The sequence below is a fragment of the Ipomoea nil genome, unplaced genomic scaffold (genome assembly GCF_001879475.1).
Source record: "Ipomoea nil cultivar Tokyo-kokei standard unplaced genomic scaffold, Asagao_1.1 scaffold0302, whole genome shotgun sequence".
Classification (NCBI taxonomy): Eukaryota; Viridiplantae; Streptophyta; class Magnoliopsida; order Solanales; family Convolvulaceae; genus Ipomoea; species Ipomoea nil.
This window is the reverse complement of record NW_017616730.1, coordinates 3,991,049-4,063,137: the sequence shown is the minus strand read 5'-3', so window position 1 is coordinate 4,063,137 and position 72,089 is coordinate 3,991,049. Positions and strand designations below refer to the sequence as shown.

General features: G+C 36.2%; 3 protein-coding genes and 2 long non-coding RNA genes across 8 annotated transcripts; 1 reads left to right on the top strand and 4 right to left on the bottom strand.

Moving 5' to 3' along the window:
* Nucleotides 1–30,598: 30,598 nt before the first annotated feature.
* LOC109158520 lies at nucleotides 30,599–37,523 on the bottom strand. 2 transcript variants are annotated; one of them, XR_002050402.1, is made up of 5 exons: nucleotides 37,255–37,523; nucleotides 35,946–37,168; nucleotides 35,752–35,835; nucleotides 31,746–31,846; nucleotides 30,599–30,919 (listed from the first exon to the last, which is right to left on the bottom strand). It is a non-coding gene; the product is annotated as an uncharacterized LOC109158520 (long non-coding RNA). The 2 variants fall into 2 exon arrangements; XR_002050404.1 differs by having other exon boundaries at nucleotides 37,277–37,523.
* A 13,925-nt stretch (nucleotides 37,524–51,448) lies between these two features.
* Nucleotides 51,449–52,738, bottom strand: LOC109159085. Its single transcript, XM_019307101.1, has one exon. The coding sequence runs from the start codon at nucleotides 52,736–52,738 to the stop codon at nucleotides 51,449–51,451; it is 1,290 nt and encodes a 429-aa protein (XP_019162646.1).
* Nucleotides 52,739–54,542: 1,804 nt separating this feature from the next.
* LOC109158248 lies at nucleotides 54,543–57,685 on the bottom strand. Its single transcript, XR_002050341.1, has 4 exons — nucleotides 57,362–57,685; nucleotides 57,132–57,228; nucleotides 56,826–56,966; nucleotides 54,543–54,870 (listed from the first exon to the last, which is right to left on the bottom strand). It is a non-coding gene; the product is annotated as an uncharacterized LOC109158248 (long non-coding RNA).
* Nucleotides 57,686–61,518: 3,833 nt separating this feature from the next.
* Nucleotides 61,519–65,188, top strand: LOC109158229 (lamin-like protein). Of its 3 annotated transcripts, none has more exons than XM_019306127.1 (3): nucleotides 61,519–61,688; nucleotides 61,842–62,113; nucleotides 64,803–65,188. In XM_019306127.1, exons 1-3 carry the CDS (start codon nucleotides 61,660–61,662, stop codon nucleotides 65,111–65,113), a joined length of 612 nt encoding a protein of 203 aa, XP_019161672.1. In that variant the 5' UTR covers nucleotides 61,519–61,659; the 3' UTR covers nucleotides 65,114–65,188. The 3 variants fall into 3 exon arrangements, with proteins under 3 accessions (XP_019161672.1, XP_019161681.1, XP_019161664.1); XM_019306136.1 differs by having other exon boundaries at nucleotides 61,522–61,662; XM_019306119.1 differs by having other exon boundaries at nucleotides 61,522–62,113.
* A 4,327-nt stretch (nucleotides 65,189–69,515) lies between these two features.
* Nucleotides 69,516–70,744, bottom strand: LOC109159077 (uncharacterized mitochondrial protein AtMg00810-like). Its single transcript, XM_019307088.1, has 2 exons — nucleotides 70,632–70,744; nucleotides 69,516–70,539 (listed from the first exon to the last, which is right to left on the bottom strand). Exons 1-2 carry the CDS (start codon nucleotides 70,742–70,744, stop codon nucleotides 69,516–69,518), a joined length of 1,137 nt encoding a protein of 378 aa, XP_019162633.1.
* Nucleotides 70,745–72,089: the final 1,345 nt, after the last annotated feature.

Sequence of the window (72,089 nt, the reverse complement as noted above, 5' to 3'; positions counted from 1 at the left end):
AAGTTTTAGAATGGAAAGTTTATGACTTTTGAGCATTATTATCTGATTTGAGAAGCATGTCTAAGTAATTGATGGTATTTGTTGAGAGCTTTTGTTAAGTTTTGAGAAATGGGCATAAGCAGTACATGATTCTTTGTTTTACAGTAATTGAGTTTGCTAGTTTTGTAGTATAGTTTGAGATGAAGAGCACGATCAATACTTGTTAAGAAGATTTGTTAAGTGATGAGTTATGAGCATGAAGTAGTTCTTATTTCCTTGTTTCCAGTGATTGAGAAGATGAGATTACTTTTACAATAAAGAGCATGTTAGTAGACAAAGTATGAATTTGGTCCATGAGTATTTGTTTAGCTTTTGAGTTCAAAGTTATGAAATACTAGTATGGTTTTTTCTTACAAGAAGTATTTGATTAAATGTGCTAATTGCTTGGCTTAGCTCTCGAATAGTAGCATTGTTGAGATTATTGGGATTTCTTGCATAAGTCACTGTTTTACAAACTTGCATTCAAAAAGGGCATTTTGCCACTTTTAAAGATTGAGTACAGTAAAGGCTCAAAGTGAAGCCTTAAGCTATTTTCAAAAACGTATATCTATTTTGGAAAATCATTATCTAGTTGCATGATATTTGATTTCCAATTTTTGAGCAAGTAAAGTTGAGAAGATTTATGTGCATAAAATTCATAAAGTACAAGTTAATGCATGAGATAGAAGTTGCATGAGATAGAAGTTGCATGAGATATATCCATATGCTATATATATATTTGACATGAGGAATCCTTATTTTTGGAGGACCGTTAGGACTATGTCCTTTCGGAAGAAAGAGAAAGATTGAGAAGGTTCGGACATTGCGATCTGACGGTTATAAAAGAAATGTAACGAGGCTATATTCCCGAGTTACGAGGTTAGATACTACCCGCCGGGCTTGGCGTCCTGGTTAGGAGATGTGCACACTGACAAGTACGATACCTGATTCCACAAAGATTGAGATAAAGAACCAAGAAGGGTTCTGTGGGCAAGATTGAGATTAAGCCGGCTAGATGCCGAGTCGTATAGGTACATTCACAGCTTTAGTGAAGTCCTACCTTGCCCACGAGTATAGAAACAAGAAGAAAGTATGAGAAGAAGAGAAAGAAAGAAAGAAAGAAAGAAAGAAAGCGAGTCAAGAGAGACTCAAGATAAAGAAGAGAAAAGCGAGTCTGTGTGACTCATCAGAAACCTCCACAGAAAAGTATATCTTTTTATGAGCGAGAGTATATATACTTATATATGTTATCATACCTAGCATCATGACATTCTTATTGCATGTTTTGCATGCTCTGCATTTAAAGTATGATGAGGAGTATGACACTTGTTGCTTATAAGTTGGCTTGTTGGTATGAGATTACTTGTTAGTTTGAAGTAACTTGTTATCTATCTATTTGAGCTTAAGTAAAGTATGTTGAGCTATGATTAGAATTATTGATTAAGGCATGACTTGTGTTTATATTGAGTAATTGAGAAAGTATATATATATATATATATATATATATATATATATATATATATATATATATATATATATATATATATATATATATATATATATGATTTCACATAGTATCATGACTATCTTATTGAGGGGACACACCGAATCCCGTAAGGCATTCAACAGGGGACACCCCGACTTCTGAAGCTGGTCTCCCAACCGAGTCTCATATATGGTCTCAGCCGGGGACACTCCGACTACCGGGCCTAGTTGCTCTTCCTGACCCGGCCTATCTTTGCCTGAATAGGCACATGTTCTCCTAGATGACCGATTGCTTAAAGACGGTTGGTCGCGATCTCCAGGCGCTTTACATGACGTGCTGAAATCATGGGTGTTGCCCATCTGCTAAGTATTGAGTCTGACTGCCTTGTTTTAGACCCCGACCGATTGTCTGATTTGGGGTATCTATCAATTTCAATAAGAAAGGTTTTAGGTTCGAACCCCATCTCAATCAAAGTTGGCATAATTAGTACTCTATTTTACTCTTATTAAATTACTAGTTATTTTACGCGCTTTGCGCGAATGAAATAATGCCCAATGATTAGTATTAAATAAGTATTTCAAAGTATATCAATGCAATATTATATCGGAGATGTTCATGCATAGGTAAATAAATATTGAATTTGTTTATTTATATCGGCAATTTAAAGTATATAAATGCAAGATAATATATTATATATGAGATATTGATTTTATTGTCACTAAAATAAATGTTTGTAACTTTGTAATAACGCTGGTATAAATAAATACTATTTTTTGTTTAAATTTCTCTAATTCTTCTTAATTCTCTTTTGGGTAGCATTGTCATTGTCTTCATCTTCAGTACATGTCCTCTTTTTTTTTATTGGTAGTGTGTCATGTGCAATTGGGTTATTGGTGGTAGCATAGATGAATTCATCGTGCAATGAGATTATGGTGCAGGAAGCTTTAGATTTGCCTTGTTGTGTATATGATGGGATCTTAATTGTACTATTAACTTTTTATCTTACAAGCATATATTGATACGGAGTATTTGTTAGTGGTCGTTTTTTCCCTACATGTTTCATGCGTTGTGAGATGTGTGTCGTAGGTAATCATGTGAAAGTATTGAACAAAATATTAATATTTATTATATTTGTATAAAATACTTGGTGTATATATATATAGATTAACAATCATATGAGAACCTATTTTTAGGTAGGAACATAGGAACTAATCTAATCCATTTATTTGAATCAATCTACGGTGTAGATTTAATTGTTTTAAAAGTTTTTTTTATACGCTTGATAGAGTCGTGTAAGGGTAATTTGGACAGTGGAAGTCATCTTGCATGTGGCAGTGAGAGTATTGCGCTGAAACTTCGCTATCTCCCTTTCGCTGTAGTAGTTCACCGCAATAGTGTTTAGAGTCCAACAGAGCGTCGTCTTCATCGATTGACTTCCCATCTGAGATGGTCGGCATCGTTGCTCCGAACCCTAAACGCCCACGTCCGTCGCTACTCCAGGTCAGTTTTCCTTTTTTTTTTTTGTATATGATTTGTGTATTTGTTTGATTTTTTTGTATTTTTTTAGCTGTGTGTTTTGTGTGGGTTGGTTTTTGAGAGTGGAGTTCGGTGTTGGGTCTGTGATGTTGCCGGTTTCTATGGTGGCTCTAGGGTGCTGGGGTGTTTTTGAGAGGGGAGGTTGGGCTTTGGGTGGTGGTGTAGCTGGATGCTATGGTGGGTTTGGGGTTGGGGTTGCCGTCAATGGTGGTGAGCCTCTCATCTCTCTTAGTTTTATTTGTGTTTTACGTTATTATATTTATCAACTCAACCACAATATAATTTATGTATGTATATATATATGGTAATCATCTTGCATGAATGAATGCAGCTTGGAGGTTTCTACATATGGACTTTTGGTTACCAAATGGTATGAAACTCTACCAAGAAACTGCAAGCACAAGAAGCATTATCCTAGGCAATTAAGGAAGCAAACAACGACTTGGATGCAGATCTCATGGCTCAACTCTTTCACAACACCAATGAACCTGAAAATCTGAATAATGTAATCACGCTCTCTCATCTGTATGTAAAGGTTTAGTATTTAGTCTGGCCATGTTTCATTCTAAGAATTTTAGGTGTAGAATGGATCTGAGAAAGCAGGTAGGGAGCAAAATAGCAATCAAGACGACGTGTCGTTCTTGAGTCAAATGCTGGGGGTTTTCAGAGTGAACACTATTATGTTATTAGTGTTGACATTGTCCGTAAACAGATTGACATACTTGACAATTCATTTGTTACTAGTGACTAATGGGAACAAGTACAAGGCTACATCTGAGGTGCTGGTATGTGTTTGAATACCCAGTATGTTAAGTTTTGTTTGGTCATCTTCTAGTCATTTTGGGTAATATTGTTCTGTACTGTTGCTATTTGCTGCATATGCACATGCGTTTATTTCATTGGGCACACACTTGTATACTGAGTGCAAGGTCTAGTATTCTGTTGGTTTTCACAGTATGGCACACATAGATAGTCTTATATGCTAACACTTCTTTTTATTGTATTTAATGTTCCATCACTTGTGTCCACCAACATGGTTTTTTTTTTTTTTTTTTTTTTTTTTTGCGGTGCATGTTTAAACTGTGGCTTGCTAACGCTGTGTGCGCTTTGACAGAAAGATTTCTTGTCTATGTTTCTTGATGATGTGGTTGATATACGGTATGGATCAGTTGTACGGAGGATTATCCCTAGAAGAATGCAGATGCGGTGACGGGATGCGCAAAACAAAGTGGATTGTGGAGTCTTTGCTATGCGGCATATGTAGACCTTCTTGGGGCAATCTGTGAATGTGTAGGATTGTGGTCTGCACAAGGGCGATAGTAGGGGCCTTGATTTATTGAGGGCAAGTTATATGCGTCAAATTTTGTCGGCTGAGTTGAACATACACCATTCTGAAAACATTCGAAGTGCATTGGAATACCGTGATTCCAGGGGTCAAACATAGATACGATTATTCGTGTGTAGCTAGATCATTATCTATTAAACTTTGTTAGTTTAGTATTTAGCTTATGTTACTAAGGAGCTTATTTTATTTATTCATTTGGCACATTTTGTCTTAATCAAAGGGTGTTCCATTTTACACTCTACAAGTGCACATACCCACACGAGTACGTGCTCAAGAACTGCTCAGTGCGGGGGCACACTAAAATATTTAAATGTCACACCCTTTTGGTCTCAGGTGCTATCCTGCTTTTTGGTTTCCTGTTGATACTTTACTCAAGGTCTTAGGGTTCACGTGGACTCGTATGTGCACTGTAATCTATCTGTTGGTGTACACAGACACAGATGGCCATGCCTGTTTGTGCACTTCAGCATCGTAGGGGGTGCCATTGTGGCCGAAATTTTCTGGATTCCGCCCAGTATGGCACACTCTTTTTGTTAACAGTGCACACTGCCTAGTAGAAATTCATTTTCCCAAAAGTAACTTCCGAAACAGTTTTGTTTTAACGGATTCATGCCGGTACGTATATGACTATGTTAAAACAATTTGGTAGACTTTTATTTGTACACAAATTCACAAACAAAGAATGAGAATATAACTGTGGCAGAAAGCTCTGAATGACACACACTTTTGAGCTCATGTGCTATTTTGTTTTTTGGTTTTCGGATGGTACTTTACTCAAGGTTTTTTATTGATCCATATTATTGCATTCGTGTATGAATAATCGAGTTCCATCATTATGTCTTAACGATAGGTACATGGGAGTGTAAGTCTGAGGGTGGGGGCGGGGGAGGGGGCATGAGAGAAGAGTGGTACACTCTGTTTAATACAGGTGCACCCTACCCAGATTGGCACATCCATCGCAGCACAGGTGCACATACGACCATCATGGCTATGGTTATTATGGCATGAAAAAAATCGGCAACGCTGCACTCGTGTGATTAGACATGTACACTTACAGGGGAGAGGGGGTAATTGTGAACATTAGGTTCCCGTGAATTCGTATGTGCACTCTAGACTATCTGTGGGTGCATACAACCACGAATGTCCAAGTCGGTTTGTGCACTTCAGCATCGTAGGGGGTGCCGTTGTGGGAAAAATGGTCTGGATACCTCCATTGTGGCACACTCTGCTAAGTACAGATGCACACTGGCCAGTACAATTTATTTGATTAGAAAGCAACTCCCGAAACAGTTTTGTTTTAACGAATTCATGCCGACACTTATATGACTATGCTAAAACAAGTTGGTAGACAATTTTTCATACACAAATTGACTATTAAAGAATGAGAATATAATTGTAGTGGAAATCTCAGAATGGCACACACTGTTGGTCCCAGGTGCATGTTCGTTGTTTGGTTTTTGGTGGCTATTGTACTACAGTTTTTTTCCTCATACTTTATTATTGCATTCATGATTTGGCACACTCTGATTTCTACAGGTGCACTCTGCCCTGTTTGGCGCACTAGTGGTAGCGGACCCAGGTCTGTTTGTGCACTTAACGAGTATAGTGGGTGCCATTGTGACCAAATTGGCCTGTATTCATCCGATGTGGCACCCTCTGTTCAATACAGGTGCACACTGCCCATTACAATGTATTTTTTCCATAAGCAACTTCAGAAACAATTTGGTTTTAACGAATTCCTGCCGAATCGTATATGACTATGTGTAAACTATTTGGTAGACAATTGTTCATATATAAATAGACTAATAAAGAATGAGACAAAAAAAAAAAAAAAAAAAAAAGTAGTGCACAAGCCCCGAATGGCACACACTGGTGATCTCAGGTGCTCCGTGTCAGCGCATGGGCTCATTCGGTTTTGTACGTCTAGTTGTACTCTGTTTCTTGGTCTTCGGGCGGAGCTCGCAGTTGCGGCTATCATGGTGACAATATTTGTTGCAAGTCCAACACTTCCTTGCATCCTTTGTAGCTTGTTCTGATGCAATCTCCTTTAATGATTTCAATCGCTTTCCTGATCCTTTGTTCTTTACGATGGCGGAGGGTGAACCACGATGTTCGAGGATGATGTTGAAGCTACGAATGATACCACTCTTCCTTGCTCTAGTTTCCACTTGGGGTACACTTTCCATTGACCTCTCTCTATGCTCTTTCAGTTGTAACACCCCGTGTTACGGCCTTTAATCCTGGATTAATTATTTAATTAATCCCGCTAATAATAATTAAATATGATTTAATTATGATAGGTTCCCCTTTAATCAATTAATAGGGTCCACCATGAACCGTGGACCCTTGCCTAAATTAGAGGCTTAAGCCTATTAGGAATAAAGGAAGTAAGCCTTTTACTATTCAGATTGTGATTAGGATCCGCTTTAATTAATATGGTCCAATGTGGATCATGGACCCTTATCCCTAAAGCAAGTCCCTAAGTCCTATAAGGAATAGAATTAGTAAACCCATACCATTCAGGCCCTAATTAGGAGTCTTAAATATATAAATAAGGGAACTTAGGAGGCACCTAGAATTCCCACCACAATAATCTCTCACCACCCAAAGAGCTCCAAGAATTCCCTCAGGAGAAATCAAGAAATCAAGAAAGCTTAAAGAAAGACCCTTCATAGCCAAGGAATTAATTAAGGCTAAGAGGTAACCCATGTCTCAACAAAACCTATTTTCATAGCTATGAATTCCCCTTAGGGTTTCCCCCCATATAATTGTAAATGGCGATTTATGATGATTATTATTGATGTTGATATAATGATTCCATGAGGAATCTTGATAATCTTGATATTGGGAGTTTCTTGATAATTATAGTGTTCTTGATGATTAATTGGGATTCTTGATGATTATGTGTTGTTCTTGGTAATTATGGTGTTCTTGATGATTTATTTGGGATCCTTGATGTTTATGCGTTGTTCTTACCGAATCTTGCAATTAGAAGACGAATCGTATTCTTGTTGATATAAAAGTGATTAGAACCCTAGGTTGTACCGTATGCTTTGATCCTCGGATTATCGGGTGGGAAATCGCATGTTTGGTAGTTGATTATGTTTAGAAAAGCATGATAGGTTATGTGCCATTCGTTTCTCGTATTCGATCCGTTAATTGTCTACGTGTTGTCGTTAATCGCGTCGTAAAGTGTCTAAGCATGGTTTCGGGTTCCTCAACGGTTCCCGGGGCGTAAATTGTGTGAAAAGAGTCAGTGGGGGGTAGGTGGGGGGGTATGGGACCCTCCACCTACCCACGGCCATTCTTGGTGTTCCGGCAGCGGGCAGCCGGCAGGCGGGCAGCTGCCCACCGGCGACCCGCTGCCCGGAACAGTGTTACCGGCGGGCAGCCGGCGGGTGACCCCCCACCCACCGGCTACCCGCTGGAATTAATCCCCCCTCGGGACCCCGGCTTCCCCGTTTGATGTTTCCCCGATCCCCGTGGTGTCCCAAGGGACCCCGTTTGTCGTGTCTATGTCTAGTTTGATATTTCGGGTACCGTTCGTAGGTTTATGAGTTTATTATATTGCATGCTAGTTGAATTAGTATTCCGTTGGCCTAGGTGGAAGAAGTATGAACCCCTAGGACTATTCTTAGTATGTGATGGATCACGCATAAGTTTGTTATACGCTTCATCCCCCTTCCCAATGTGTAATGTGGGTTGCATGTGCCTGCTATGTGTTATGTGTGCGTGTTGCCCCAATTCGGTTGCGATCGGATTGGTTATCCTGAGCTGCGGTTCAGAAGCTGGCTGCAGTCAGATGGGAATTCCTGGCTGTAGTCAGACGACATTATCCTGAGCTGCGGTTCAGAAGCTGGCTGCAGTCAGATGGGAATTCCTGGCTGTAGTCAGACGACATTATCCTGAGCTGCGGTTCAGAAGCTGGCTGCAGTCAGATGGGTATTCCTGGTTGCAGTCAGATGACATTATCCTGAGCTGCGGTTCAGAAGCTGGCTGCAGTCAGATGGGTATTCCTGGCTGCAGTCAGATGACATTCTCTTGGGCTGCGGTCCACTGTTTGGTTGCGATCAAACATTATGATGAGCTGCGGTTCATCGGTCGGTTGCGATCGACCTCCCCGTGTTGCGATACGGGGCATGGTGCTGCGGGGCTGCGTCAGAGCTATATGCGCTGACCCTCATGTATGGGCATGCGATCGGTCCCGTGGCGCCAACAATGTGCGTCATGTGTTGTGATATGGACGAGTTGTGACTATGAGTGCCTTGGGATATGACTATGGGTTTCATATTGGAGATTGTTTATGATGGGTTATGATTAATGCTTATGCTTGCCTTACTTGCCTCGTCTGCTATGAACTTCTTATGATTGTTATAACTGTTGCTTGTGTCTGGCCCTATCTATCGAGTCATCCCCGGTTTTAAAGCTAGAGTTCGTAGGATATATTCTCATGCTCAAAATGGTTTTCGTATATCTATATATATTGCTATATGTATTGTATTTCAACGCGTTGAAGTGGGTTACCAGCATCTCTCGCTGAACAGATATATTTGGCTTTCAGGCACAGAGGACTAGAGCACCGGAGCGCGTTAGAACTGGAGCGTAGAAGTAGATTAGCTTCCCTTTCGGCCTGCGTGTCATATTATGCGTTGTATTTCGATGGATATTAGTTAGACAGCCTGTGCACCTGGGTTCTCCAGCCCCGGTGTGGCATAGCACCCCGTACACTTATGATATACTTTTGGATGTAATGAGATATTACCCTTTTTATATAAGTTTAAATGTCTTGAAAATCTGGGGTGTTACAGTTGGTATCAGAGCCTAAGTTTGACCCTAGGATAAGACTCTTAAGAACGGACCCTAGGACATTAAGCTTGAACTCTAGGTACTTAAGAACATAGGGCTTAGGGATCTTAGGACGCGCGGTGAGATTGTGAAACCTACACATAAACCCCCCACACGTTACTCTTCCCCACTTATCACTTCATAAGAAGTACAGCGGACCTTAAGCTAACACTCTTATAAACCCTGGCCAGAAAGACGATAACATGGCGCCAAACAGGAGACAATCGGGGACACCGGAACCCGCCACTGACGACCCCTTGACCCAAACTCTACAGCAACTAACACAAGTCGCGCAAGCACTGAGTGAAGCGGCCCTTCGCAACGTCAGACCCCCACCACCTCCGACAAACGCAAACTCAGACATCGCCCGACAAGTTTCAAATCACCGGCCACCCACGTTCTTCGGAGAAGAAGACCCCGCAATCCTAGAAGAATGGATCCGAACTCTTGATAAGATTCTAGGGGTGGTAGAATGCCCGGAGGAACGCCGCGTGGAAATAGCCTCGTTCTACTTCGGACACGAGGCCGACCTCTGGTGGATCCATGAGGGACCCACCCACCGACAAGAACCGGGGTTCAACTGGGAAAGCCTCAAGGCACGGCTGCGCGAACGGTTCTACCCAACTCACATAAAAGCATCCATGTATGAAGAGTTCCTCCATCTAAAGCAAGGAACGACCACCGTTGTAGAGTACCATAAACGGTTCCTCGAACTGGCACGCTTCGCGCCCGAACTCGTCCCCACCGAGGTAACCAAGGTAGAAAGATTCGTATCGGGCCTCAACTTCGAAGCCCGGAAGGCACTAGTGGTAAGTAGGCCCCGGACCCTCAACGAGGCTTACGTCAGTGCCGCGAATCTCTATCGAATCCAACTACTTCAACGCGGAGTTCAAGAACAGATGCGAAGAAGGAACCCCGGAAGTGGGGCGCCGCCGGTGAAAAGAACAAGGAACGACGTCGACACGAGGACAAACAACCCGACCAACCCAAGACTGCCCCTGGGAAACAACGAAGCGAACCCAAGGAACTTTCCTTGCCCGAGATGCAACAAAAGCCACCGCGGCAAGGACTGCGCGGGCAACCCCTTGAGATGCTTCAACTGCGGGGAGGAAGGACACAAGGCCTTCCATTGCACTCAACCCCAAAGGCCGCGTCCCACCGCCACGGGCCACCAAGGGGGCTACGGCGCTCCCGGAAAAGTATTCGTCATGAGCCAAACGCAAACCGACCTCGGAAACAAAGAAGACCTAGAGGGGGAAAACCCAAACCCTGAAGACGAGGACCATACGGACCCCGCCGAAGAAAATCCCGAAAGCGAATTCTGTCTAGGATAAGCCATCACCCCGTGTAGCCGTTCCCCGTATCGTATCGACCACTTATTTAGTTTAATTACTTCGGGAGCATCATGTCTACTTAACTTAGCTACTTAGAAAATATTATGAATAAAGATTCGTTTCGTACAATTTCCAATTCCACTACGAGGGTGAAACACAAGTTATGTCATCCACCCAACCCTTCCTCACTAAAAGACGAAACAGGAAAAGGGACAAAAACTACCTCACCAAGATATGCCTAATGTCACCATTAGAAGTTGAACTCTAGACCTCTCATTTACAAGTCCAAGCTCCAACCACTAAGCCATAAGTGTTTCTTGAAACCACAAGGGAACACCCTCTTAATAAACCCCTCCAAATCCCTTAAACCCACAAAATCCCCAAATCAAAAACCCTTCTTCTTCCTTCCCTTCTTCCCCTCTCACTCACCCCGCCATCACACCCAAGAAGGACGGCAAACCACCCAATGCCACCACCAACTGTCCGCCGCCGTCGCCCGCCAGCCCCGCACCACCACATCGCACGCCGCCGCTGCCGACCGGAGGAGACCCGACGACAACACCGCCCGTCGCCTGCCCGGACGCCGCCCACTGCCGCACGCCACCTACGCCACCCCCACGCCGTCTCAGCTCCCACCAAGCCGCCACCTAAACCCCCACCCCGCCGTCGCCGCCCTCGAGAGGAGCACGTCGCCGGAAAAGAGCCCGCCGGAAAACTCGCGGGAAAAAGTCACTCGCCGGAAACCTCGCCGGAAAACCGCCGGAAAAGTATCACCTATCGCAATGCCAAAGAAACCCCTCGGAATCCGCACCCCGGAGTGGAGCAATGCCGATTACACCGTAATCGGAGGTAAAGCACTTGAACCCGACCAATTCTCTCCGGAATTGGTTTATATGCTTAGACACCAAGGACTTTCAGATACGTATCTCACCATCAAAGGGGATACGTACCCCGAATTGGTGAAGGAATTCTATCAACACCTTGTAGCCACCAAACGGGGTGACAAGGTAGAAATCACCACCAAAGTCCGCGGCAAGGAAATTGTGCTTTCCGAAGGCCGTTTGGCCAAGCTCTTGAAATTTACCACCACGGGTGTGTCCAACTATGACCGGAAGGGGTGGATTGACACCCAAACTACGGGATACAAGGACTATCTCGGGTACTTGCTCGGGAAAGAGGATGGGTTCACCTCGGCCACCCGACCACACCGGAAATGGCTATCGGCGGAGCAAAAGATATTGGTTATGATTGTAACCGATAGCCTCTTGCCCACCAATAATAAGAGCAAGGATGTGGGGAGCTTGGAGTGCACCTTTGCGTATCCCCTAAAACACAAAATCAAGTTCAACCTGCCGGCCCTCATGCTAAAGCACATGGAATTCTGCAAAACGAACAACCGGCTTAGCCTACCCTACGGAATGATCCTAAGTTGGATCATGGAGAAAAAGGGGGTTGATCTAAGCCACACCGAGGTCAAAACCCCCAATGGTATGGTTTTCAATGCCCAAAACCTTCGCCGCAACGACATCTACTACACCGAGGGAGGACATTACCTCACCCTCGAAGAGATTTGCCAAAAACCCGAGGGAGAACGAAGGGAATTGGTTGACCGGTTGGACATCTCCAACAAGAAGCTCAAGCGAGCCATACAGGATTGTGGGGGCCCGGAGGGAAATGAGGAGCAGGAGGAGGATGATGGGCCTGACCCGTCAGTGCAACCACGATCCGGAAGGGACCCGAGGGATCAAAACGAGGACTCAGTCAATGAGCGCATTCTCGCACAGCTCAACCGGCAAAACCAAATCATGGAAGAAGGGTTCTCATCCTTGATTCGCACCACACGCGCACTCGATCAGAGGGTGGCAGCAATCGAGACCGCCTTGGGCACTCGTGGGGCGTCCAGTTCCAGCGCAGAAAACCGAGGTACACCCATAACTTCTCTATCACAACGCCACCAAAAGTACAGCCTACCCCAAACTAAGACAAACGTAGGGCCACACTCCTACCCAGGAGGCCGAACTACGAGATGTCTAGGGGTGAAAGGGTGGACTATGACACCGGGCTTCGGGGACGAAGCCCCTTGTAAGGGGGGAGAGTGTAACACCCCGTGTTACGGCCTTTAATCCTGGATTAATTATTTAATTAATCCCGCTAATAATAATTAAATATGATTTAATTATGATAGGTTCCCCTTTAATCAATTAATAGGGTCCACCATGAACCGTGGACCCTTGCCTAAATTAGAGGCTTAGGCCTATTAGGAATAAAGGAAGTAGGCCTTTTACTATTCAGATTGTGATTAGGATCCGCTTTAATTAATATGGTCCAATGTGGATCATGGACCCTTATCCCTAAAGCAAGTCCCTAAGTCCTATAAGGAATAGAATTAGTAAACCCATACCATTCAGGCCCTAATTAGGAGTCTTAAATATATAAATAAGGGAACTTAGGAGGCACCTAGAATTCCCACCACAATAATCTCTCACCACCCAAAGAGCTCCAAGAATTCCCTCAGGAGAAATCAAGAAATCAAGAAAGTTTAAAGAAAGACCCTTCATAGCCAAGGAATTAATTAAGGCTAAGAGGTAACCCATGTCTCAACAAAACCTATTTTCATAGCTATGAATTCCCCTTAGGGTTTCCCCCCATATAATTGTAAATGGCGATTTATGATGATTATTATTGATGTTGATATAATGATTCCATGAGGAATCTTGATAATCTTGATATTGGGAGTTTCTTGATAATTATAGTGTTCTTGATGATTAATTGGGATTCTTGATGATTATGTGTTGTTCTTGGTAATTATGGTGTTCTTGATGATTTATTTGGGATCCTTGATGTTTATGCGTTGTTCTTACCGAATCTTGCAATTAGAAGACGAATCGTATTCTTGTTGATATAAAAGTGATTAGAACCCTAGGTTGTACCGTATGCTTTGATCCTCGGATTATCGGGTGGGAAATCGCATGTTTGGTAGTTGATTATGTTTAGAAAAGCATGATAGGTTATGTGCCATTCGTTTCTCGTATTCGATCCGTTAATTTTCTACGTGTTGTCGTTAATCGCGTCGTAAAGTGTCTAAGCATGGTTTCGGGTTCCTAAACGGTTCCCGGGGCGTAAATTGTGTGAAAAGAGTCAGTGGGGGGTAGGTGGGGGGGGTAGGGGACCCGCCACCTACCCACGGCCATTCTTGGTGTTCCGGCAGCGGGCAGCCGGCCGGCGGGCAGCTGCCCACCGGCGACCCGCTGCCCGGAACAGTGTTACCGGCGGGCAGCCGGCGGGTGACCCCCCACCCACCGGCTACCCGCTGGAATTAATCCCCCTCGGGACCCCGGCTTCCCCGTTTGATGTTTCCCCGATCCCCGTGGTGTCCCAACGGACCCCGTTTGTCGTGCCTATGTCTAGTTTGATATTTCGGGTACCGTTCGTAGGTTTATGAGTCTATTATATTGCATGCTAGTTGTATTGGTATTCCGTTGGCCTAGGTGGAAGAAGTATGAACCCCTAGGACTATTCTTAGTATGTGATGGATCACGCATAAGTTTGTTATACGCTTCATCCCCCTTCCCAATGTGTAATGTGGGTTGCATGTGCCTGCTATGTGTTATGTGTGCGTGTTGCCCCAATTCGGTTGCGATCGGATTGGTTATCCTGAGCTGCGGTTCAGAAGCTGGCTGCAGTCAGATGGGAATTCCTGGCTGTAGTCAGACGACATTATCCTGAGCTGCGGTTCAGAAGCTGGCTGCAGTCAGATGGGAATTCCTGGCTGTAGTCAGACGACATTATCCTGAGCTGCGGTTCAGAAGTTGGCTGCAGTCAGATGGGTATTCCTGGTTGCAGTCAGATGACATTATCCTGAGCTGCGGTTCAGAAGCTGGCTGCAGTCAGATGGGTATTCCTGGCTGCAGTCAGATGACATTCTCTTGGGCTGCGGTCCACTGTTTGGTTGCGATCAAACATTATGATGAGCTGCGGTTCATCGGTCGGTTGCGATCGACCTCCCCGTGTTGCGATACGGGGCATGGTGCTGCTGGGCTGCGTCAGAGCTATATGCGCTGACCCTCATGTATGGGCATGCGATCGGTCCCGTGGCGCCAACAATGTGCGTCATGTGTTGTGATATGGACGAGTTGTGACTATGAGTGCCTTGGGATATGACTATGGGTTTCATATTGGAGATTGTTTATGATGGGTTATGATTAATGCTTATGCTTGCCTTACTTGCCTCGTCTGCTATGAACTTCTTATGATTGTTATAACTGTTGCTTGTGTCTGGCCCTATCTATCGAGTCATCCCCGGTTTTAAAGCTAGAGTTCGTAGGATATATTCTCATGCTCAAAATGGTTTTCGTATATCTTGTTGGTCCCGATAGGGTGGTGAAAGTCTAGAGGGGGGGGGGGGTGAATAGACTTTCAAGCTTTTTCAAATTAAATAACTCTTTGGTAACTTTAACTCTAAGTAACAAGTAAATAGAGCAAGTTTGTACTGCACAGCGGAATAATAGTAAATAAAGAGTTATGCCCAATCAATAAATTAAATGTGCATGTATAAGCTAGGTACAAGTGATATGTAAGGTGACAGAGATATCTTGAATATATAAAAGAGATGGTGCACTCAATATATAATAACAATTTCAAGATTGTAAATAAATATCGTATCTCGTCGTCCGTGTGACGAATGTTACATGCAACACGTCAAACTTGCTTAGAATAACTCAATATTTGAGCTTGAGAAGTTTGAGTCACATGCATACGCGAGAACATACTAAACCCGGATGATTAAGATAAACTGTGAATAGTAAACGGGTTAGTCGGATGAGATAGATAGATATAGCAAATAATGTAAGTGCGGTATGTAAATGAGAGAGGCAATTTATAGTGGTTCGGAAGTGGCGTAATCTTCCTAGTCCACTTTTCTCCTTTCACGTCTAGGAGAAATTCACTATTTTCCACACACAGTTACAATAGTGAATAAGTGCTACACAGGCACTTCTTCCGGATGTCTTGCACACAGCTACACCCAACTCCGAGTGTCTCGCACACAGCTACACTCAACTTCGAGTATTTTGCACACAGCTATACTCAACGCCAACTAAGTGTCTTGCACACAGCTACACTTAGCACCACGAGTGTTTTGCACACAGCTACACTCACTAGAGTATTTTGCACACAGCTATACTCTTTTCTACAATTTACAAATACAAGGATTTGTATTTCTCTCTCCAACTAGATTTGAGACTATTCAGACTAAGTCTCTTAGAATATTTTGAGCACTAGCACTTTTGAATTTTGTATTTTGTTCACTTCTATCTCTGTTCTCCGTGCTTGTCTTCAAGTCTTCATGGATTTTTATAGATAATCAAATATATCCGTTGGAGTGGGATCATTTGATATTTGAAATTTGAATCTTCATAGCCTGATGATGTTGACAGTAGTAGATCTTCAATTTTGATTTGATTTGTCAACTTGCCTGACAAAGTAAATTTTTAGCACAACTTTGATTTTCTAGTTGTTTCTAAAAATATTACTTTAATTGTCAATTTGAATATCCAACGAATCTTTGAAATAAATTCATCTGATAGAATTTATTTCTAGGATAAGTTTTTATATTCATGCCTTCATAAATATTTTTTCGTTCTGATCAAAAAGTCTTTCAGGCAATTTTGGAGTCTTGTGGCATGTGGGTAGACTTAGAATAAATTCCTTCGAATTTATCAAATTTCTGATCATCTTGCTCTTTTTGCCACATTGTGCTCCTTTGACTTGAACATCGTGCTCCTTGACTTTGAGCATTGTGCTTCTTTAGATACATTGTGCTTCTTTGATGACATTGTGCTCCTTAGGTGGCATTGTGCTCCTTTGCATTGTGCTCCTTTCAGATTTGTTCACATTGTGCTTCTTTGGTAGACATCGTGCTCCTTAGCACACATTGTGCTCTTTTCAACACATCGTGCTCCTTTGGACACATTGTGCTCTTTCAGCACATCATGCTCCTTAGCACACATTGTGCTCTTTTCAGCACATCATGCTCCTTAGCACACATTGTGCTCCTTCGAAAATCTGCCTTATAAAAATATAGGTCCTTGGGGGGAATCGATCTCGGGTGTAACCATTTAGAGTAAGGACCTCTACCATTTCGCCGTTAGGCTCATCTGGTCATTTCTTGCAACACTATTGTTTTGTCCTCTTTCACGGATGAATACTTGTAGGACCAAAATTAATTTCCCAAATTAATTTTGTTCTTCCTATGGTAGATTCCTTCTGATTTCATTATTCTGATTTATGATGCTTGTACTAAAGACTTAGAAACTAAGGGGATCTAAAGTACATTTGGCTCATCAAAACTTACAAAAATATTCCTATCAATTTTCCCCCTTTTTGATGACGCCAAAACCTATACTCAGTCATTTGGCTTGTCTTTTAGAACAATTATTTTTCAAAAGATTTTATTAATATTGACGTAGCCAAGATGAGTTTGACAATTGATTTTGACTCTAGGAAAGGTAATTTTAGCCACTATATTCCTATTTCGCATTTTTGGAATTTTAGTGATAATAAATTTTTGCATTTTTCCAATTCATGCGATTTTGATACACTCTAAACTAAATATGTTACCTTTCAAGACAAAAGAAATAAAATTAAAATTAAAGATAACTTAGTAGCATCATAATCAGATAATTAAAACCACTTCAAATTGTTCATGGGTTCATGTACCCGTGGACCACATAAATATTGTAGCAATTTTTACAGATTATCTAATCACTTTGTTTCTCTTTTCTTTGAGCACATTGTTAACATGGTTCTGAACATCAACAAAGTTGTCACTAATGGCAAAGTTGTTGCATACCTGCCCAACCGAATAGTAGTTGAAAGCTTCCGTGATGTTGCTTCCGGGCAGTATGCCTTCCTCATACCAAATGATGCATTCTTCTAGACTCTTTCCAGATTGTAGCTCGGCATCATTGACTTTGATGTAGTCCCTTAGAACCATGATCATCAAGGCTCTAGCATAGCTTTGAATTCTCCTGAAGTTTTCACTTGAAACCCACATATTTTGATCACTTGGACCACTCTTTTTCATTCCCTTTGGTAGATCATTCAAAGTCACCAACTTTGGCATTTCAACTCTACCATCTCTCGGTGTGGATTCCAAATAAAGAGCTGCACGGTTGTACCAATTAATCTGCTCAATGTTTCCTCCTGCACAAACAATATCACGAAAAGAACGATTAGTGGTATTTGCACTACTTGATCCTCCTGGACTGCCAGCTTCACCACCACCGAACCAATACTCCAATCCTCCCCTTCTTGGTGCATTCCTTCCAGCAGATCTGCCTCCTCCACCTCTACTACTGCTTGTACCAACATTTCTGCTAGCCATGGCAGTTACCATCATCTCAATCATGGACTCCAAATGACTGAATCTCTCTTCCCCCTTTTTGGCGTAATCAAGAAGTGTGTGAACCGATTCACGAAGAGATGACATAGATTCGGAGATATTCTCATAAGAACCCCGAAGGCAGCCCACTTTGGTGTTAACTGAGATGAGATCGGTGTGGACATCACTAATCTGCTTTTCATGTTGATGAACAACATTAAGAATACCTTGACTTTGGCTCACGACAATTGCTTCATTTGCCTTTCCAGAATTTTTGAGGATTTGAGAGAGTTGGACATAGAACTCATTGAGTTGCCCCTTGACATTGTTATTCAAACTTCCAACTTGTCTTTCAAGTGCTTGGTGAGTATCAATCAAATGTTGTTGGCTTCTCCGATTTTCATCAAATGATTCTTCGAATTTTCCACTTTGAATATTGACAACTTGATCCACATGAGTGTAGATCCCTTGAAACATACTCTCCATACGGTCAACAAGACTTAAGACAACATTCTCCAGATTTTTCAATTTCTCATTTGTAGGTGTGCCAACAAGTTCTTGTTCTTCTCGGGATGAGGGAAAACACCTTGCTCCTTCTTGAACAAAATTGGCTTCAAGCATGTGAGATTGAGCTTGATTTTCCACTAAATTCCCTTCCCTTTCCGGAGTGAGTAGCACGTGAGTGTCACCATGTGCACTTTCTACATTGATGGATTGAATTTCCTTCGTATGTTGACTTGCTTGCATGGCATTTTGGTCTTGACTTATTTCAGTGAGATTTAACACACTCACATCATATAAACCACTATCCATCAGATGTACACCGTACGTGACATTTTCTTCAACATCTCTTGTCACAAATTCGGCCATATCAACTAGAAAATTATCTTCATTAGGCAAATCTTGAACAGTGCAGGCAGTAGCAGTTTCGGCTATTTTTGCTTTCAATTTGTTGACAAAAGCTCCATTTATTGTAGACAACAAAGTTGCATGGCAAACATCAAAATTTCCAATCCAATTTAAAGAAAATAATTCTTCCTCATGCATACTTGGTCCCTTAGTCATCAACTCATCATACGGACCAAGTCTCCATTTCCTCCAGCTTAAAACTCTATGGTACTCATTCACCAACACCAAGTCCAAACCTTCAACTTGATGAATCTCCTCATTCATCATTGTTTCCAATTCGGCAATTTGGGAGAAAGAATTTAAGTGACTTTGGCTTGCATTTAGGTTAAGACTTGTGGTAGGATTTTGGCTTGTGGTAGGGTTAAGACTTGAGGTAGGGTTAAGGCTTGAGGTAGGGTTAAGGTTAGTGTTTGGATTTTGGCTTGAAGTAGGATTTTCATGGGATTGGGAGGGTAGACCAAGAATTTCTAAAACGGGTCTCTTTCTGGCTGGAATACCTCTCGGCTTCCTTTTTCTTTTGGAGTTCAAGTCACTTATCACTTCATGATCTTTAAACAAAATTCTATTACTCCCAAAAGGCTTCTTTGACCTCATTGTCAAACCCTTTCCTTTAATGATTTCACCAATAAGCAAACCAAACCCTAATATACGGTTGAATTTTCCATTCCTTAACCTTGCACCTTTCACAAAATGTGCAATCCTGCTTAACACTAGCTTACTCCAATCACCCCTAACACCATTCATAATAGCATGCACATAACCAATTCGTACGGGTGAAATATCTTCCATGCTATTTAATTTGCACAAAATACATTTGTAGAGAATCTTAACAAGCATTTCATACTCCAACTTCAACTCAGATTTTTGACCGGAAAGATTTGGTTCGAGAGAAGCATTCTCATTCCGAATTTCCGTCCAAATTTCCGTATGATCATACAAATGAACATCTAAGTCCAACAGAGGTTGTTCTGGACTAGATATGGGCAGTCCAAAGGTTGTGTGTAACTCATGTTCATCAATGGTGATGAGAGTTCCATTCACGGTGGACTCAATGGTCCATCCAACAACCTTGGCATTCACATAAAATTCTGCTACATCTTCATCATAAAATCCAGAATATGAGTAAGAACATAACCTCATTAGATTGCTTTGTTGAAGTGCATTGATGATCCTTTGTGCAAGATGAGAGTTCTCGACTTCTTTGAGGAATCCTTGAGGGTCAAAACTTCCTCCAGCCTTGATTCCCACGGCTAACTTTGCTAGGTTGAGTTGTGTGGTGTGTTCTTCAGTAGGTTGTGAGCTTGTATCTCCAATGGTGGCCATAATGCAATTGATTTTTTAGGAGATTTGAGGGATTGAGAAAATTTTGGAGAAGAAGAGGTTTGTTTCGGCTATGGAAGATGAATAGCTTTTGAAAATATGAGTGTAAATGTGCCTTCCAACCGATTGGGTAAAAAGGAGGTGTCTTTACACAAATATCCTCACAAATAGATGTTGACTTTTAATAAGTGAGGGGTATTTTTGAATTTTCAATATCTTCCAACTTTTGACCTAACTGATAGTTAGTTTGGGTTATATATTCTCCATCCAATTTGTCTGCTGATGTGGCGCCAAAAATTTAGATACCCGGACTGATTTTACTTGAAATAAAATTCAAAGAGCACTAAATATGTTCGAAAATAATATGTGTGTTTTTACACGTTTTTTATGTAGATGGAAGAAGGAGAAATCTATTCTTTCTAGACTATTTATTGTGCACAACTACCATAAAAAGGTGTTCTCATTTAAGACATTCTATCATCACACCATCTTATCACACTTAAATGGTAAGATTTGGCATATCTAAAAGATTTCTACATGCATATATGTATATAGATATACGGTTAGAAAGACATATAAGCATTATTTGATTTATCATCATTTAATAGATATAGGTGGACTTTTTAAAGAAGATGTGACATTTTTGCATGTGTGACACATAGGCACGAAAATTAAATCAGATAAAGTGTCGAAATATCAGATGTAAAATTGAGCTTTAAATTTAAATAGAGATTGGAAACTTAGCTCAATTCAATCATGCCCATTTCGTATCTCAATTTTGAAAATCTTGATTCACACAGAGGCTTTGTGAGAATATCAGCCAATTGATTCTCGGTCGGGATATATTCGATTGATAATTCCTTCTTTTCAACATGATCCCGGATAAAATGATGTCTCACATCAATATGTTTTGTTCTTGAATGTAACACTGGATTGTGTGTTATGGCAATAGCACTTGTATTGTCACACAATATATTGACATTTTCACAATTCATGCCATAATCTTTCAGCTGTTGTTTCATCCAAAGAATTTGTGCGCAACAACTTCCAGCAGCTATGTATTCAGCTTCGGCTGTACTAGTAGCTATGGAATTTTGCTTTTTGCTGAACCATGAAACCAACCTTCCCCCTAAGAACTGGCACGTTCCTGAGGTACTTTTGCGATCGATTTTACATCCTGCAAAATCTGCATCTGAAAAACCAGTTAGTGTAAAATTACCTTCCTTGGGATACCATAATCCCACATTGACTGTTCCCTTTAGGTATCGGATGATTTTCTTGGTAGCAAGAAGATGACTCTCTTTTGGCTTTGACTGGAACCTAGCACATACTCCCACTGAATATGATATATCTGGTCGACTTGCAGTGAGGTATAGTAATGATCCAATCATTCCTCGATATTTTGTTTCGTCAACATCCTTGCCTTCATCATCTTTATCTAATCGTAAAGATGTACTCATTGGGATCTTGATTGAGGGTTTTCCATCTTGACCAAATTTCCTTATCAAATCCTTTGTGTACTTGGCTTGATTGATGAATATTCCTTCGTTGAGTTGCTTTACTTGTAGTCCAAGAAAGTAGTTCAACTCTCCCATCATGCTCATCTCAAACTTATTCTGCATGAGCTTAGAAAATTTCTCACAAAGAATTTTATTAGTACTTCCAAAGATAATATCATCAACATAAATTTGTACCAGTAAAATGTGATCATTTTCTTGAATTCTAAATAAGGTTTTATCAACAAGGCCTTTTGTGAAACCACAGTTAATTAGGAACGTTGATAGGGTATCATACCAAGCTCTCGGTGCTTGTTTTAATCCATACAACGCCTTCTTTAATCTGTAGACCTTATTAATATCATCTTTTACCTCGAAACCGGGAGGTTGCTCAACGTAGACTTCCTCTTCAAGTAATCCATTCAAAAATGCACTTTTCACATCCATTTGATAGACAGTGAAATTCTTGTATGCGGCATAAGCTAGAAATATTCTGATGGCTTCCAGTCTTGCAACAGGTGCAAATGTTTCATCAAAATCTATGCCTTCTTCTTGTGAATATCCTTTTGCCACTAAGCGTGCTTTATTTCGAATGACGATTCCATCCTCATTAGCTTTATTTCGAAAGACCCATTTTGTTCCAATTACATTGTAATTTTCAGGTCTTGGAACTAATTCCCATACGTCATTTCTCTTAAATTGTTCAAGCTCTTCTTGCATTGCATTAATCCAATCTGGATCACTTAGAGCTTCTTCAATGCTTGTGGGCTCCACCTGAGAAAGAAAACAAGAGAATAAAGAATTTATACTTGAGGACCTTGTTTTTACTCCTTCTCGTGGATCTCCAATTACTAGCTCTGGAGGGTGATTTTTGAGCCATCTCAAGTCAGGTTGTAGATTGCATGGGCTTTCTACGTTTCCTTGTTCAGTTGGTAAATTGGAGGTAGACACATTTTGCTCATCAGATTGATCTCCAATTTGTGTATTGACTTGAGAGTTTTGATTTTCCACGTGTGCATCTTCATTGACTTCCACGTGTCCTTCACTATTGTAATCAATGTCCAATTGCTCCATACCCTGTACAATTTGATCTTTAAGAGATATGTCAGTATCATTAAATGATTTTTCAACTTGACAAGTCTCCTGATCATTTTTGTTGCTTTGGGTTTCCTTCTTATGAGCTTCATCAAATGTGACATGAATTGATTCTTCTACCACCATTGATTTCTTGTTCAATACTCTGAATGCTTTACTGGTAGATGAATATCCCAAAAATATTCCTTCATTTGCACGCTCATCAAAAGTCTTTAGATATGTTTTTCCATTATTGAGAATAAAACATTTGATACCAAAAGTATGGAAATAGCTGAGTTTAGGTTTTCTCCCTTTCCATAATTCGTACGGAGTCTTATTGTAAGACTTGTGTATCAAGCTTCGATTTTGTGTGTAGCAAGCGGTGTTGATTGCTTCAGCCCAATATCTTTTAGGTAGCTCGGCTGACGTAATCATCACTCGTGCGGCTTCTTTTAGCGTTCTATTTCTTCTTTCGGCTACACCGTTTTGTTGAGGTGTACGTGCGGCAGATAGTTGATGTAGAATTCCTTGGGAATTGCAGTAGGTTTTAATCACTTGATTCACGAACTCAGTTCCACGATCCGTTCGGATTTTTGCAATTTTCAAGTCTTTCTCGTTTTGAAGTAGCTTCAGTAGCTCTGGCAACTTTTGCTCCACTTCATTTTTCTTTTTGAGAAATATTGTCCATGTGTACCTGGAAAAGTCATCAACAACAACTAGTGTATATTTCTTACCACTTAGACTTGCTGGGTCTACTGGACCAAATAGATCCATGTGTAGTAGACTTAGCGGTCTTGTTGTAGATTCTTGAACTTTGGATTTGAAAGATGACTTGACTTGCTTTCCTCTTTGGCAAGCATCACATATTTGATCTTTCTTGTAGACAATGTCGGGTAGACCTTCAACTAATTTGTTTCTTGCTAGCTTGTTGATAGTCTTGAAGTTTAGATGATTCAACTTCTTGTGCCATTCCCAACTTGTTGCGTGTGAGTTGTTTGCTAGTAGACATACTGATTCTTTTGTTGTGTTCCAATCCACAACATACATATTCTTCCTTTCTTATTCCTTCGAGAACAACTTCTCCCGTGGAATTATTCTTCACTTGGCACTTCTCTTTGAAGAACTCAACTAGATATCCTTTGTCACAAAATTGACTTGTACTCAACAAGTTGAATTTGAGACCTTCAACAAAGGATACATCTTCGATTTTTAAACCATTTCGAAATATTGTACCGATTCCTTTTGTTATGTCATATCGTTCATTTCCACCGAATACGACTTTTGGTCCTTCGATATTTTTAAGATTCACAAGACTTGATTTATTTCCAGTCATGTGTCTAGAGCATCCACTATCGAAGTACCAAACTTCCTGCAAAAGAATTAAGCATTTTTAGGTACCCAACTTGACTTGGGTCCTTGGGTGTTAGTCATTTTTGGTACCCAAATCCACCTTGTACTCACTGATCTAAGTTTAGGTGATTGGTAACCATTAAACATATTATAATCATATTTAATTTTTGAAAACATTTTTTGTGCCGGTTTTTGAAAATTGACTCGATTCTTTGGCACTTGAGAAGAAGATTGTTTGAGCCTATGAAAGGCATTAAATCTGGACTTAGTCCATGGTTTAATATCATCAAACCAATCTTGTCTAGAGGGATAAAATCTCCCTGCCTCAATCCTCGGATTTCTTCCCATTTTCCTATGAGGACTTTGTGCACTAGACTCATTGGTGTATTTCCATTTAGGAACAAACTTTTGTCTTTTAGTGTACTGTTTGGACGAAAAATTGTTTCTTTGAGGCTTTGGTCCAACAGTATTAATTTTGACATTAGTTTGGTAACCAATTCCTTGTCTCACTGTGCTATCTTGACCTTTTACAAATTTTACTATATGAACTTTATTATTTAAAGCAGTAGTAGAATTGGTCAATTTCTCGAAGGCTTGAGAACACGACGGATCATAACCAAGTCCGGTTTTATCACTTGAGGGTTTTTGCATATTTACCATTTTGTCCATTATTTTGGATGAATGCGTAAATGTGGCTATAACCTCTCTAAGATTGTGTTCTCTCACTTCCCTTGATTTACACTCTTCTTGAAGATAAATAATTTTATCTTTCAAGTCTTTCACTTCAAGTAGAGCATTTTGCAATTTCTCATTTAATTGATCTTTTTCAAGAATCAGATGATTATTGCGCTTTTTGAGTTGAGAGTTAGTGTCCATTACGGTTTGACATTCTTCCATTAAGTGAAAGAAGGACTCTCTAGAAAATGAAGAATTAACAGAGTCATAAGATTTAGATGTTACCTCATTTTCTTCATGTCCATTAGCCATAAGACACATGTCCTCGTGTGATGTGTTGTTGGAGATGCTCATGCAAAACATTGCATTGTCATCCTTTGAGGTGTCACTTTCATCACTTGAAGATTCTTCTGACTCACTATTTCAAGTGGGTCACTGATGAGTGCTTTTCTTCTTTCCTTTAATCTTCTATCTTTGGGCTTGAATTCTTCCTGTTGAGGATTAGTGACATTTGTGTATTGACTTTTGCTTACCTTAGGATATGGACAACTTGCTGCAAAGTGTCCCGGTTTTCTACAGTTGTAACACAAATTTGAATCTTCCTCAATAATTTCTTTCTTCGAATTCTTCGTTGTATTCCATGATTTCCCTTGTGGATTTTTCTTGTAGTTGCTTCTCTTCATGAATTTCCTGAATTTTTTGACAAAGAGAGCAAATTGATCATTAGGCAATAATTCAACATTTTGTACTGACCTTGAGGTTGATGGTTGCTCGGCTATAAGCGCGTTGTTCTTTTCTTCATGATCTTCCTCTAGTCTTGATTTCATCTCAAATTCATAAGCTTTTAGATCACTAAAAAGCTTATCGGTCGATAGGGTTTTTAGATCCCTATGATCTCTCATGGCCGTGACCTTCATGTCCCATGTAGATGGTAGACCACGTAGAATTTTGAGTGAGATTTCTTTTTGATTAATATCCTTTCCAAGATCATTAATCTCTCCTAGAATTTTGGCAAATCTTGTTTCCATGTCGGTAATATTCTCGTCGTTTAGCATTTTGAAATCCTCGAATTTCTTTAATGCTATAGTGAGTTTATTATCCTTTTCTTGTTCATCTCCTTCACCAATTTGAATGAGCGTTTCCCAAACTTCCTTCGCGGATTGACACTTTCGAACCTTTGGAAATATCGTGTCATCGATAGATTTAAACAAAATATCCTTGGCAATATTGTCCAAGTTATTTCTTGTTCTATCTTCACGAGACCATTCCACTTTTGGTTTTGGAATGTACTGTGGAGTGTCACTTGTTTGTACGGATGAAGTGTTGACTTGTAAAATCTCAATAGGACCACTTGTAACTACTTCCCACATTTCATCGTGTAATGCGGATAAATGTACCTGCATGCGAATTTTCCAATCGTCAAATTTTTCTAAGGAAAATAATAAATTTTGGGCAAGAGCATTATCTCTTTTCATCATCTTGATTTTTCGAGATCTGTCTAGCAGTCAAATTTGACTCAAGTAGACAACTGTCTTGATACCGATTGTGAGTATCAGTTAGAGACAAATTTTGACTCGAATAGGCACCTGCTCTGATACCAATTGTTGGTCCCGATAGGGTGGTGAAAGTCTAGAGGGGGGGGGGGGTGAATAGACTTTCAAGCTTTTTCAAATTAAATAACTCTTTGGTAACTTTAACTCTAAGTAACAAGTAAATAGAGCAAGTTTGTACTGCACAGCGGAATAATAGTAAATAAAGAGTTATGCCCAATCAATAAATTAAATGTGCATGTATAAGCTAGGTACAAGTGATATGTAAGGTGACAGAGATATCTTGAATATATAAAAGAGATGGTGCACTCAATATATAATAACAATATTCAAGATTGTAAATAAATATCGTATCTCGTCGTCCGTGTGACGAATGTTACATGCAACACGTCAAACTTGCTTAGAATAACTCAATATTTGAGCTTGAGAAGTTTGAGTCACATGCATACGCGAGAACATACTAAACCCGGATGATTAAGATAAACTGTGAATAGTAAACGGGTTAGTCGGATGAGATAGATAGATATAGCAAATAATGTAAGTGCGGTATGTAAATGAGAGAGGCAATTTATAGTGGTTCGGAAGTGGCGTAATCTTCCTAGTCCACTTTTCTCCTTTCACGTCTAGGAGAAATTCACTATTTTCCACACACAGTTACAATAGTGAATAAGTGCTACACAGGCACTTCTTCCGGATGTCTTGCACACAGCTACACCCAACTCCGAGTGTCTCGCACACAGCTACACTCAACTTCGAGTATTTCGCACACAGCTATACTCAACGCCAACAAAGTGTCTTGCACACAGCTACACTTAGCACCACGAGTGTTTTGCACACAGCTACACTCACTAGAGTATTTTGCACACAGCTATACTCTTTTCTACAATTTACAAATACAAGGATTTGTATTTCTCTCTCCAACTAGATTTGAGACTATTCAGACTAAGTCTCTTAGAATATTTTGAGCACTAGCACTTTTGAATTTTGTATTTTGTTCACTTCTATCTCTGTTCTCCGTGCTTGTCTTCAAGTCTTCATGGCTTTTTATAGATAATCAAATATATCTGTTGGAGTGGGATCATTTGATATTTGAAATTTGAATCTTCATAGCCTGATGATGTTGACAGTAGTAGATCTTCAATTTTGATTTGATTTGTCAACTTGCCTGACAAAGTAAATTTTTAGCACAACTTTGATTTTCTAGTTGTTTCTAAAAATATTACTTTAATTGTCAATTTGAATATCCAACGAATCTTTGAAATAAATTCATCTGATAGAATTTATTTCTAGGATAAGTTTTTATATTCATGCCTTCATAAATATTTTTCCGTTCTGATCAAAAAGTCTTTCAGGCAATTTTGGAGTCTTGTGGCATGTGGGTAGACTTAGAATAAATTCCTTCGAATTTATCAAATTTCTGATCATCTTGCTCTTTTTGCCACATTGTGCTCCTTTGACTTGAACATCGTGCTCCTTGACTTTGAGCATTGTGCTTCTTTAGATACATTGTGCTTCTTTGATGACATTGTGCTCCTTAGGTGGCATTGTGCTCCTTAGGTGGCATTGTGCTCCTTTCAGATTTGTTCACATTGTGCTTCTTTGGTAGACATCGTGCTCCTTTGGACGCATTGTGCTCCTTAGCACACATTGTGCTATTTTCAACACATCGTGCTCCTTCGGACACATTGTGCTCTTTCAGCACATCATGCTCCTTAGCACACATTGTGCTCCTTCGAAAATCTGCCTTATAAAAATATAGGTCCTTGGGGGGAATCGATCTCGGGTGTGACCATTTAGAGTAAGGACCTCTACCATTTCGCCGTTAGGCTCATCCAATCATTTCTTGCAACACTATTGTTTTGTCCTCTTTCACGGATGAATACTTGTAGGACCAAAATTAATTTCCCAAATTAATTTTGTTCTTCCTATGGTAGATTCCTTCTGATTTCATTATTCTGATTTATGATGCTTGTACTAAAGACTTAGAAACTAAGGGGATCTAAAGTACATTTGGCTCATCAAAACTTACAAAAATATTCCTATCATATCTATATATATTGCTATATGTATTGTATTTCAACGCGTTGAAGTGGGTTACCAGCATCTCTCGCTGAACAGATATATTTGGCTTTCAGGCACAGAGGACTAGAGCACCGGAGCGCGTTATAACTGGAGCGTAGAAGTAGATTAGCTTCCCTTTCGGCCTGCGTGCCATATTATGCGTTGTATTTCGATGGATATTAGTTAGACAGCTTGTGCACCTGGGTTCTCCAGCCCCGGTGTGGCATAGCACCCCGTACACTTATGATATACTTTTGGATGTAATGAGATATTACCCTTTTTATATAAGTTTAAATGTCTTGAAAATCTGGGGTGTTACATCAGTAGTTTTGCAAGCTCTGTTATTCTGTCGCTGTTTCCATACGCGAACCTAACACACTTGAAGAACTCATCAAATACGATACCCATTCGTTACTCCCATCAACTGCTCCGGTAGGACTGCCCATTTCAGGGTTTGCATAAAGCTGTGGTGTAAGTTTTGTAGAACTCAATTCCTCCTTACAATGTAGTGAACACTTGTCCTGCGAAAGGCTTTTTGGCTTCTTCACACTCTGGAGTCCAGTACTTCGTTGCTCCGGGTGAGATATTCATCAAACACCCAGTTGACTCCATTATTAAGTCGGCTTCACCTGTCAGGGATTGCATAATTATTAGTAAATTATGCAGTAAACTTGTGTGGCACAAAGTTTATAACCAACGGGCACACTCAGTGTGTTTCATCATCTTGTTTGGCACATTAATCGCACCACAGGTGCACATGCACCCTTCACAACTACGGTTAATACGGCATTCTAAAGGTCCCAACAATGCTCTGTCCTTGTGAGTAGGTATGTTCACTTATGGTCGGTGGACTTTGTACATAAGGGTACACGTGCTTAGTATGTGCACTGCGCCATAAATGTGGGGGCACACAGCCACCTATGCCCAGGTCTGTATGTGCACTTCAACATATTAGGGTATGCCGTTTGGGAGGGTGAACCCAGATTGGGAGGCCATGGACATTACTGTGTCCGCTTGCGATTCCTCGCAGTGCTGTGTGATTTAATGCAATCTCTGAGTGCATGCTTACACACTTCATTACTGGTCCCTATCAATTTCAATTATAAGCACAACCATAATAACGTATTCGTATATAGAACTTACTGTCTTGGTATTGTGTTGCCATCATCCAGAACGGCGAAGAACTCTTGGTCCACGGCTTCGACTACTTTGGGGTGCACGGCTCCGGCAGAACTTCGCAGGCGTTAGTCGGAGAGATTTCAGTAGCAGTGTTGTCATTCGCCAAATTGGAGATAGATTACAGAGTCCCGAATCATCTTCTTCTCCTATATTCTTGGAATAATTTCAAATATAATATTAATTATTAATTCTTGGGTGTTGGAAATTACCCTAGTGTCCCATGTAATTAATTATATTAATCGTGTCCTTATTTCTATTAATTAATATAAACCATCGATCGGATGGGGCTCAAAGGCTTAGATTAGTTCTTACGTTCCTATCTAAATATGGGTTCTTACTTGAAGCCATCCCTATATATATATATATATATATATATATATATATATATATATATATATATATATATATATATATATATATATATATATATATATATATATATATATATATATATATATATATATATATATATATATATATATAACATATTTTGTATTATAACTTTGATATTTAATTACAAGATAATGTAAAAAAGAAGACAATGGACAATGTAGTGAATATAATAAATTAATAAATTTGAAGGTAATGAATCTTTGAATTGTAGAAAATAAAGATAATATAACTAATAAAATTATATCACTTTTTAAAATTTTTATAATGAATATTTTTTTTAAATAAAGGAATTATAGACATCTAATTTTAAATTAATTAAATGCATATTATTAATTTTTGTTGTAGCTACTACTTTATTTAATAACTTAATAAGAGTAATAAAGTGGCATACATACTTTTCATCAACAATAATTAAATCAATATTTTTTTTTAATTTACATTCGTTGTTGAGACAAATTGTTTTGAGAGTTTGTCAATGACAATTGCTACAATCCTTATACCAATATAGCCAGGAGATTTGGCTCTCTTTTTCCCGCTCAGCTGAAGGGGGTATTTTAGACTTTCCTTTTTTTTGGGTTTCCAAATTTGTGATCAAAAGATTAAAAGAAACATGTAAGTTTAAACTTGGTTTCCAAGTTTTGAATCAATTTCCAATGTTTCTTCTCTTGGTTTTAAATATTGCAATTAATAGTGAGTAAAAACACTTAGGTTATTGTGTATAGTTGTGTTTTCCAGATGTTTCTCGGCCCATGTGTGAAAATGAAATCATGAGTTTTTTTTATTTACATCTAATCCCTATATAAATAGGCAGTGGATGTAGTTCTCCTTCCGTATTCGCATTATCTTGCATCTCTTCATCTACATTGTTCTCTTCTTTTTCACCATGGTTGAGCAGTTCATGCTTGGTTCTGAAATCCGTCAAGGGCAAACAAAGAAGGCTATGTGTGTAAAGCTGGTTCGTAGTTACCTGGTGAATCAAGGAAAACATAATGAGATTGTTACAAGCCATGAATCTTATGAAAGTTTCAGTATTCAATTTCTCTGGTGTAAGACATGTCTTTCACATCATTTTTCAAAGAAGTTTGTTTCATTTAGGAGACGGTATATCTCTCTTTATATTTGTTGTGTTTCCTATTGTTGTTTGTTATTTTTACTGATATTCTTCTTTTCCAGTGTTGTTACTAAGCATACACCTAAAAGGTCTATAGATCTTGCTTTAAGACATAGTGTAGGTTGTTTTGTACCTAGACAACTTAGTGATGTGTTGAGGATATGTAAGGTGGAGGAAGTGCTTACACAATATTGTGATGCTTTAGTTAATCAGTCCTTTGACTATGCTTTCACCAGGTTTTGATTCCCAGGTAGAAGACAACCCACCTACAGAGGTATTTATATCTACTACTCACTTACTGTTCTCTTTTTGGGTCTTTAACTGCTACTTTTTTTTCTTTGATTCTTATAGGATTTGTTTGGGTGTAATGATGGTGGTTGTATTGGGCTGGATGGGATTGTTAAAGCGGATGTTCAGCATCGCGATGCATCTTTTGAAACAGCACAACATGTGAAGAGGTTGTTTTCTGATGATTTTCCAACTGGTTTCAGTTGCAAAAAATCTAAGATTGTTTGTGTTGATAAGGAAAACTGAAGTGAATCTGTGTGTGGCTTTAGATGTATTTGGACAATGACTTTCCTATTTCTAATATTTCTCTAATTTCCCTAATGTTTTATGATTTATCAACTATCAGACTATGTTCATGTTTCTGTTATCAATAGAGATCTGGATAAATTTTTACCTGACATTTGCTTCCTAATACATGTGTTCTTCTTTAACTTACAGCTTTTCCATTTGGTATGAGTGGGTTTCAATTGTCATTCGTCCTGCTTGGCCAGATTCCTGTAAAAGTGATAAAAATTAGTAATGTTGGTCTAGATTCATACATCTGAATGGAGTGGATGTACAACAAAACTAAATTTTGTAAACAAAAAAAAAAATATGAGGGCTTTGTATTTTTGGTGTAAAAAATTAATAACAATGATGCATGTGCAGTATTGCAGCAGGAAACTCTTCAATGTTAATACTACATCATTGGGAATAAGATAGATACAGAAAAAATCACATGGTAGTCCACAAACCAAATGAACATGCTTCATATTACAGATTTTGAAGGACAAAGTGCTAAGCTCATTAATTACATCTGTTTCAACTGTGGAATTGAGGTTTAAATATTCAGAGGTAATTACTTTGTTTTTTGTTGTACTACTGATTTTATTGTTATGTTTAAAATGGTGTACTATTTTTTTTGGGTGGTTGATTCTGTTCCAGTTGAGCTTCAGCGCTTAACTAGAAAGGTTAAGTTGTTCAGAGCAACTGTTAGGAAAGAGCAACTCCAAAGTATGCAGTCTCCCTTCACAGTACTTAGTGTTTCTACTGATGAAGAAGTGTTTTCACATCACTGTTCTAATCTGTTGGGTGACAATCCATTGAGTATGCTTTCTCAGGGTTTGGATTCTAATGTGGATGGAGGTGCTGGTTCTGAGGCATAGTGTAACACCCCGAGATTTTGAAATTTTTAAAATTTATATAAAAAGGTGAATTCTCATTAAATCCCAAAATCAAACATAAGAGTACGGGGTGTTATGTCACATCTGAGCTGGAGAACTCAGATGCACAGGCTAACTAACTAAATATCCTCAAAGCAATGTCAATACATAATCACGGCACGCAGGCCGAAAGGGAAACTAACTAGTCTACGCTCCGGATCTCTAGCGCGCTCCGGTGTCTATTCATCTGTGCCTGAAAGCCAAATATATCTGTTCAGCGAATGATGCTGGTAACCCACTCTAACGCGTTGAAATACAATATATATATATATATATATATATATATATATATATATATATATATATATATATATATATATATATATATATATATATAGGAAAACCATTTTGAAGCAGAAAGATATATTCTTAAGAAACTCTAGCTTTAAAACCGGAATTAGACTCGACAAATAGGGATAAGCACATTCAACAGTTATAATCAAGCACATAAAGATACTAGCATATATCCTAGGGTCACAGCTCACTTTCAAATCATTCACATCATCATTCAATCATCATTTGTGACACTCAATCACACTGAGCTGGCGCCACGGGACCAATCGCATGCCCCGAACATGAGGGTTAACGCATATAGCACTAACACGGCACCCTACCTCATACCGCAGCATGAAGGGAGTTGATCGCAACCAACCCTTTAAAGACCGCTGACGAACTCAACGTCGGACCACAATCCTACACACCGCTGACACGCCCAGTCGGTGGACTGTGATCCCCTTTACAAGGGGGGACATACGACCCTACACACCGTTGACGGGCACAGTCGGTGGACCGTAGCGGATCAAGCCCTACACACCGTTGACGGGCACAGTCGGTGGACCGTAGCGGATCAAGCCCTACACACCGCTGAGAGACTCAGTCGGTGGGCGAAGATCCTCGGAGACTACGACCCTACACACCGCTGGCCCATCACTAGGTGGATCGCAGCCAGCCGTAGCCCTACACACCGCCTGATTACTCAGGTCGATGGACTACAGCCTTCCTCGGGTTTATTGGCCCTACACACCGCCTGGTGCGTCCAGTTCGGTGGGTCATCGTACCCGAGGCCCATGTGGACCACAGCCCAAGAAGTTAATCACTGACCGCAGCCAGGAGGATGAACCGCAGCTCATAAGTAACCAACAGTGAACCGCAGCCCTATATAATATTTATATACCTGACCGATCGCAACCGGTCTGGTTAACAGTTGGGATGGTTCTCAACCCATCCAACTGCCCGTATAGCCAATTTGATCGCAACCAAATTGGGGAATCATGCATCACATAACACACAATAGCACATAATAGCACATTGGGAAGGGGAAGACACATGAATAAGCTTACGTGTGATCATTCACATACTAAGAATAGTCCTAAGGGGTTCATACGATTTCCACCTAGGTCAACGGGTTACCGATTCAACTAGCATGCAATCCCTAAGACTCTTTTATCCTACGAACGGTACCCAAAACATCAAACTAGACTCAAGCACGACAAACGGGGTCCGTTGGGACACCACGGGGAATGGGAAACATCAAATGGGGAAGCCAAAGACCCGGGGTGGGTACGGACCAGCGGGTAGCCGGTGGGTGGGGGTCACCCGCCGGCTGCCCGCCGGAGATCATCGCCCTGGCAGCGGGTTGCCGGCAAGCGAACGCCTGCCTGGCGCCTGCCCGCTGCTGCCTGGCGGTGATTTTCGGGCAGCGGGTAGGTGGCGGGTACCCCTACCCCCACTGACTCTTTTATCACAATTACGTCCCGGGATCCTTTGTGGAACCCGAAACCATGCTTAGACACTTTTAAACGCAATTAACGACACCACGTAGGCAATTAATGGATCAAAAACAAGAATCACGTATAACTCATCCTATTACGACTTCTGAATATAAACAACACCCGAACATGCGAATTCCCACCCATATATAACAAGAACATTACAACACAAATTCCCAATCCACCCTAGGGCTCTAATCCCTCCCAAATCATCAAAATCACAATTTATCTTTAACATTAAGAAATATCAAGATTTGTCAAGAATCATCACATCAATATCAAGAACCTCTTTTCAACATCAAGATCATCAAGATTATTAAGAATACACATAAATCATCTTATCAATCATCAAGAGTATATCACAAATAGCATAGAGGAATTAATCAAGACACAAGCATATAGAAGGAGGCCAAGGAAGGAGATTATAGCGAAGAAAATAGGTTTTGTTGAGACATGGGTTACCTCTTAACCTTAATTAATCCTCCCTTGGCTATTAAGGTTCTTCCCTAAGATTTCCATCCGTTTGATCTCCCTAGGCTTGGTGGTGGGGAGTCCCTTGGGAATTCTTGTGTGGTGATATCTATTGTGGTGTGACTTCTAGGTGCCTCCTATGTCCTTATATATATATATATATATATATATATATATATATATATATATATATATATATATATATATATATATATATATATATATATATATATATATATATATATAGGAGTCCTAATTAGGGTCTAAATGATATGGGTTTACTAATTTTATTCCTTATAGGATTAAGGGTTTGGTTTAGGGATAAGGGTTCATGGTTCATGGTGGACCATATTAATTAATTAAAGGGAATCCTAACCAAATTAAATCTTTTTTAATTATTATTATCGGGATTAATTAAATAATTAATTCGGGATTAAAGGCCGTAACACGGGGTGTTACATATAGCATTTAGTTTGTAGTTGTTTGTTGCAGTGTTTTAGGTTCTAAGTTTTTAATACTTCTATATTTGGGTGTTTATAGGACTTTATGCTATTAAATGATGATGAGTGTGTTGGTCTAGACGATATTGACAGCCAAGATGTTACTTCTTCTAACCCAACTTCTGCCAAGAAAAATCTGTTGGAGGATATTGAAGCTACGGGGGTCTTAAAAGGTCTAAGGCGGTTACTGTTCAGAAGGAGAACTGACAAATTTCTGTTGAGGGGTTGTGGTTTATGGGATTGTGATGGGTGTTTACTCTTAAATGTTATGTACACTTAAGAGTATTTCTATTTCCTATAGTAGGTTTTGTACTCTTTATGTTTGCAAGTTCTGTTTTGAAATTGCTCTAATGCCAGTAATTTCCAGATTCCTCTTTCTAAGAGGCTTTATGTATGCCTAAAAATCATATCCTAGGCTAAGAAGTAGCACCTAATGTTTACTAAAGTGTAAGGGTTACCTTGATTTACTTTGTGAGATGCCCTCCTTACTTCAGTGGTATTGATTTCCATTTGAGTGCCCAAAAAATTATGCTTTGATACACCTATATTTAGAAAGAAATGTTAGTTCTGGCTGCTGTTGTATTTGGCAGTCACTTATTTCTCCAATGAATATAAATGTAATGCAATAACAAACATGATACCTATCACTTACTTGTCCAAGTATTGCAAGTTCATTTTTTTCCTTCCAGTTTTTAGCTTGCAAAGATCCTTGATAGTCCAGTCATCTTCATGTATTTGGACTCATGCAAGAAAAGAAAAAAAAAAAATTGCTCCTTCCAGTTTTTAGCCTGCAAAGGTCCTCAGTGGTCCAGTGATCTTCATGTCTTTGTGACTCGTGCAAAAAAATAAAAATAGCATGAGTAATCAACAATTGGGACAGTATGGATGTTGCACCCTAATTGAACCATTATTGGGGATTGACATCAAAAATTCAGAAAAGTGGATGATTTCAAGGTAAAAAAGACATGTCTCACCAATGTTAAATATGAAGTCCTAACTATTAACTATTTTCAAAAAACTATTAACTATTAAATATATAAAATATATAACAGTTATAAGTGCAAATTCCACTGTATTGAACAGAGAACCAAATGACTAGAGCAGATTGATATTGAAATCAAATCTGCACAAATTCTATATTCCCAATAAAATGGGTCATCTAATCAGTATAAGTCTATTAATAGGTAATCATTCTATTGCTATTATCAATTCTTTCAAGGACTTATAAATAATTGGTATTTTCTCATGTGTGATGGAGCCATTTCCCTTCCAATTCCTCTTTCTAAAGCCAGATAGGAAGTTGCATATTACACAAATGAAGAAGTTAGAGAATTCTGCAAAAAGTACATCCAAGAGAAAACATGAACATGGAAATAAAGGTATACTTTCATTTAAATAATTACCTATGTTTTAGGCAGTATTTTTTCTTATAGCATGAATAAAAACCTATTATTTGTAATATAATAGTTGAAATTATGTTTTTATGAAATTGAATTGCAGTTTGCAATTTGATATGGAAAAAATAATACATTTATTGTAAGAATGTAAGTAAATATTACATATTCTGAAAGTGAAACTCAAAGTAAGACTTAAACAAAGTATCATATTTCTATAAATTAACAGAATTAATGACTTAATTGAAATTGAAGAGAAATATACATTTAGCACATAAAGATTGCCATATTTCAAAATCGGAATAGTACATGCAAATATTAACGGCACAGTTTTGAAAATTTCGCTAGGTATGTAGAAAATTATGTACTAGAATACTTATCTTCATTTCTTTGTGCGTAGCTTTTCCAATTAGTTTTTAGCTTCAAAATCCTAGTGCGTTTTTTGCAGATCGATAGTTTGCTTGATAGTTTGCCTATTCATCTGCAAATTGGATTACGAAGTGTATTAGGGTTTTCAGAAAATTGGTAAAATTAGCTTTATAGTATGTAAAATAATGTAAATATTACCTGATAGAGTAGGATGTTTTACGAGCTGATGTCGAAGAGCTTCTTTGTCGGTTGCGCCATTTCACCACAAAGGATTCGATTAAGGTTTCTACTGGATAAAAGATCTAGAAGTGATGGAATTAGATTGTACAATTTTTCGACGTGCATAGCTTGGATTTAGTTTTGTGGTGCCAGGGTTGGCTTGGTTTCCATTTGTGTCGACGGAGGAGGGTTTCGGGCAGAGACGCGAGGAAGTCGACGGGGAAATAGGGAGGCGGTGTTGGTTTCTAGGCAAACTTAACCTAATTTTTTTTAAATGCATAAAAATCAAATGATTTTTAAAGTTCTTGATATATAATCTTTGATGCTTAACTTTGAATGTTGTGTATTTAGCCGGACTAATTATTTGAACAAAGTTTATATTAAATTTTATATTATATATTTTTTAAAATATATTTTAACATATTCGTAATATATGTTTAACAATTATGCCAACTCTGATTGAGATAAGGTTTGAACCTAAGACATTGCTTATAGAAATTAATGAGTAAGTTAAAAATAATAAATAGTTAACGGAATATTCCGTTACTAAAGTTTATACTAACGGAATTTAAGTTATTTAAGGGAATAAAATAATATAATAGAGGGTAAATAAGGAAAATCATTAAAAAAAATACTAAAATCAAAATAATATGAACCATTCATTTTAGGGAAAATTGCATCTTTGGTCCCTGAGTTATACCCAAGTTCCGACTCAGTCCCTGAGTTATTACCGTATCCATTTTTAGTCCCTAAGTTTTGAACGAAGTGGCGCATTTGGTCCCCGACCGTTAAAATTGACGGAAAAATTATAAAATATTTAAAATTTGAGGGGTAAAGTAGGAAATTCACATTTTATTCTCCTTTTTATATCAAAATCACTTTCACAACATTATTTTTCATTTCTTAGCCTCTTATTTCAAGGTTGTTCAATTCTAAAAGTATTTCAATAACTTTAGTATGACTTGTTATGAACCCGACTCTCGTATAACAAACTTAAGACTTAGCAAAAATAAAGAAACAATTGATCGTTGTCTTCATACGTGTGAAACAGACTATCCTATCAATTTTCAATTTTTTTACTAAGCAACAAAGGTAATCAAACCAGAACTTTTGAGATACCAAATGATGTCAAATTTCTCAGTTTGCTTTTATGAGAAATTCACCAACGAAATAACTTGAGATATTTAGTATGTAAATTTTTTTTTTCATATGCAGTACTTTCGTCAATAATAATTTTTAGAAGTTACAAAAGTTTTTAGAATTTTCATAACTGAGTCTTAGGTCCTCATTCATTACTTTGGTTTTTAAGAAGACAGAGGAGGTGATGGATATATATATTATATATATAATATAATTTTCATATATTGTCAAGATATACGATTCTTAATTAAGTTACTGTAAAGCTTATGGAAGAATTTTATGTACTAAAAATCTCAAGTTACTCCCTTGGTGAATTTGTCATAAAAATAACTTGAGAAATTTGATATCTTCTTGTATTTCAAAGTTATGGTTTGATTACCATTATATTTAGTAAGGGAAATCAGAAACTTTTAGGATGGTGTGTTTTACATCCTTGATGACAATGATCAAGTGTTCTCTTGTTTGTACTGAGTCACATGTTCCTTATACGAGACTCAAGTTACTAAAAAGTCATACGAAGATTATTGAATTGCTTTTGAAATTGAAGAATCTTGAAAAAGAATGCTAGGAAGTTGAAAATAATGTTGCAAAAGTGATTTCAATATAAGAAAGAAAATAAAATGTGAATATACTATTTTACCCTTAAAATTTTAAATATTTTTTTAATTTTTCCTTTAGTTTTAACGGACAGGGACCAAATGCGCAACTTCGCTCATAACTCAGGGACTAAAAACGCATACGGTCATAACTTAGGGACTGAGTCGTCACTACCATTATAACTCAGGGACCAAACTCGCAATTTTCCCTTCATTTTAAGAAACAATAGACCATTCATTTTAAGAAACAATAGTACCGACATTTTTTTGTTCCAGTTAAGGGCCTAACATTATTCGCTCTTATTAGAATTATATATATATATATATATATATATATATATATATATATATATATATATATATATATATATATATGTATGTATGTAGAAATAATAATTTAGTAGCTACAACAACAAATAATAAATATGCATTTTTTTTAATTTAGAATTATTTGTCTGCAACGCATTTATTCAAAAAAATTATTCATTATCAATAAATTAAATAAGAGAAATAATTTCACTAATTATATTTTCTTTATTTTTCTTCAATATAAAAATTCTTTAAATCCAAATTCATCAATTGATTATATTCGCAACATAGTCCCTACAATGTCTTTATTCAAAAAAAAAATTGAGTTAATACCCAAAACGGTCCTCGACTATAGTGGTTTTTCTCAATTTCGTCCTAAACGACTTTGGTGACCTAATGTAGACCCAAACTTTTGTGTTTTTGCTCAATTTAGTTCTCCGTTTGTTATTCCGTCAAATTGATTTTAAATAAAGGGACAATTTAATAATCTCAATATTGGTCTCTCTTTACTCTTAGACCTACGAAGTGCGAAATCCCTCTTTCTTTTACGAATTACTCTCATAATTACTCCCAGACTTGCGAATCAAAGTTTATATTCGCAGGTTTGGGAGTAATTCGTAAAAGAAAGAGGGATTCTGCACTTCGCAGGTCTATGTGTAAAGATATGTCAATATTGAAATTACTAAATTGTCACTCTATTTAAGACCAATTTGACGGAATAACAAACGGGGGACTAAATTGAGCAAAAATGCAAAAGTCTGAGATTACATTCGGTCACCAAAGTCGTTTAGGATTAAATTGAGAAAAAACCACTATAGTCGAGGACTATATTGGGTATTAACTTAAAAAAAATTATTCATTATCAATAAATTAATTAAGAAAAATAATTTCATTAGTTATATTCTCTTTATTTTTCTCCAATGTAAAAATTTTCTACATTTAAATTCATCAAGTGATTATATTCACTACATTGTCTATTATCATTTTTTTTTTGCATTTATTTTTTAATTAAATATCAAAGTTCTAATACAAAATAATGATATTTATTTATTTACCAAATATTTTATTAATACTATAAAAAAATTAAAAAAAAAAATAAAATATATATATATATATATATATATATATATATATATATATATAATTAAGCCAATCATATTAACTACTAGAAAGATTTGTTGACAAAAATAGTATTCAAATCACACAACAAATTGAAATGTGAAACTACTTGAGGGATATATTTATCAGGATTCGTTGACAAAGGTCTATTATTACCAAGTTAGTAGTTTATTGCTGGTGTGACACTAATAAGTATGCTAACACGTAATATTTTATGTTTGTGTGGATATTTTATGTATATAATTATTTTTTTATTAAAATTTTTTTATCCTTTTATTTTTAGAGTAATCACTGACCATCATGGCGACTGCCAGTGGCTATTTTCGTTGATGGATAGTAGGTTCTCAAACCTTAATGCTCGCCTTTGTTCCTCTCATATGAAGGCAAGCACAACAACCATGCTCGCCTATGTTCCTCTCATATGAAGGCAGGCACAACAACCACCTCTATTAGACATGTACATCTGTCATGTTAGACTGAGATTATCTTTCAATTTGCCCATTTGCAAAATGATGTGGCATTTGCTGTAACGTTTATCCGTTACTATTATTATAACATTAGGATAAGTTATGATAATATTCAGTATTTGATATGTGGTGCAACACTAATAACCTAATAGCTAGACTACCATTATGATTAGGAGTCTGGTTAGGGTTTAGGAGACCTAAAGACAATCAACCACAATGATGGCCAGTGGTTATATAAGGTCACTAGTCCTCTCACTGCTCACATTACATACCTCATACACCATCTAGAGAGAGCTGAGTAAAGTGAGAGACAAAGCGCTTATCATCTCTGCAGCAGTCCGGATCGCTCAACCGTAAGAAGAACTATGGCTGGAGGTTAGTACGATCCTATTATCACATATAAGATTATGCATGTGATATTTTAGTCTAACAGTTGGTATCAGTTGCCTGTATAATCTCTGCCTAGTTTGTTTAATTGCTTAAATATTTGCACATTTATATATTTTGTTATATAATTGAGATACATGTGTAAATATTCTTGAGTATGCAATTAAATTTTCTGGACTGCTGAAAATAATTTTCCGCATTAAGAATTAATTAAAAAAAAATTATTATTGAATAATTATTTTGGCCTACTGCTTCGCCATTTTTTCTCATGCCGACATCCATTTTTTCTGTTGGCGCTGCTTACGGTAGAAAATTGAAGAAGATGATGATGTTATGTTAATGGGCCAGGTTTGGCCCAATTTGGGCTAGACCTGGGCTCATTAAGAAAAAAAGGAAATTATATATATATATATATTTTTTAATCTGGGCCTGTTATGGTTTTGGATCAAACCTGAATTGATATTTGGACTACATCAATTCATTCAGATTAACATCTTCATCATATTTGGACTTCTTCTAATTAAATTATCCAATTGAAAATTTTTTTATTAAGTCTATTATTAAATTATTATTCAACTTTGAATACTTATTCAGTTTTAATTTTTCAGTTGAATTTTAATTTAATAATGTTTCAGATTAAATTGTATTAAATGTTGCAATTTAATTATGGAGTATTTTGTGAGTAATATGCATAATCTGAGCATGCTATGTATCTCTTTATTGCAATAATTATTTGACTGTTATAATTATATGCCTAGAAAAGCATGCTCATTAAGAAAATTTTAGAGCCTTTTAGGTCTAAATTATATGTTATGCATGATTTAGTGCCTTTTAGGTGAATTAGTGCCTTTCAGGTTAGATTATGCATATTATTACTCACTCTTCAGTTATTACTCCACTCGTGCTCTTATAAAGTACCTAAAGCACATAAAGTACATAAACAATTCGTAGTTTACCCTATTCAAAGCCTTATCCATAGGTGAAACTACTCTTTAGATCTCTCAAACGATTTTACTTCAAAAATGAGAATACATGAATTAGGGAAGTTTCTTGGGGAGGAATACTAGTTCTATGGCCTTGGCTTAAAAGCCTTGTTGCTACTAGTCCCCTTGCGACGCTACTCTGTCTAAGGAGTTGGTATTTAACCGAGCTTTGTCTCGACCAACTTTCCTGGGAGTATACCTAAGGATTGTCTATCATATTTTGGTTTAATCTGTTTGTTTATTAGGTTTTCTTGCTAATGTGATTATGTTCTTTGGTTAATTAAAGAGTAGCCACAACATCTTTAATTTTTCCAAAATTACATATTAAGTTTTACTCACATAAAGTTAATGCAAGAATATTGTAATTCACTCTGCGTGATATGGCAAAATTTAGCCCACAGGCAATTTTGTTATATTTGTAGGGTGAATTAGGATGAAATACCATACTATGATCATAATTTGCCCACAGGGATTATGTATCGGCATATAGTTTTGGTAGTTTTGTCATTAAGGGTGGAAAAATTAAAATCGCACCCATTTCGTTTCCACCATTCAGTTTTGGTAAATTCATTATGCGTAAAAATTTAGCCCACAGGCAATTTTTATGGCATCCGAATTTATCTTTTGCATAATTTTACATTGGTAATATTGTGTACTTCAGTATCTCTCTCTAATTTTGTGCCTCGAAAATATTCTAACCAAGCTTTCAATTTTTCTTTTACAGTCACTCTTCCAATCACTCAATCAATAACAATTGATACTCCTATCCTCAATTATGACAATCACAAAGAGTGGAAAGACGCTGTTTTATTGAATTTAGGAATATTGGGGTTTGATTATGCTCTTCGCAATAAGAAGCCTGCTGAGCTTACTGCGGAAAGCACTGAGGAACAAAAAACGCTATACGAGCGATGGGCAACAGCCAATCGCTTAGGCGTATTCCTCATTAAGTCTAAAATTGCCAGAGAGATTCGTGGTCCCGTCGATGATATTGAGAACATTGAGCCATTACTCAAAGTCATCGATGAGCAATTTGTTGACGCGAATAAATCTCTGGCAAGTACCCTGATAATGAAGTTTATCAATATGCGTCTTTCCACTGTCAAGGGAACGCGGAAACACATCATGGAACTCAGGGACATTGCGGCACAATTGAAGAAGTTGAAAATTATTCTTCCAGATGCTTTTGTGGTGCACTTTGCACTAAATACCCTATCCCAGGAATATAGCGCGTTTAAAATTGCCTATAATACACATAAGGATGAATGGTCTATCAATCAATTGATTACCATGTGTACTCAAGAGGAAACGCGACTTGTAACTGAGCTTGGGGAAAGTGCTTTTATGGCCACAACAAGGCCTAAAAGAAAGTCTGGAAAACCTAAGGGACTTACCATAGCTGCTAAGGAGAAACTAACCCCGAAAGCAGACATTAAGAAGATACAAAAGTGTTTCTTTTGCAAAAAGAAGGGACACATGAAGAAAGATTGTATCAAGTTTCAGAAATGGATGTCCCAAAAAGGTAACATTTCATCTTCTTTCGTTTGTTTCGAATCTAACATGTCAGAAGTTAATACTAATTCCTGGTGGATTGACTCTGGTTCAACAATCCACATTGCAAACTCTTTGCAGGATATGACAAAACTGAGACAGCCAAAGGGAACTGAGTGTAGCATCTTCTCTGGAAACAAGATTGCGTCACTAGTAGAAGCTGTCGGAGTTTGCAATTTAGTTTTGGACAATGGCTTTGTATTGACATTAGAAAAGACTTTTTATGTTCCTAGTTTTTCTAGGAACTTAGTTTCAGTATCTAGACTTGTACCCTTCGGATATTCTTTTGAGTTTAATACCAATAATATCAAGTTATTTCGTTATTCTACTTGTGTTGGTACTGGTACATTGTCTAATGGTCTTTTCCGTCTTAAATTAAAGAATGATTCAGTTTACAATTCTTTACATGTTCAAAACGGCACCAAACGGTGTAGTATTAACGACAATTCCTCAATGTTGTGGCATCGGAGATTAGGTCATATCTCCCTTGAGCGTATTAAAAGGTTGGTAAAGGATGAAGTACTTTCTACTCTAGACTATACTGACTTTGAGACTTGCGTTGACTGCATTAAGGGTAAGCAGACAAACAAGTCAAAGAAAGGTGCCAATAGAAGTTCAACGTTGTTGGAAATTATTCATACTGACATATGTTGTCCTGATATGACAATACCTGGTCAGAAATATTTCATCACCTTTATTGATGACTTCTCAAGATTTTCCTATGTGTATTTACTTCATCATAAACATGAAGCATTGGATGCCTTTAAATCATTTAAAGCTGAAGTTGAAAACCAATGTAACAGGAAAATACACATAGTTAGGTCTGATAGGGGTGGTGAATACTATGGTAGATATACTGAGAATGGACAAGCACCTGGTCCCTTTGCTAAGTTTCTTCAAGAGCATGGGATTGTTGCCCAATACACCATGCCTGGTTCTCCGGACCAAAATGGTGTAGCTGAAAGAAGAAACCGGACCCTTCTGGATATGGTGCGGAGTATGCTTAGCAACTCTAAGCTTCCTAAGTCGTTGTGGGATGAAGCGCTTAAGACGGCAACGTATATATTAAACCGTGTTCCAACCAAGGCTGTCCCTAAGACACCGTTTGAGTTATTCAAAGGTTGGAAACCGAGTTTGCAACATATGCATGTTTGGGGATGTCCGTCTGAGGTGAGGATATATAACCCACACGAAAAGAAACTTGATCCAAGGACGATTAGTGCTTTCTTTATTGGATATGCACAATCTTCTAAGGGTTATAGGTTCTATTGTCCATCTCATACTACTAGGATAGTGGAATCAAGGAATGCTAAATTTCTTGAAGATGACTTGATTAGTGGGAGTGATCGGTTTAAGGACTTAGTTCCTTCCTTCGATCATATTGACTCTCAACCTTCTATGTCATCTGGTGGGGTTGTACTTATTCGCAGTGCTCCTTTAGTTATGCCTGCAGATATACCACCTACCGTTGAGATTCCACAAACTGTTGAGGATCAGCCTTTGGAAGAACCAGTTCAGGACTTGCAGCAACCGCCTGAACTAGATTTCGAACCAATGGTTGAACCAACTCAGGATATACAGCAAGATTCTGAGCCGATGCAGACTGAACCGATTCAAGAACTGCCACCAGTTCCTGAAGAGGTAGTTGCCCCGCAGCCTGTACAAGGTGATGAGGGTCCAACCTTAAGACGGTCTACTCGGATAAGGCGATCAACAGTTCCTAGTTATTATGTTTCGTATCTACAAGAATCTGACATAGGGGCTGAAGATGATCCTGAAACATTCTCTCAAGCCACAAATTGTGCACAGTCTGACTTATGGTTAGAATCCATGAAAGATGAAATGAATTCCATGAAGGACAATGGAGTTTGGGATCTCGTTGAGTTGCCTAATGGGGCCAAGGCCATTGGCTGTAAATGGGTTTTTAAGACTAAAAGAAACTCATTAGGCAACATTGAGAGATACAAGGCCCGGCTTGTTGCCAAGGGATTTACTCAAAAAGAAGGAATCGATTACAAGGAGACTTTTTCTCCTGTATCAAAGAAAGATTCACTTCGGGTCATTCTGGCATTAGTTGCACATTTTAATCTTGAGTTGCAACAAATGGATGTGAAAACCGCTTTCCTAAATGGTGATCTAGAAGAGGAGGTTTACATGAAGCAACCTGAAGGTTTCTCTTCTAGGGGTGGTGAGCATTTAGTATGTAAGCTTAAGAAATCCATATACGGTTTAAAACAAGTCTCCCGTCAATGGTATCTCAAATTCGATGGGGTAATTTCTTCATTTGGTTTTGTTGAAAATCCCTCAGATAACTGTATATACCAGAAGGTGAGCGGGAGTAAAATTTGCTTTCTTGTTTTATATGTGGATGACATCTTACTTGCCACCAATGATAAGGGGATGCTTCGTGATGTGAAACAATTTCTTTCTAAAAACTTTGATATGAAGGATATGGGTGATGCCTCTTATGTTATTGGCATTAAAATTCAGAGAGATAGGTCCCGAGGTATACTGGGTTTATCTCAAGAAACCTATATAAACAAAGTTTTAGAGAGATTTCATATGCAAAATTGTTCACCGAACGCTGCTCCCATATCTAAGGGGGATAGATTCAGTTTGGACCAATGTCCGAAAAATGATTTGGAGAAGGAATCCATGGAGAACATCCCTTATGCTGCAGCAGTTGGATGTCTTGGATATATTCAAGTCTGTACGAGGCCGGATATTGCTTTTGCGGTTGGAATGCTAGGGCGTTACCAACACAATCCGGGGTTGGACCATTGGAGAGCTGTAAAGAAGGTTCTAAGGTATCTCAAAGGAACCAAAGGTTACAAGCTTGGGTTTAGGCAGACGGACAATTTAGATCTTGTCGGTTATTCAGACGCGGACTTTGCTGGCTGTGTTGATTCTCGAAAATCAACTTCAGGGTGCGTCTTCATTATGGCCGGTGGGGCTATCTCATGGAGAAGTGTTAAACAGTCCTTAATAGCTACTTCTACCATGGAAGCCGAGTTCGTTTCCTGTTTCGAGGCTACTTCACAGGGTGTTTGGCTAAAGAATTTTATCTCTGGGCTTAGAATTATGGATTCTATATCTAAGCCATTGAAAGTCTACTGTGACAACTCAGCTGCAGTCTTCCTAGCTAAGAACGACAAAAGTGGAAGTCGAACTAAGCACATCGACATCAAGTTCTTAGCAATTAGGGAGCGTGTCAAAAATAAAGTTGTATTCATTGAACACATTCATACTGAGTTGATGTTAGCAGATCCCTTGACTAAAGGCATGCCACCATTTAAGTTCAAGGATCTGATTCAGAAAATGGGACTTTCGCCCAATTTGTAATTTGTATATATACATTCAGTTTTAATAAAATTCTTTAGCATTCAGACATTTTCTCAATTAAGTGTGTACACCTTCATTTACTTTATATTGATGAGAAAATGTACTTCAGGGACTTGGAATAAACATAGGGTTTATTTCGTTGGGTTTTGTTTCCTAATTAAGTGCCCAATGGCAGTTGCATTTGATCATAATGGATACTACTCGTGCTAATGAGAACATATCATTATGGTTGGTGTATTTCTGTTATTGAGTGGTAGTGCTTGCACCAAGTGGGAGAATGTAACGTTTATCCGTTACTATTATTATAACATTAGGATAAGTTATGATAATATTCAGTATTTGATATGTGGTGCAACACTAATAACCTAATAGCTAGACTACCATTATGATTAGGAGTCTGGTTAGGGTTTAGGAGACCTAAAGACAATCAACCACAATGATGGCCAGTGGTTATATAAGGTCACTAGTCCTCTCACTGCTCACATTACATACCTCATACACCATCTAGAGAGAGCTGAGTAAAGTGAGAGACAAAGCGCTTATCATCTCTGCAGCAGTCCGGATCGCTCAACCGTAAGAAGAACTATGGCTGGAGGTTAGTACGATCCTATTATCACATATAAGATTATGCATGTGATATTTTAGTCTAACATTTGCCACATCATTTATATATTTTTCTTGAGTAAAGGGATTTGCATCTGATAGCAAATTTGCTGCGGCAGTTTTGTACTTAAAAAAAAATATATTACTTTTTAATATTTTAATGTAATTAATATAAATTATAATGTTATTTTAATATATTAGGTCTACCTTTTGAAAATTGATTGGATTTGTAAGGATATAGTGTGAATAGTAAATCATTTGCAAATTGAGTGATGTAAAAGTGGAACCCATTTTTTAAGATGAGAGAGATTTGTAAGAATAATGTTAGCCTTACGTGGTCTAGATCTGAACAATATTATGGGTGTCTAGTCCATTAACAAATAGCCACATTAGTTGTTTGTCAATAGTTATGATGTGCAACCGTGGTGCACACGGTTGCAAAACGACGTCGTTTTGACTAAAAACGCGTGTCCCATTTAAAAAAAAATCAGTTTTGATTCTCCTCAACAGCATTATTGTGGATATATAGTTATGAATTTGTGTATATATAGTTATGAATTTATGGATATTTAGTTCATTCATTGTGAATGTTTAGTTCATTCATTGTGGATATTTAGTTCATTCATTGTGGATATTTAGTTCATTCATTCTGGATTTTGTGTTATTCATACACTGTGGATATATAGTTATGAATTTGTAGATATATAATTCAAATTATGCAAAAAAGAAGTGTTATTGCCGGGAATCGAATCTGATTTTTTTTTTAAGTGGGACGCGCGTTTTTAGTCAAAACGACGTCATTTTTGCAACCGTGTGCACCATACATGGTGCACACGGTTGTACAGCATAATTTGCGGTTGTTTGTCAACAAAAATAGTTGATTGTTGTTAGTTATTTATAAAAATAAATAAATAAATAAATAAATAAATAAATTTTAACAAATATTTTAATAAAAATGATTTTTAAAAAATAAAAAAATATATAGTAATTATACACCCTTTCAAAAAAAAAAATATATATATATATATATATATATATATATATATATATATATATATATATATATATATATATATATAGTAATTATACACATACATTTTATCCATGAATCAATACCTAAAATGGGAAAATTTTGAGGAGAGACAATTTTATGTAATTTTTAAATCCTAAATTATTTTGTGTATTTTTTAATACTCTCGGGCATATTTTGAGTCCCTCTAATATTTTGCTACAAAATCTACTCCCTTTTTAAGTATCTACATCTACAATACAATATACATATATATACCATTCTAATAAGAGCCAATAATGTTAGGCCCTTAACTGGAATAAAAAAAATGTCGGTACTACTTGTTTCTTAAAATAAATGGTTCATAGTATTTTGATTTTAGTATATTTAATGATTTTTCTTATTTACCCTTTATTATATTATTTTCTTTCCTTAAATAACCTTAAATTCCGTTAGTATAAACTTTATTAACGGAATACTCCGTTAACTATTTATTATTCTTAACTTACTTATTAATTTCTAAAAGAAAGGTCTTAAGTTCGAACCTCATTCCAATTAGAGTTAGCATAATTGTTAAACATATACTACAAATATGTGAAAATGTATTAAAAATAAAATATAAAATTTAACATAAACTTTGATCAAATAATTAGCCCGACTAAATACATAGCATTCAATGATTATAAATCAGGAACTTTGATAATCATTTGATTTTCTTTCATTAAAAAAAATAAGTTTAAGTTCAGTTTTTTTTTTCTTCGTTTAATTAATCTTCTTTTGATTATTGAAAACAAAACTTAATATTTCAATTATGCTTTTATCAATGCATGAAAACTTCTAAAGAAATTTGTAAGTTAATTTTTACTATATTATTATAATAATATCTATTGTAACCTTATATTTTGAATTATTTATTATCATCATCTATTGACAACAATTGTCAATGACAAACTCTCAAAACAATTTGTCTCAACAACGAATGGAAATTAAAAAAAAAAAGATCAATGATTTCATTATTGTGGATGAAAAGTATGTACGCCACTCTATTCCATCGTTATGATGTGGAATTGTGTCCACCTTGTAATGTGGACATAGTTCTATGTTCATAATTACTGAACTATATGTTCATAATTATAAAGCTATATATTCATAATTTTTGAACTTCATATTCATAATTATTGAGCTCTATATTCACAATTACAAAACTCTATGTTCATAATTATAAAACTATATATTCATAATTTTTTAACTTCATATTCACAATTATTGAATTTCTATATTCATAATTACAGAACTATATGTTCATAATTATGTTCACAACTCTATGTTCATAATTATAGAACTACATGTTCATAATTTTTGAACTATATATTCATAATTATGAACAGTTTTGGAATCGTGTTCACCTTTGTCCACCTTGCAAGGTGGACACGGTTCCACATCAAAATTTTCCCACTTTATTGCTCTTATTACTTGAATTAAAAAAATAAATTAGTAGCTACAACAAAAAATAATACATATGCATTTAATTAATTTAGAATTAGATGTCTCACAACACATGAAACATGTAAGGGAAAACTTCCACTACCAAATATCAACATGTGCTTGTAAGATAAAAAGTTCATAGCACAACAAAGATCAACAAGACAAATCTAAAACTTCATACACCATAATCTCATTGAATGATGAATCCTTCCATGATACTACCAATAACCCAATTGCACATGACACACTACCAATACCAATAACAAAAAAAAAAAAAAAAAAAAAAAAAAAAAAAAAAAAAAAAAAAAAGAGACATGTACTGAAGATGAAAACAATAACAATGCTACCTAAAAGAGAAATAGAAAAATTTAAACCAAAATTAGTATTTATTTAGACTATCACTTTTAGACTTAATACTTAGATTAGCGTTATTACAAAGTTGCAAACATTTATTTTTGTGACAGTTATATATAATTAATCTCTCATATATTATCTTGCATTTATATACTTTAAATTACCGATTTAAATAAACAAATTCAATATTTATTTACTTATGCATGAACATCTTCTATATAATATTGCATATAAGTATTGGGCATTATCATATTCGCGCAAAGCGCGCAGAAAAACTAGTATTTTAATACGTGAGTTAGTGAGTAGTTCATCCGAATTTTCATTCCATTGTCAGGCCAGGTGTTTTCGAGCATTCCCATTATATAATAACCAATAACCAATTAAGTAATACTAATAAAGCTCTCAAAGACTCAAACAACCCCTGTGAAATCTGAATGCAAAGAATAATTACACGAAATACATTTAGCATCATACATGCTTCTTGTATATAATTTTTGCCTATATAAAGGCTCAACAAATTCATCAACATCTTCACAGCCTATATAAAGGCTCAACAAATTCATCAACATATAATTTAGCATCAGCATCATGCTACTTAGCTAAATTAATAATTTTTAAAATAATTATGTTATTTACTATAAAAGGTCATCAATACCACAATTCTCTTTCAGACAAAAAAAAAAATGAATATATAAGCTTATTATCAAGATTACTAGAAAGAGAAAGATAAAGTTATCCAAAATAATACTAGGAGGAATGAAGTACACCATTCCATAAACGGCATGATTTGAAAAGACCATCCATGCATAATATTTTTAATTTTTATTTTTAAAGAAATTTCAAACTCTCATAAAAAACTTGAGAATATGCTCCCGCATGCCAAAAAATATTACTCTCATTCCACTCTGGAGCTTTAATAACATTCTTGCAAACTTGAACATCCCCACTTGAATTCAAAACAATATTAATGGCACTCTTTTTTTCTTGACTTGTATAAATAATCTTCTTTTCTTGAGTTACCAAATCTATAGAAATTAGATCCGGCCCGTTCTTGAAAAAAGGAACATCACTGTCTTCAATATCTTCAATCTCATCTCTCATGAAGAAGTCCGGATTCAAATAGCTCACAAGCATTAGTAAATGGCCACTTGGATTCCAAATTCCTACTGGCATCCACTGTTCACCCATGCTATGGAAGAGTATCCTTGTTTGTTTATGCCAATTAAAAATATTATTATTTTCCTCCATTAACCAAATGTCAAAATAAACCTTACCCTGTTCATCGGGGGGAAGAATGGGTTGACTAACACACACAATGGTTTCATTCGTAAACGTAAAGAAATTAATTTTCAATTCAAATGGAGTATTAATCATACCAAAAACCTCATCATCCATGTCAAACCAAATCAATCCAGGCAAACCGTACCAATAGTATTTTCCTTTGAAATAAAAATCACCAAAATATGCAGACGGAAGTAAATATTTAAGAGCTTGTGGAACATCTACTTGCCTCCAATTCCATGAATCATCTACTTGGCTACAAACCATTACAATTTCATAATCATCACAATTCGACTTTACATCTTCAAAACTCAAAAGCATGATAACCTTCCCGACCATATTATTAGACAACCCAAATCCAAACCGCATACCTACAGGTGATTTGTTGGGTAGTTTGTTTGGCACCTTAATTGAAGGTAAGGCCATAATTTCCATAGTGGATGGATTCAATATGAAAACATCAACAGTCGAATCACCCTCAATTCCATTTATATCATCCTTGCAAACAATCAGGCATAGCATACCATCACAACACTTGATGTATCTGAAAAATCTTGAATTTGGCACGTCTAGGTATATGCATCTAGTCTCATTACACTCTAAATCTTTGTAGACCAAGTAACATAGCAGACTTTTACTATCGGCAGAATTAAACTCTATGACAGCACCACCAGTTTTAGTTCGACTAAATTCAAAGTGTTTTTGAATGAATTGGTGATCGTTTTTAATTAAATTATAGAAAAATTTACAAACACATTTCAACCGCATAAGAGATCTTACGGACAATCTGGTCAAAATGTTAATCAGCAGATCGCTTGGTAATTCGCAGTTTTCCATTTCCGATTGATATTCCAGATAGAAATTTTGAAAAGTCAAATGATTCAATCCTCAAATCTATAACTTATTGAAAGATCCAAAACTCTACCATCCACCCAATTCAAATTTGAAGCGAGCAATAGAGGAATGATGTACCTTCCGTCGTGACGTTTGACGGTTTGAGTGAGAAGCAGAAACCGAGACGACTGAGAAGTAAGGGTAGGGCCAGAGGGTGTGAGGGCTTGACCGCCGCCGGAGGGCAGAGACGCAGAGGAACGTCGTGAGGAAGACGAAGGGTTAGTAATGAGTAGATTTGGATTTGGGTTATATAGTCGTGAGGTCGGATGGGCTGATGACTTTAACCGGGCCTAAAGAAACAGCCTAGTTTTGTGTGTGGGCCGAGTTGATTATATATATATATATATAATATAATATGTGCAATAAATAAGTATATTTATTGATTTGTTGTGTGTTTGTTACGGAGTATAATTTATGTATAAGATTATATCGAATAATCTTTTATATATATATATATATATTATACTAATAAGAGCTAAAAATGACGGTTAAATTTTTTAATCAATGAATCACTCAGATTGATCAGATTTTAATTTTTCATTTTCTGTTAGTTCACTGTTAACTTACTCATTGATTTCAATAAGAAAGGTCGTAGGTTAGAACCTCATCTCAATCAAAGTTGGCATAATTAGTACTCTATTATACTTTTATTAAATTAAATAATAATTTAGTAGCTACAACAAAACATAATAAATATGTATTTCTTTAATTTAGAATTATTTGTCTATAATGTCTTTATTCAAAAAAAAAATTATTCATTATCAATAAATTAAATAAGAGAAATAATTTCATTAGTTATATTCTCTTTATTTTTCTCCAATGTAAAAATTCTTTACATTCAAATTCATCAATTGATTATATTTACTACATTGTCTATTATTATTTTGTATTATTTTTTAATTAAATATCAAAGTTATAATATAAAATAATAGTATATATTTATTTACCAAATATTTTATTAATACTACGAAAAAATTAAAAATAATATAATTAAGTCAATCATATTAACTACTTGAAAGATTTATTGACAAAAAGAGTATTCAAATCACACACATTGACCAGGACTATGTGGTCTAATGGTACCCGGGTTGGACTTCCATTTGGAAGATTATGAGTTCGAGCCTCAGTGGAGGCGTTATTGGTTCTTTGTGTTTCAGTAGGTTGAGAAAGTATATGAACAGATACTACAATGTAATAGAACCAGTAACTTTCAAAAAAAAAAAAAAAAAAAAAAATCACACACATTGAATTGGTCAAAAAAAAAAAAATTATTTACCAGGATTTGTTGACAAAGGTCTATTATTATTACCTAGTTAGTAGTTTATTTCTGGTGTGACACTAATAAGTATGCTAACACGTAGTATTTTATGTTTATGTGGATTTTATGTATATAATTATTTTTTTATTACAATTTTTTTATCCTTTTATTTTTAGAGTAATTACTGACCATCATGGCGACAGCCAGTGGCTATTTTCGTTGATGGATAGTAGGTTCTCAAACCTTAATGCTCGCCTTTATCTTCCTATATATTAAAGCCATAAGAATTCGGCCAATGAAATGGCTCCATTTTCCCGCTCAAACAATACTACGTCGTTTTATGTACATAAATTACTGATCTGATTTAATTGCTTATTCACACTGTTTTACACCCTTTGATCAGGTTTAACATAAGTAATTATGTAATTAGTTGGCTAATTTATTGCTTTGCAACTTACGAGAATTAAAGATGGCCGGTGCACAATATTCGAACTATCTGGGAAGTCGAAAAGGGAAAAATGAAATTGAATTTACAATTTACATTTTACACTCTAGAACTAATATTTACAACTAATACATATGTTCTATTTCTGAAAATAAGTAATTTGAAATTTGAAATAACAAAATGATTATTTCTCATTGTTCCAAAGTAGGACTCTTCGTTTCTCTAGGAGAACAGTCCTGATAGCACATTCCATCTCTATATATAGAGGTCGATGAGATGAAGAAGTTCAATCTGACTTCTATACAATACAAACGTAATAATCTGCCAAAATATCCAATGCCTTCTCAATATGTACTGGTCAAGAACATTAGTCTGCACACCAAGCGAGAAGTGGCCAAATTACGATGAGTAAAAGAATGAATATTTCACGATGAGAAGGTAAAAATGATTTAGAAAGCAATCTTTTAAATATTTTTCTACCATACAAATAGCAGATTTATACAAAAGAGCCATGTTTTTTTTTTTGTTTGTATCATACGAATAGAACTTATATAATCTGTACTATAATAGGTTACTTTGCTCTTTATCATGTGGTACTACACCTATAAAACAACTGGACATAAGTATCTGATTAAGTTTAACTATAGCACTGCTGTCAAAGAGAGTAAACAAAAACTATTCTCTACATAGATGTTTGCCTCAGGTCTTTCGAATCATTGAGGAATCCGGATGAAGTTAATGACAAAGAGCTATTTGGTAAGCAAATATCTTTTTAATCCTATATCAAATTAACTGCCTGATTGCTGTTTTAACAACTATTTTTTTTCAATAGATGTGATAGGGAGAGTAGTTGAAATCTACTCGCCAGTCAATAAAATCTGGAAAGCCTATATTCGAATTTGATTGAATTCCTAATAGCTGATACAAAGTTGGATAATTATTTTATATTTCTGTTTGTTAATTTACATTCTATTTTGAAACATTTAAAAACTGTACAACTGAAAATTCAGACACAGTCAAAAGATGCATTCTGGACCAGTTCTCTTCATCGAACAAAGATGCACCACTGTGAAACCACAAAAAATTTGAAGTTTGTGTGTGGGGACAGTTTTAGATCTGTAATGCTGTTTTCTATGGATTTTGGATGTATTTAATTGGTAGCACTGTTACAGTGCTATCAATTCTATTCATGCTTTCTATTTTGCTATTGGCTTAAGTGTCAAATTAAAACTCATTAAACTTCTATTACTCTAAATCTATATTGATTACTATTTGTTTATCTAATTTGTTGTGTTAGCTTAAGCAGAGTAATGCAAAGTTATATGTTGCTACAACATTGAAGTCATGATACACCTACTCTATGGCAAGGAATTCAAGTTTACTGGCAAAGTCAAGTGAAAGAGAGTACTGAAGTCATCAAAAATAAAGTATGAAGGAAAGTGGTTGGTGTTTTTTTATATATATCAACTGAATGTTACTTCTTATTTATCTGATGGCAGCAAATATTTGGCAAAAAAAATATTGCAGATCATCTGCCCAAATAGGTAGCAAGTAAATGATGTAAAAATAGTAAAATTTGTATAAGCAAATCACTCAAAGGTGCATTATAAATTTTTTTTTTTTTATGTTTTGTAATCAAATAAGCAAGTTCTAATCTATTTTTCTTTCCTTTAGGAAAGTCAAAATATACCACTGGAAATTAGTTGTTTGGTTGGTCTGGCATGGGTGTTCAAAATTGCTGTTTGTGAGTAACAGTTTTAAAATTTACACAATGCTTTACCAGTTATGCAAATAAAAAATGACAAGGATATGTTTGCTATTCAGTGTCCTGATATGATTGGCAGTAATTCCAAATCTATTTTTTTTTTCCAAACATGGTTATCTCTTATGTTATTCTACATTAACTAAGTGTTCTATAGGGTTTCTTCTCTGGAGAGGAGGTTGAAAGATAAGTGCAGGTTGTGGACACTATCGGGATTTCTAAAGAAACTGAGAGTGAGGTGGTTAAAAGGTGCCTTTGAGTGCAGGTACGAGATGGGATGTAATATTGAAGCTTCAATGGAAAGAAAGATGTTCATCAATTACACAATCATATTGTATTTATTAGTAGATACACTTATGCAAAGTTGTATACATATAGTGCAAAATGTATGATCACACAGGGATTATAATACTATATTTTTTATTATTATAAATCAATATTGTTATTTATAATACTATCTTTTGGCTAAACTTATTGTAATCCACTGAGATAATATTTAAAACATTTGCAGACACACAGAATAATATTTAAAACATTTGCAGACACATAATAAATTTAAACTTACCTTAATTAGTGTTCAAAGCATTATATTGGCACCCATGAGTCCCTGATTTCAATAACCTCCATTACTTAGCCATCAATGAGAGCACACTGAATACTTAGCCATCAATTAGAGCACATTGAATTTGTACTTCATCGCATAACTCTGTGAACATTCACATTTGATTAGTTACTTTATATTCAAATTTAAAATTTAAACACTCACATCACTAACTTGCAAACAAAGTAAATAGAACATATTCAAATTTAAAATTTAAACACTCACATCACTCACATCCCTAACAAGAGCTCGGAAAAAAAAAAAAAGCACCTTCTGTATTTGTAGACCTGCTCATGTCCAGTTCTTGGTTCCAGATCCTACAGGTCTGGTCATGCATGTACTAGATCCCACTTTACAGCTCCGAAATCTACATAGAACATTAACATATAATTCAAATACTGAGAGTTAGTCTCATATTTCATATTAGAAATGTAATCAATTCAAATAGACAATATTTATACAATAAATATACCAGAGATGTAAGCTGTACAGAATCTTACACTCTTGAGTTCAACGATGACTGAAGACAAACTCCGATCTCGCTTGATTATATTTCCGCTGAACTCATACCCTAAAAAACAAAACAAAAAATTAAGAAAAAAATTGAAGACATGTAGTAACCTAGCGATCGGACAGGCAGGTTCAACAGATCCATTCCAAAATCAAGGATTTCGGAAAGGATCTACGCATTTAACACTAAAATGTGTGTAGATAAAGCGATCGGAAACATGCAGATTTTTAGGAAGAAGGAGTATATGCTTCGTATCTTGAGAGTGGAGAGAGAGACAAAAATGGTGAAATGAAGAACTTTCTCGATTCTTAGCACCGGATTATAATTTACCATTATTGTTATTATTAATATATTATTAAATATTATTAATTAATTAATTAATAATAATAATAATAATTATTATTATTATTATAAATATAAATTAGATTAGAAACACTGCTTTCTAAATTATTATTATTATTATTATTATTATTATTATTATTATTATTATTATTAGTGTCGTATTTATTTTAATGAAATTTTTATATTTTAAAAAAATATAAATTCAATATCTAAATCTAATAATTTCGTTTTTAAAGCTTAGAAAAATTTACGAAAAGAAATACAGATATTGTGATCGTTCTTTCCATTATGGAAGGACGTTGGTGAATTTTACAATAATGTCTTCGTCAACTTGCAATATGAATCCGCTTTGTATTGCAAATGTGGGTTGAAATCTCCGTTATGTGTAGCTCGTGATAGTGGACATAAATTTTTTGGTTGTCATCAATGGAATGTTATATTACAATTATTGATATAAAAATTATTTTGTTATTATGTGGTTAATTTATATGAGTCTTTTGATATCGCTGGAAAATGGTTTTGGATTTTTTGTATTTGTTGATGATATTCTAATGAATGCTCAAGTTCAAGAGATCCCGGTCATTGATTATGAGGCAACACTAAATGCAATAAGAGATTTGAGTTGTATTGCTAAACAACTAAGAGATGATATGTCATATGTCCAAAGAGAATGTGAGAGAGTTAAGATGTGAATCAGTAGCGGTACTGAAATTGAAAAGAATGTTGGTCCAAGGTGCTTATTGATGTTGTTGTGATAAGTGTGGTTTTATTAGCAATGTTGCTATGTTTTGGTACAAAAAAAAAAAAAAGAGTAATAATTTTAATATGCCTGTGGTTTTAGTAATACACAGATTTGCATTATGGTTTGTTGATTACAAATGTTGCCTATAAGAAAGTGTGTGATAAATTCTACAAGAATTTAATAAATATTGGTTTCATTTTGTTAGAGTCAATGTCTATATGCAATGTTTTCCCTTAGAATTCTTCATTTAGTAATTTTTTATTTCTGTCTATAATATATCTTTGAAAGACAGCTACTCTATTTTTATTTTTATACCGTGCATCGCATGGGTGGAATCAAGTACAACTTCTATATCAACCACTAACATTGTATATCATGAAGTTTTCAATAATTTGTAATGCTCTAACACTTTGTTTTTATTAATAACATAAGTTGTATTTTGAGTATTTATTGTAGAGTATTAACATGTTTATTTTTCTGTTCAATTCGCAATTTAAATACAATTTTATGATTATTATTTTCTCCGGTATGAAAAATAATAAATTAAATTATAATTAAGGCACACAATTGGACAATAAATTTAACAATTTTTTATCTCGTGCATCACAATAAGTTTAATACCACACAATAATCATTGATGTTTTTGTATATAAAAAATTTTAATTTCTCTTACAACATCCAATTTAGTTAAATGATTGCAAATGGGCTTTAGTATTCATACTCTTCTAATTTTGAAATTTCACATTCAAATTTTGGAACATCGATTATATTTTCTCATGAAAAAATAATTTTTTTTAAATTTATTATATATATTTTGATTTCCTAATTTTTAAAATTTGTTATAAAAATGTGTGTGTATGTGTGTTATATATATATATATATATATATATATATATATATATATATATATATATATATATATATATATATATAAGTCTCCGTGCGGTTGTGCGATAATTAAGGTGTGTGAGTTTTGTACTTAAAGTGCGTGAGTCCTGTGCTTAAGGCGCGTGAGTCTTGTGCTTAATGTGCGTGGGTGTGTACTTATGTGAGTAGTTGTTGAAATTTAAGGTGCATGAGTTTTGTGCTTAAGGTGAGTGAGTTTTGTGCTTAATGTGCGTGAGATTGGTGTTCTTAATGTGGGTAGTTGTTGAAACTTAAGGTGCATGAGTTTTGTGCTTAAGGTGCGTGAGTTTATTCTTAAGGTGTGTTATTTTTGTGTTTAATGTGCGCGTGTTGTGTATTTAAAGTGTGTCAGTTTAATGCTTAAGGTGCGTTTCTTTGCACAACCGCACAGAAAGCCCTTCCCGCACCTGACCCTTTCCGTATTGTAGTTGTTAAAATTTAAGGTGCATGAGTTTTGTGCTTAAGGTGCGTGAGTTTTGTGCTTAATGTGCGTGAGATTGGTGTTCTTAATGTGAGTAGTTGTTGAAACTTAAGGTGTTTGAGATTTGTGTTCTTAAGGTGTTTTATTTTTGTGTTTAATGTGCGCGCGTGTTGTGTATTTAAAGTGTGCCAGTTTAATGCTTAAGGTGCGTTTCTTTGCACAACCCCACGGAAAGCCCTTCCTGCACCTGACCCCTTCCATATATATATATATATATATATATATATATATATATATATATATATATATATAGAGAGAGAGAGAGAGAGAAATTATTTAAATGTAAAATTTTCAAATCTCATGTGGTATTTAATAACACAATTCTTTATAATATATGCTAATAGTATGCTGTGATATTCAATATAACAACCAATTTCTTATTGCTCTAGAAAAATGCATCTCGAAATAAATTTTCATGATTAAAGTTTGATTTTATCATTTTTTAAAAAACATTATCAACAAAATGTTACATAAATTTAATGTCATGCATCGGGGGCAACTGGAGAATCAATAAGTACGAGTACAAATATTATTTATAGGAAAGTTTTCAATAATTTATAAAAAAAAATTATTACTAAATTATAAATACTTATTTATTAATTTGTAATAGTTGCACGTTTCAATTGTTTTCATTATTATAATTAACAATTTATGATATATTATTATCTTATTCTGTTTTATTTATAATCAAATTCTTGATCCTACAAGTTATACTAATTTAAAAATAATTGATGGTGTATGTTACAATATTTGTAGAGATGCGTGTTACGTTAGAGACTTAGAGTGTTAGTTGATGATGACAGAGAATATGTTGATGCAATAGAATAAGTAAGTCAATATGTGGCAGAAAGTAATTTGAGGAGATTGTTTGTAACGTTAAGAATGTCAAACTCAATTGCAAAATCATAGTTTCTTTGGTAAGGTGTGTAGAACCATCTGTCTGAAGATGCACAATTCAAGCTTCAACAACAATTGTGAATCTCATTTTTGAGATAAATTTCTTACAGCTTTTATTAAGATATAAAAGATTGCATTTGATGTTAATATAGAAAAATATTTGTAGGAACAAAGGTCTTAATTCCCATAATGTCACTAACACCGTCATATCCAAGATTGCCTTTCAAATTCCAAATGAAGCAATTTCCTTTTATGCTATCTTATGCCATGACAATAAACAAAAGCCAAGGACAAACAATCTCAAAAGTAGGATTGTTTTTGAAAAGACCTGCATGTCTTTAACCATGACCAAATGTATGTAGTTGTTTCACGGGTTAGTAACCCAAGAGGTTTAAAAATTTTGATATGTGGCAAAAATATAACATGCCTAAGTACAACTAAAAATGTTGTGTACAAAGAAATCTTCAATTATATGTAATAAAATTAAAAAGTTTATCATTTCAAATTTATTAGGTTTTCAAACTATATATTTTTTCATCTGATTATATTATATTGTATATTCCATATACTATACATATGGCCGTGCATCGCACGGGTGTAACTACTAGTTCCTCTCATATGAAGGCAAGCACAACAACCACGCTCGCCTTTGTTCCTCTCATATGAAGGCAGGCACAACAACCACCTCTATTAGACATGTATATCTGTCATGTTAGACTGGGATTATCTTTCAATTTGCCCATTTGCAAAATGACCGGTCGCGTGCGTAGTCCACTCGATGCCGAGTGTGACCCGCTCCATATTGCTCCGTAATTATTCTATCAAGGCCTTTTTCTTTCAATCCTTGTAACTGTATCACTGTACCCTCTCCCACATCTTTTTAGATTTGCAGAATGATAGCAGAGACACAGATTGACTAATGGTACAGATCACAATAATGCAAATATGGTTCCCCTCTTCTCTCTCCTCTCTTCTTGCTTTTACTTTCTGCCCCTCCCACTGTCACTCACAGTATTATTGCTTTTTTCACCATTTCCCCCCTTCTCTTTTCATCTCAGCCTCAGCCACTGGGCCTTTTCTTTGCTGGGTTTTTGGGTGCAGTGTATGTTGTGTTATTGTCCGGGTCTTGACTGTCTTCCCTCCTGTCACCACCCTCCAAAGCGGTAGAACTCATAGAGCGCCAGAGATGAAGAAGCTGAGGATGGCATTGGGGTGGCCGATAATGATGGTGGTGCTAACGTGCGCCGTGGTGGCCATGCTGCCCGGAGTCTCGTCGGACCACATTGTCGTGGGTGGATTCAGGTTGTGGAATGTGAACGTGAACTACACCTACTGGGCTCGCGGCAAACATTTCTACCTTAACGACTGGCTCGGTATGCTCTCTGACAGAAATTTAGAAAGGAAAACACCAGTGGTTTCCGCAGCCGGAAACCAAAGGCTTTGGTTTCCGATGCCAACAGTGAACTGGTTTTCTGCAGAAACCAGTTCTGGTTTCTGGTTTCTGATGTGGAAATGGAAACCAGAGGCACTGGTTTTTTCAGCCGGAAACCAGTGACAAACACAAGAACACTAGTTGAAAATAACATATGATTTTTTAGATCTATGAAATTTGGAGAAAAAAAAATAAATTGGAAAAAGATTTATGTAGTTTTTCTAGTGTTGGTAGAGATTTGGTGGTGAAGTTTTGTGGTTGTGGGAGGAGGAGGTGTTGATTGAGTTTTGTTTGTTGAATGTTGAAGGGGAAGGCTGAAGCGGCATGTCTAAGGAGATGGAAAATAACTTTCCAAAAAAAGAGTAGTCATTTTCCCAAAAAATGGGGTCATTTTCTATTTAACAGACCCCATTTCCTTTGACTTCTTATTTTTCAGACTAATCAAACACCAAAAATCTAGGATTTTTAAACAGACCCTTAATGTTGTTTTAAGGTAAATTGTTAAAAAAATTAGCAGAGGTATGGTTCTGTATAAACTCCCAAGACTGGCGTTTTTGCATTTGAACGAATTATAATTCTCTGAACCTATCCTCAGATATGCTGTTTTGTTGTGTCCTTTTCAGTTTTTGTACTTTCAGATTTAACTCCCAAGAATGTCTAGGCAGGTTCTCTATTGATCTGAAATTGTTGGATTTTTTTTTTCTCATGGCATATATTTGTGAATGATTTGCTAAATTTTAAACATTTTGCTAGGTGGGAATGCTGGAATGTAGTATATTCAGAAATTGGATTCTTTTCTAGGATTTCTTCTTCTTCTTCTCTCTCTTTATCCACTTTCAAAGCTGACCTTTTTGAAATAATTTGCTGATGATTTGTGGAAGCATAATTATACCACTTTTTTGAGCATTTGTGCAAGGTGTGAAAGGCAGAAACAGAGTAAAACATTGGGGAAATTCCTGTTCAAGTTTTTGTTTTTGTTTTGTTTTGTTTTTTATTTTGTTTTTTATTTTTTTTTATTTTTTTGTTTTTGTTTTTGTAATAAATAAAATAAAATATAGTCCTGTCTAGTGTTTACTGAGTCGTTTATTCACTGTGATTTATATCATCCCAAATACTCTATGGGGCCGAGATGTGGGGTCCTTGAGATTGGGGATTCAACCTTTTTAAGAGCATGACCACAAAAAGTATTATTAATCTTTGCTAGATGAAATTAGCAATCAAGTTTCCATACACATTTACTTGTGACAAAGGGAAAAGAAAACGATGGTTGCATAATTTAGTTTAGGTAGCCAAGACTTTTGGTCTAATGGCACTAAGGTTGAATTCCCATATGGGAGGTTGTAGGCCTCTAGTCTTAGTTTATGAAATTTAGTTTAGGCACTTTAAGAAGTAAGTGTACATCTTGAGTAATGAATTTGGTAGTAAGTTAGTGGAAAAAAAAAATTAGGGTGTGTTTGGTCAATGAGTTTTGCCCATAGGAATGAGTTTGTTTGGCTTAGGGGTGTATAAATATGTATATTTGCTAGACTTGGAGGCGATTTAGTAATTCATAAATATGTATGAATTGATGATTTAGTTTTAGTAATTATTTGATAAAGTTAGAGAAGGATAGAGACGGGAGAACCGAAGAACTACGTACTCTAGGAATTATTGAATTAAGAATTGGCGAAGGATTATTGAATTATTGAATTTCTCCCCTTCTGCGTACTCTTAGATAGTTAGATCTACACATTGCCTAAGAATTAAGATATTATATATATGATTTAAAAAAAAGATATTATATATATAATTTATTTATTTACTTTTTAAATATGACCTGGCCCGCGGGTCGGCCCGCAACCCGTGCGGGTTTGCCCGCGCGGGCTCTGGCCCTCCGCGGACCATGCCCATTAGGCCCGCATTTTCGCGAGCCTAATTTCTTGTGGCCCTAACCCACCCCATTGCAGGGCGGGTGCGGGCTAACCCGCGGGCTTCGGCCCACTTTGACACCTGGTAAGTTTTTAGAACACTACTATGGGTTTTGAATACCCCATCAATTGAAAAATCTATACCCAAATAAAATAAGGGTTTCATTCCCTTATTCATTCTCAAACACTACTATTAGTAATCATTCTCATTCCACCCCTACTACCAAACATGTTAGATACTTCCACCAAAATTCATTACCATTAACAAGTATTTGATACCAATTCCAATTCTGATTCTCATGTGCGAACCAAACATACCCTTAGTTTAGGCAGTTTGAGAAAGGGTAGATCTTGAGTAATGAATTTGGTAGTAAGTCGAGTTATGTTAGAAACAAAACAAGGCAACAATTATGTCTGACAGCCTATCAAAAATTGTCCACATCATTTCTCATCTGGGGTGATTTGATCGTTTTGGAAAGATGCTTTATCTGTGACACATGTTGATACTAGCTCATCTTAGCGGGCTCCTTCTCCCTAATAATCCAAATTCTAAATTAATACGTAATCCATATCATGGATTGTAGTGTCTTTTGTCCTTTATTTTGTTTTTGTTTTAGTGCTGTGTGACAGTGCCCTCTCTTGTTCTATTACAATGTATTGCTTAATTCAGCATCATAAAAGATTTGTTTTTAGTTTAAGTGATTTTCGGTTTTGTACTTGCAGATTTTATATACGATAAGAACCAGTTGAGTGTGCTTGAGGTAAATGAGACGGATTATGAGTCCTGCAATGCTGACCATCCCCTTCACAACTGGACTCGTATTGGGGGGAATGGAAGGGACTTGGTTTCACTCAACATGATTAAAACCTATTACATCATTAGTGGCAATGGGTACTGCAAGAAGGGGGTGAAAGTAGCTGTCACTGTGGAAAAGCCCCCACCCTTCCAAATGAGAGCCCGTTCTCCAGGTTTGCTCTCGACTTTTGGGGGTCAAATCGTAGTGCCTGTTGTATTTGCTATTGCTGCCATTTAGGATTCATTTTCGTTTCTTTACTGGTGTATCACACTATTGACTAATGTTGACTCAATTGGTAGCAAAAATTACGTATTGCATGCATGACACTTAATATTCAAAATTGCAACACTTTTAACTTGTTTAATTTTTCTCTTGCTAATATACATATACCACTTTGCATATGGACAACTTTTGCCTTTTCATTGCCGAGTTAGTGGAATAAGATGAGCTAATTACATAATGAGAAATATATATCTTCCATTAAGAATACCGATAAGGTCACTACATGGATAAATTATCTTGATCAAATTAAATCCAAAAGATGACATTACTCGAACCCAAATGTACCCGTACATTACAAAAATGATAAAGCTAAACTGTCAAAATGGGCTTAACACATCGAGCCAACCCACGCAGTCATCTAATGACTTATTGGGTAGGGAGCTTGGAATTTAGAGGCCAGCAGGCTCAACACCGGAGCGTTATGCCATGGAACCGTGTTCACCATTCATGGTGAACATGGTTCCAACGGTGTTAGTAAATCGTTATCTTTTTTTTTTTTTTTTTTAATTAATTGCGTGACTTTTCTTCTTCATTTTCACATTTTGCGGTTTCACTTTAATTTGAGGTGAACAATGATTTCGGACATTCATAAATTATGAATTCATGCCTGCACATTCACTTTGGAACCATGCCTACACATTCCCGTCCGAAATCACGGACATTCATAAATTATGAATCCATGCCTGCACATTCACTTTGGAACCATGCCTACACATTCACTTTGGAATCATGAGATTATGAATTTTCAGTTATGAGATTATGAATTTTCTGTTATGCGATTATGAATTTTATGAAAATTCATAATCTCATAACAGAAAATTCATAATTTGATCAACGCGCGCCGTTAACTCCACATCCGTGATTTTTTTTTTTTTTTTTTTTTTTTGTGCCTAAAAACGACGTCGTTTGGCCTTGTGTTCACCATTCACGGTGAACACGTTTCCAGGGCATAATTTGCCCTCAACATACACCACCCTGTAAGCCTTCTCATGATAAATTATACTGAAGTTTCATTTTGTAAGTAATATACTAAGAATGAACTTGTAATACGTGCACTAAAAATTAAAGTTCAAATAATAAACTTGTAATACACTAAAAATAAACATTCAATAAACTAAAAATAAACATGTATGTCATTAGTGACGATATGCAATCATTATATCGTGCACCAAGGCGCACAATGGTGCGCCCTGGTCCAAAACGACGTCGTTTTTTATAAGTTGTGGGGGGAGTCAACGCGACTGTAATACCCGATATTTTCCTATGGTTATGCTTCGGGGACGAAGCACCTTTAAGGAGGGTAGATTGTGATACCCCGGTTATTTGAGTATTTTGTTATAAATATTATTATTCTAAATAAAATTTTATAAAATAGATATTATGTTAAATAAAACATTTTTACTATATGGTCTGTAATTATATTATTTTATGTGACCCAAAAACTATTTAAACTAGTCTACTACTGCTACTCTTTTATTTCTAAACGGTGTATTATGGCTAATAATTATTTATTTATATATGTGTTACGTATGTATATATGTTAAGTACTAGTAGGCTAATATGTATATTAATATTATATTAAGTTTTTAAGTATTGTAGTCTCCTACAACTAGAATTATTATTTATAATACAAGTTATTAGTAAGTGTTTAAGTAGTAGTCATATTGTTCCAGATAACCTAATTCAATATATTTTTTTATCTCTCTCTGTCGACAATCCCTCCTTTCTCCCAAACAAAAATAAAACCCTAGCAGTTTCTTCTTATCAATTAATCTCAAGAATTAGATGTCAAGATCATCAAGCTTAGGTGATTGGTTTTGGGCATTATTAGAGGTAAGATTTATGTTCACTAAAATTCCTTATACCCCAAATCGAAAACTGATTTTACTAATTGTTTATTTGATTCATGATTTTGAGAAATTGATCATATTTGGTGTTGTAAGTTATTTGATCATATTATGTGTGTAGATATATGAGTTTAGATGTTTTGAAATCCCTGCACATGTGATATGGTGATTTTGTGGTGATTAAAAAGAAAAATTATTGAATTTGATTATTGCCTGTGAAAATTCTGACTGGCGCAGCTGGAAAGAAAAATTCGTGAAAATTGCTATATTTGATGGAGAATCTAGACTAGTTATATTTGATGTTTGTCAAAAATTTTGGTTAAAAATATGTTTTGATTTTTCCAGAAAAATTTCGTAAAATTGAGGCAGTGTACTGCCAGTTTAATTTCTGTCTGACGCAATGTTGGGAAATATTTCGGGAAAAATACTTCTAGGCCCTGGATTAGCTTGAAACTTTTTGTGTGTAATCTAAAATCTTTTTACTACTTATCTAGAAAATTTCATATGAAAATGTGTAACCAATATTTCTCAGTAAATTTTGCAATTCAGGTCATAGTTTCTGAAAATTTTTGTCAGTTTCTTATTTGAGATATTGAGAAATTGCTTGCTTGTGAAATATCATTACTGTTATCATTCTTATAAATATGGAGAGTTGTGTTCATAATAATTAGGTGTGGAATACGCTAATCTGTGTTATATCTATGAGGTTAATAGGATGTTTGGAAATGCATTTTTGGAAATATTGGTACAAAGGTTATAGATTCAGGTGTAAAGTTGAAAGTATTATTTGGGTGGAAAGATTTTGCTTTAAGTGGTGAACTTTTGAGGTTTTAGATATATATATATATATATATATATATATATATATATATATATATATATATATATATATATATATATATATATATTTTTTTTTTTTTTTGTTCAATGGAAAGTGGTGCCATCTGGTGTTTTTGTGAAGTGAGCGGTTGGAATATACCGACTCACTAGGGAGCCTAAAAACTCTCTGTTTTTTGGAGTGAGTAGTTGAGATATATTGACTCACTAGGGGGTTTTATATTAACTTCCCTGTTGTTTTGAGGAGTGAGCAGTGATGTAAAAGCTGACTCACTAGGGAGCCGTGAAAACTCCCTGTTTATGAAAATCTATTTTTTTGAGAATTTGAAAATCCTCCATTTGGTACCCATTTCTTCTTGGCAATTTATATATATCAAGTGTGATTGATTTTGAGAAATTTAAATGTATTATTGGCAATTTATATATATCAAGTTCTCTCTTTGGTAATACTATTTTGAGGTTATGTTGAGAGATTGAAATTATCTCTTTGGTTATTATTTTGAGAGTTTGGAAACTCTATTTGGTTATTATTGGAAATTATTTTGGTAATTATGTTATGATTATGATTTAAGGAATTGAGTAATGAGGATGTTATGAAATGTTTTGAGGTTATGGGTGTATGGAAATGTTAATAAAGGTTATATGGGAATCTTGAGGAAAGAATAATGGTTGACTGATTTTGGATTATGGATAGGCAATGCCTGAGTCGTTTTGTTAGAAGTTGTTATGGATATTTTTGTATTTGGATGTGTGATTTCCTCAATATATATTATAAATGGTTAAAGTTAAAGATTATTGGTTTGTTGATGAAAATAAAAATGTTTAAGGGATCATTCTAGAAGCAAACTATCTTCTTCTATATGTTACATGCTGTGTGCAAAAATATTTTACGGGGTGAAGTAGATCTTACAAGCTTAATGCTGAATTTGTGTGTTTCTTTGTTTTCTATTCTTTAATTGTTTTTGCAGGAACTCTTGCATGAGCATTGGGCATGAGAATGAGGGAACCACCTAGAGATATCATTTATTAGTTAGACATTTGAATTGTTAGTTATTTTTGTACTAATACATATTTTGAGTTATTTATTGTAAATTGTAAATTTAGCCTTAGCGTTTGGGTATAGAGAAATATCTGAGCGTGGCGGTAGCACTCTCCTTTTCTTTTAGTTTTATTTTCGCTTCCGCAGTTACATTCGTTTTCAAAAAAAAAAAAAAAAAAATTGTACGTATTTTCGACAGTTTATGTAGTTTAAGAAATGGGGGTGTTACAGTGACGGACACCGTTCCGTCCGTCCAATGCCGTTACAATTTTTTTTTTTTTTTTTTTTTTTTTTTTTTTTTTTTTTTTTTTTTTTTACACTTGTGTTTATTTGTATTATGTTAAGAGTTTATGTGTATTATGCATTAATGTATTATGTTAGATTATGTGTATTATGTTAGGAGTTTATGTGTACTCTACCATACAATTATATACATCCGAAACATATATTTTTTTTAGAAGTTAACGATAGAAACAGGAAACGACGTCGTGTTGGCCAGGGGGCGCACAATGCAAGATATAATTTGCCATAAATAAGCGAGGAGGCCCAATAGTACAATCATTATTGTGTGGACCATGGATTCAATGGCAGTTATAACAGAAAAGAAGGAAAGAAAAAGACAAGTATGTCCTACTCATCTAAGCCTGCTGCTTCCACATTCATCCAAGTCTGCTTGCTTCATCACCCTCTCGTAAGCTGGAGCATGAATGTCTTGAAGGCCCAGCTTAGAATGGAAACCATCAAACAACAACCTTGGAAGTGCCTTAGTGAAACCATCAACAAGCTGTTTGTGTGAAGGTATTGACATTAGCTTAATGACTCCTTCAGATACTTTCTGCTTAACAACATGGCAGTCTATCTCAATATGTTTAGTCCTTTCATGGAAGACATGATTCTCTCCTATTGCAATTGCAGGTTTGTTATCACAGAATAAGGCAGTAGGAGTCTTAGGCTTCATCTCCAAGTCTGCTAGCAAATATAGGAACCATTGAATTTCACAAACTGTAGATGTTAGGGCCCTATACTCAGCTTCAGAAGATGATCTAGAGACAGTGGCTTGTTTCTTTGTCTTCCATGAGATTAAGGACTCTCCAAGGTATATGCAATAGTCAGTCACAAATTTTCTGGATTCTGCACAAGTAGCCCAATCAGAATCAGAGAATCCTTGGAGTCTGATCTGAGAGCTTGTTGGGTAGAATATCCCCTTTCCAGGAGATCCTTTCAGATATCTCAACACCCTATGAGCAGCTACAAGGTGTGTGTCTCTAGGCTTGTCAACATACTGACTTAATTGCTGCACTGCATAGGTGATTTCTGGCCTGGTGTTAGTTATGTATAGCAATTTACCAACTAATCTTCTATAGACCTCTGGTTTGTCCAGAATTGTTCCTTCAAGGGAACCAAGCTTCTGTCCTGCAGTAATAGGTGTCTGTGCAGGTTTAGCATCCAAGAAACCATACTCTTTTAGGATTTCTAGGGTATATTTCCTTTGGCATATGTTGAGACCATCAGGGGTTCTGAATGTTTCAATCCCTAGGAAATAATTCAGATTTCCAAGATCTTTTATCTTGAAGGACTTATCCAAGAACTGCTTTAAACTGTCAATATGTCTTGAATTTGTCCCTGCAACCAATATATCATCAACATGATCATCCTCCCTGCTTCATCATGGTATCAGAGCTTCGTCGAAGCTACGCCGCCGCCGTAACGATGAACACCGGAGCTAACTCAGCCGGAACTACTAACACACCTCCGAATCAGAACACTGCAAATCAAGGACCGAATTTGCGAATGACGAACTCGATGATCCACTTTATCTTCACGTAACTGAGAATCCAAATATGATTCTCGTTTCTCCCCCATTGTCGGAGCTTAACTATGCTTCATGGAGCAGATCTATGAAGATAGCTTTGCAAGTGAAGAACAAGTTCGGTCTAGTTGATGGTTCAGTGCCATGTCCAGAGCAATCAGATTCCAGATTTGCTACCTGGACAAGATGTAACAAAATTGTATGCTCATGGATCCTTAGATCCGTCAACTCCACCATTGCTGAGACAGTTCTCTATTATGAGAAGGCAGAGGATATCTGGATCAAGCTCAGAGACAGATACTCACAAGCTGATCCACATAGAATAGCTGAATTGCAGAATGAAATATACAGGAATACTCAAGGTAACAAGTCAATAAACGAGTATTTCACAAAGTGTAATGCCTTGTGGGAACAGATGAACGCCATGAGGCCTCTACCAGTGTGTGAGTGTAACCCTATATGCTCATGCAAACTCTTAAGTAAGATACAGACGAAGAAAGAGGATGATCAAGTCATTAGATTCTTAGAAGGACTAAACGATGAGTTTGAATCTATAAAGTCATGGGTCCTTGTTATGGATCCGATTCCAACTATGGAGAAGGTCCTCAACATGGCACTGAAAGTGGAAAGGAAAATCAATGGTTCTTACAATCAAAAGAACATTGAAGTGATTCAATCTAGTGCTGTTCAAAACAGTCAGGGCCAATCCACAGAAGAGCTTGGAACTGTGGCATTTATACTTCAAATAATAAAAAGAAATTCAACAACAATGGTGGAAGAAGTGTGCCTAAGTGCACACACTGCAACATGAGTGGCCATACTGCTGAGAAATGCTTTAAGAAGCATGGTTATCCTCCTGGTTGGATACCAGGATATAAATCCAGAAGCAGGCAAAATCAAGACATGCAAGGTGCTGCTGTTAATCAGATTGGAGATATTGGACTGTCTGCTGAACAATTCCAAAGAGTTTTGAATCTATTGCATGGTCAGAATCAAGAGAAATCAGCCACCTCAAATGCTGCTATAACTGTGAACAATTCTGGAAAGAAATCAGAATCTAATGAAGGCATGTCTATTTCTAATCCTCACATTAATAATGTTATATCTTCCTCTACTATATGGATTCTAGATTCAGGTGCTACTAATCATATCACATGCTCATTAGACTACTTTGAAAGCTATCACAAAGTTTGTGGAATTTCTGTCAAATTGCCTAATGGAGAGACAAGTGAGTGTAACACATATAGGTGAAATCAGGTTGCAGTTAAACCTATTGCTAAGCAATGTGTTGTTCCCTCCTACACATTCAATATTATCTCTGCTAGCAAATTAACCAAACAAGGGAAGTGTCAGATTATTATGAAAACTGATTCATGTGATATTCAGGGTCCTTATGGG

Bases quoted from the DNA above. Each gene is read 5' to 3' on its own strand.
- LOC109158229 (XM_019306119.1), top strand. From the start codon at position 61,660: ATGGTACAGATCACAATAATGCAAATATGGTTCCCCTCTTCTCTCTCC. The intron at 62,114-64,802 runs GTATGCTCTCTG...TTGTACTTGCAG, and splicing joins CTACCTTAACGACTGGCTCG to ATTTTATATACGATAAGAAC.
- LOC109159085 (XM_019307101.1), bottom strand. From the start codon at position 52,738: ATGGAAAACTGCGAATTACCAAGCGATCTGCTGATTAACATTTTGACC.
- LOC109159077 (XM_019307088.1), bottom strand. From the start codon at position 70,744: ATGGGGGAGAAACGAGAATCATATTTGGATTCTCAGTTACGTGAAGAT. The intron at 70,540-70,631 runs GTGTGTTAGTAG...ATGATGAAGCAG, and splicing joins TGCAGTGTTCTGATTCGGAG to GGAGGATGATCATGTTGATG.